General features: G+C 34.7%; 1 protein-coding gene and 1 non-coding gene across 4 annotated transcripts; one reads left to right on the top strand and one right to left on the bottom strand.

Annotated features, from left to right (window-relative positions):
* Positions 1-9,460: 9,460 nt before the first annotated feature.
* On the bottom strand, positions 9,461-9,648 carry LOC116576846. Its single transcript, XR_004280309.1, has one exon. It is a non-coding gene; the product is annotated as a U2 spliceosomal RNA (small nuclear RNA).
* A 13,373-nt stretch (positions 9,649-23,021) lies between these two features.
* ZBTB41 (zinc finger and BTB domain containing 41) lies at positions 23,022-68,730 on the top strand. Of its 3 annotated transcripts, XM_032317749.1 has the most exons (12): positions 23,022-23,201; positions 23,869-25,123; positions 32,807-33,014; positions 33,902-33,971; positions 36,100-36,247; positions 39,788-39,917; positions 45,361-45,456; positions 46,853-46,959; positions 48,536-48,641; positions 54,033-54,121; positions 64,213-64,318; positions 67,809-67,891. In XM_032317749.1, exons 2-12 carry the CDS (start codon positions 24,001-24,003, stop codon positions 67,810-67,812), a joined length of 2,187 nt encoding a protein of 728 aa, XP_032173640.1. In that variant the 5' UTR covers positions 23,022-23,201; positions 23,869-24,000; the 3' UTR covers positions 67,813-67,891. The 3 variants fall into 3 exon arrangements, with proteins under 3 accessions (XP_032173640.1, XP_032173641.1, XP_032173639.1); XM_032317750.1 differs by lacking the exons at positions 64,213-64,318; positions 67,809-67,891 and adding an exon at positions 56,493-56,679; XM_032317748.1 differs by lacking the exon at positions 64,213-64,318 and having other exon boundaries at positions 23,023-23,201; positions 67,809-68,730.
* The last annotated feature ends 3,359 nt before the right edge of the window (positions 68,731-72,089 follow it).

The following is a 72,089-nucleotide window of genomic DNA, read 5'->3' as shown; positions in this document are numbered from 1 at the left end:
TACAATTGTAAATGGAAGTGATTCCTTGATTTCTCTTTCTGCTGCTTCATTATTGGTGTATAGAAATGCAACAGATTCCTGCAACTTTACTGAATTTATGTATCAGTTCTAGAAAGCTTTTAGTGGAGTCTTTCAGGTTTTCTACATAGAGTATCATGTCATCTCTGAAGACTGAAGGTGACTTCTTCTTTGCCAGCTTCAATGCCTTTTATTTCTTTGTGTTGTCTGATTGCTGAGGCTAGGAGTTCCAGTACTGTGTTTTTATCATTTTTTATTAACATATTATATATTATTTGTTTCAAGGGTGCAGGTCTGTGATTCATCAGTCTTACACAATTCACAGCACTCCAGGACTATGTTAAACAACCATGGTGAGTGTGGACTTTCCTGTCTTGTTTCTGATTGCAGAGTAAAAGCTCTCAGTCCTTCCCCATTGAGAATTAGGTTAGTGGTGGTTCTTTCACATATGGCCCTTATGATGTTGAGGTATGTTCTCTCTAACCTTCTTTGTTGAAGGTTTTTACCAAGAATGGATGCTGCACTTTGTCAAATGCTTTTTCTGCATCTATTGAGAGGATCATATGGTTCTTATCTCTTCTTTTAATGATATGGTACACCATGTTGATTAATTTTTTAATATGGAACCACCCTTGCAACCCTTGCAACCCAGGAATAAATCCCACTTGGTTGTGCTGAATGTACTGTTGGATTAGATTTGTCAATATTTTGCTGAGAATTTTTGCATCCATGGTCATTAGGAATATTGGCTTGTAATTCTCTTCTTTAGTGGGATCTTCATCTGGTTTTAGAATCAAGGTAATGCTAACCTCATAGAAGGAGTTTGGAAGTTTTCCTTCCATTTCTATTTTTTTGGAATAGTTTTAGATGAATAGGTATTAACTCTTCTTTAAATGTTTGGTAGAATTCCCCTGGGAAACCATCCAGCCCTGGACTGGTTACTGATTCATTTTCTTTGCTAGGTTATCAGTTTGCTTAAGGTTTTTTGGTTTTTTTCCTTCCTGCTTAAGTTCTGCTAGTTTATATGTTCCTAGGAATTTATCCATTCTCCCAGATTGCCTAATTTGTTGACATACAATTTTTCACAGTATCCTAATTGTTTGTACTTCTTTGGTGGTGGTTGTAATCTCTACTCTTTCATTCATGATTTTATTTATTTGGGTCTATTTTCTTTTGAATAAGTCTGGCTATGGATTTACAAATTTTATTAATTCTTTAAAAAAAAAAAAAACCCAGCTCCTAGTTTCGCTGATCTGTTCTAGTGTTTTTTTGTTTGTTTGCCTCTACATCATTCATTTCTGCTCTATTCTTTATTATTTCCCTTCTTCTGCTGGCTTTAGGCGTCATTTCTTGTTCTTTTTCTAGCTCCTTTTGGTGTAAGGTTAGGTTGCATATTTGAGACTTTTCTTGCTTTTTGAGATAGGCCTGTATTGCTATGTATTTCCCTCTTATAATGACTTTTGCTTCTTTCCAAATATTTCAGACTATCGTGTTTTCATTTTCATTTGCTTTCGTGTATTTTTTATTCTTTCTTTAATTTCCTGGTTAACTCATTCATTCTTTAGTAGGATGTTTTTAACCGCCACTTATTTGTGGTCTGTCCAAATTTTTTCTTGTGGTTGACTTCAAGTTTCAAAGTGTGTGGTTGGAAAATATGCATGGTATGATCTCAATCTTCTTGTATTTGTTGGGGCCTGTTTTATGACCCAGTACATGATCTATTCTGGAAAATGAGCACTCGAAAAGAATGTGGATTTTGCTTTAGGATGAAATGTTCTGAATAGATCTTTTAAGTCTCATTTGGTTCAGGGTGTCATTCAAAGCCATTGTTTCCTTGCTGATTTTCTACTTAGATGATCTGACCATTGCTGTGAGTAGGGTGTTAAAGTCCTCTATTATTATTGTGCTATTATCAATGAGTTCCTTTATGTTTGTTATTAATTGTTTTATATATTTGGGTGCCCCCAACTTGGGGACATATTTACAAATGTTAGATCTTCTTGCAGGATATACCCCTTTATTATATATAATGCCCTTCTTCAGCTCTTGTTACAGTCTTTGGTTTAAAATCCAGTGTGTCTGATAGAAGTATGGCTGGCCCAGTTTTCTTTTGACATCTGTTTGCATGACAAATCCTTCTCCATTCTCTCACTTTCAATCTGCAGGTGTCTTTAGATCTAAAATGAGCCTCCTATGGAAAGCATATAGATGGGTCTTATTTTTTTTTATCCATTCTGATGCCCTATGTCTTTTTATTGGAGCATTTAGTCCATTTGGATTCAGAGTAATTATTGATAATATGAATTTAGTGCCATGTTATTACTTGTTTTGTCATTGTTTCTGGAGATTTTCTTTGTTTCTTCCTAGTCATTGTTGCTTTTCATCTTTCTTTCCCAAATATTCCTTCCACTTCATTTTTTTTGTAATAGTTTAAGAAGTGTAAGGACTACTCCTATTTAGATATTTAGTATAATTCACCTATGAAGCCATTTGGTCCTGAAATTTTGTTTGTGGGTAATATTTTGATTTTTGGCTGAATTTCATTAATAGTAATCAGTCTGTTCAGATTTTCTCTCTTTTAAAGATTTTATTAATTTAGTTGACACACAGAGAGAGGGAGAGCATGCACACACAAGCAAGGTCATCATCAGGCAGAGGATGAGGGACAAGCAGGGTCTCAGCTGAGGAGGAAGCCCAATGCGGGGCTCCATCCCAGGACCCTGGGACCATGACCTGAGCCAAGGCAGCCAGTTAACTGATTGAGCCACCCAGTGCCCCCCTGTTCAGATTTTCTTTTTCTTTCTCCATTTTGGAAGATTGTATGTTTCTAGGAATTATCTATTTTTTCTAGGCTGTTCCATTTGTTGACATATAATTATAATATCTTTGTATATCTGTGGTATTGTTGTAACTTCTTTTCTTTCATTTCTGATTTTGTTTGGGCATGCTTTCCTTTTTTCTTGATAAGTCTTGCTAAAGGTTTCTCAATTTTGTTTTTCTTTTCAAAGAACTAGCTCTTAGTTCCATTGATCTTAGTTGTCTGAGTGTGTGTGTTGTAAGTCTCCATTTCATTGTTTCTGCTCTGATCTTTCATATCTCCTTTTTTCTACTAACTTTGGATTTTGTTGTTCTTTTCTAGCTCCCTTAGGGGTAAGTTTACATTGTTTGTTTGAGTTTTGTTTTCTCAAGTAGGTCTAGATTGCTATAAATTCCCCTCTTAGCACTGGTTTTGCTACATCCCATAGATTTTGGAACATAGCATTCTCATTTTCATTTGTCTTTAAGATTTTTTTTATTTCCCCTTTGATTTCTTTGTTGACTTACTGGTCATTTAGCAATATTGCTTAGCCTTCATGTGTTTGTGGGTTTATTTTCAATTTTTTTCTTTAAAAAAAGGTTGGTTTTTTAAAATAAGATTTTATTTATTGGGGCACCTGGGTGGCTCAGTCGTTAAGCGTCTGCCTTCAGCTCAGGTCATGATCACAGGGTCCTGGGATGGAGCCCCACATCAGGCTCCCTGCTCAGGGGAAACCTGCTTCTTCCTCTCCCACCACCCCCTGCTTGTGTTCCCTCTCTCAATCTCTCTCTCTGTCTGTCAAATAAAGAAATAAAATCTTAATCATTTATTTTTAAAGATTTTATTTCTTTATTTGAGAGGGAGAGAGCACAGAGAGAGTGAGAGGGAGAGGCAGGCTCCCTGCTGCGCAGAGAGCCTGATATGGGGCTCAGTCCCAGGACCCTGAGATCACAACCTGAGCCAAAGGCACACGCTTAACCGACTGAACCACTCAGGTGCCCCTTCAAGTTTTTTTCTTGTAATTGATTTCTAATTTCATACTAGTTGGGTTGGAAAAGATGCTTGGCGTGACTTCAGTCTTCTTAGACTTATTGAGTCTTGATTTGTGAGTTAATATGGGATCCGTCCTGGAGAATGTTGCATGTGCACTTGAGAAGAAAGTGTATTCTGCTGCTGTTGGATTGAATATTCTTTATATGTCTGTTAATTTCATCTGGTCTACTATATAATTTAAGTTTAATGTTTCCCTGATGAACACAAATGTAAAAATTCTCAACAACATATTGAAAAACCAAATTCAACAATACCTTGAGAGAAGGTCATACATCATGATCAAGTGGGATGTATTCCAGGAATTCAAAGGTCATTGAACTTCTGCAAATCAGTAAATGTGATACACCACATTAACAAAAGGTTAAAATCATATGATTACCTAATAAATGAAGAAAAGCACTTGACAAAATTTGATATCTGTTCCTGAAAACCTCTCAACAAACTGGCTATATAGCGAATGTACCTCAACAGAAAAAGGCAACCCCACGTCTAACATTTCAAGCCCACAGATAACATAGTTAATGTAGAAAGCTGAAGATTTTCCTTTCAGACTAGGAATAAAGTAAAGATGTTCCACTTTTGCCACTTTTTGTATTGGAAGATTCGGCCAGTGTAATGAGGCAAGTAAAAGAACTAAATGCATCCAAATCAGAAAGAAAGAAGCAAAATTGTCTTTATTTGCAGATGATATGATACTATATAGAGAAAATCTTAGAGCTTCCACCAAAAAGCTATTATTAGAACTGATAAACTAATTCAGTAATTGTAGGTACAAAAGAAGAAATTATAGCAGTTCCTGGGAAGCTCAGTGGGTTAGGCATCTGCCTTTGACTCAGGACATGATCTCAGGGTCCTGGGATTGACCCCGTGTTGGGTTCCCTGCTCAGCCCGCAGTCTGGTTCTCCTGCTCCCTCTGCCCCTCCCCACAACTCATGCTCTTTCTCTCTCTCAAATAAATAAGTAAAGCTTTTTTTTTTTTAATGAAGAAATCATAAAAACACTTTGATTTACAATAGCATCAAAAGAATAAAAAACTTAAACATAAATTTAGCCAAGGAGATGAAAGATCTGTGCATGGTGCATTGTAAGATTTTGATGAAAAAAAGTAGAGTACACAAATGGAAAGGTATTCTGTGTTTGTGGCTGAAAAATTAATACTGTTGAAATGTTCATACTGTGCAAAGCAGTCTACAGATTCAGTGCATCCTATCAGTATTCCAACAGCATTTTCCACAGGAATTTTTTTCTAAAGTCCTAAAATTTGTATGGAGCCACAAGTAGCCAAAGCAATCTTGAGAAGAAACAGAGCTGGAGGCATCACACTTACTGATTTCAAGCTATGTTACAAAGCTATACCTATCAAAACAGTGTAGCATTGGCATAAAAAGAGCCACATGAATAAATGGAGCAGAAAAAGGAACACAGAAATAAATCCATGTGTATATAGTCAGGGGTTTTTTTGTTTTGTTTTTTTTTGTTTGTTTGTTTTAACAGAAGAGCCAAGAATATACAATGGGGAAGGAATTGTCCCTTTGATAATGGTTTTGGGAAAACCACATGAAAAGAATGAAAATGGACGCTGCTTTTTACACAATACACAAAAAAATCAATTCAAAATGGATTAAAGACTTGAAGGGTAAGACCTGAAGCCATAAAATTTCTAGAAGAAAATATAGAAGGTAATCTTTTTGACATTAGTCATATTAATGATTTTTTGCATGAGACAATGAAAACCAAAATTAACAGGTGGGACTATATCAAACTGAAAAGCTTCTGTACAGCAAATGAAACATTCAGCAAAATGAGAAGGCAACCTTCAGAGGGAGAAGTATTCACAAACCACATAACCAATAAGGGGTCAATATCCAAAATATCCAAGGAACTAATACAACTCCCTAGCAAAAAAAAAAAAAAAAAAAAAAAAAAAAAAACAATTTAAAAATGGACAAAGGGCCTAAATAGACATTCTTACAAAGAAGACATACAAATGGCCAGTGAGTACAAGAAAAGGTGCTCAACATCACTAACCCTCAGAGAAATGAAAATCAAAATCATGAGATACTGCCCATATCTGTTAGGATGTTTATTATCAAAAAGACAAGAGATAAAAGCTGCTAAGAATGTGGAGAAAAGAAACACTTCCAAAGTGGTGGTGAAAATGTAAATAGGTATATCCACTGCAGTATGGAGGTTCCTTAAGAAATTCACAAAAGAACTACCATATAATCAAGCAGCCTCAATTCTGGGAATATAGCCAAAGGAAATACAACTGTTGTCTTGAAGAAACATATGCTCTCCCACGTTTATTATAGCATTATTCACAATAGCCAAGGTTTGAAAACAACTTGAGGCATGTAGACAAAATAATGGATAAAGAATATTATATATATATATAAAATATAATATAATATAATATTATATTATATATGAATATAATTCACCCTAAAAAATAGGAAGTCCTGCCCTTTGCAACAACATGGAGGACATTATGCTAAATGAAATAACCCAGAAAAAGAAATATTGAATGCTATCACCTACATGTGATATCTAAAACAAAGAAATAAAAAAACGAAAACCCTTGAAGTTATAGAAACAGAGAGTAGAAGCTTGGTTGGCAGGAGCTCAAAAGTTAGGGGAAATAGGGAGAGATTAGTAAAGGGTACAGATTTTCAGTTATTAGATGAATAAGGTTTGAGAATCGGATGTATAGCATGGTGACTAAGTTGGTAACACTGTATTGAATAATTGAAATTCGCTAAAAGGGTAGGACTTAAATATCCTCACAGAAAAAAGGAAATATATGAGGTAATGGATGTGTCCATTAACTTGATGGTTGGAATCCTTCCCCAATGTACATGTATATCAAATCATCATGTTGTACACTTTCTTTATTTTTAAAGATTTCACTTATTTATTTGAGAGAGAGACTAGGGAGGGGTAGAGGGAGAAGGAGAAGCAGACACCCACTGACCAGGAGGCCCAGTGTGGGGCTCGATCCAGGACCCTGGGGTCATGAGCTGAGCCGAAAGGCAGATGCTTAACCAACTGAGCCACCCAGGTACCCCTATGTTGTACACTTTAAATCTTACAATTTATCAATTATACCTCAATTGGAAGCAAAATTTTCCCCTTTATTTAGCAGAGAACTCCCTAAGACTACGTGAAGTTTTTAGAGTCATGATGTTTTCATGATAGGATGGGGGGGGAACCCCAAAACCTTTCTTATTCCTTGCCCAAACATATGTGACAAAGCTCTGACTTTGGAGTCTGGAGTCTGTATGAGACCACAAGTACTATGACATTATCTGACATTTATTCTTTATGGTATTTTTTAAAAAATTATAATAACACGTTTTCCATAGAAGAGTTGAAACGGCTTTTTGTTTTTGTTTTTTTTTAATTAAAGAAAAGAAAATCTGAGACACCTGGGTGGCTCAGTCAGTTAAGTTTCCAGCTTTGATATGGGCACAGGTCATGATCTCAGGGTCATGGAGCCAAGCCCATGGTCAGGCTCCAAGATCCATGGGGAGTTGCTTGAAATTCTCTCCCTCTCCTTCTGCTCCTCCGCCCTCTCTTTCTCTCTTTCTCTCAAATAAATAAATAAATAAATCTTAAGAGAGAGAGGAAGGAAGGAAGGGAGGGGGGGAAGGTCAATCTTACATCACCCCACCACTCAGAGAAGATTTCTATTCATATTTTGGTGCAATGTCTTCCAGTCTTCACTCAGTATAATTCTTTTCTAAACATGTGACCATACCATACAAACAAAAAGTACTCTTTTTTAACGCATAAAAATGATTACATACTATTTCAATTACAAAAACAAATATACCATTTTTATTGAGGTATAATTTGTATGCCATCTGGTTTATCATTTTACAGTGTACATTCAATAAATCTCAGGATATTTACAAAGATGTACAACTATTACCACAATCTAGTTTTATTTATTTATTTTTTAAAAAATATTTTATTTATTTATTTGACAGAGAGAGATCACAAGTAGGCAGAGAGGCAGGTCAGAGAGAGAGAGAGAGGGAAGCAGGCTTCCTGCTGAGCAGAGAGCCCGACGTGGGGCTCGATCCCAGGACCCTGAGATCATGACTTGAGCCGAAGGCAGCGGCTTAACCCACTGAGCCACCCAGGCGCCCCCACAATCTAGTTTTAGAAGTTTCATCATCCCAAAAAGAAACCTGTACCCATTAACAGTTATTCTCCATTGCCCCCTTCCTAGCCTTTAACAACTACTAATCTTTGTCTTTGTGAACTGCCCTGTATATTTCATATAAATAGAATCATAGAATCATGTAAATAGAATCACTTCTGTCACGTAGCATAATTTTTCAAAGTTCATCCATCTTATAGGATGTATCAATACTTTATTCCTTTTTACAACAGAATAATATTTAATGTAAAACTATACCACATTGTGTTTATCCATTTTTGACCTAATAGACATTGGACTTTTACCACTTTGGGGCCACTATAAATAATGTAGCTATGAATATTCATGCACAACTTTTTGTGTGAACATGAGTTTTCAGTTCTCCTATGAGTGGGACTGCTGAGTCATATGGTAACTTTATGTTAAACATTTTGAGGAACTGACATTTGAGAATGTTTTCCAAAGTGGGTGCCCCATTGTATGTTTCCATCAGCAATGTATGAGTGTTCCAACTTCACATCCTTGCCAATGCCTGTTGTTATCAGTCTTTTTAATTAAGGGCATCTAGTGGGTATGAAGTGGTAAGTACCTAATTGTAATTTTGATTTACATTTCCATAAAGGCTATGATGTTGATCATCTTTTCATATGTTTCTTGGCCTTTACCTTCTTTACAGAAGTGTCTATTCAAATCCAATGCTCATTTTTAAAGCTGCATTACTGTACTTTGTTTTTGATTTATAAGTTTTACAAAATATATTCTTTATACCAGATCCTTAAATATACAAATATTTTCTCCTATTCTGGGGTCCTCTTTTAACTTTCTTGATAGTGTCTTTTCTTTTTGGTTCTTTTACAAGAAGGAGGGCTTGAATGTCACTTTCCAACTATGTTTTTCTTGTTTCCTCTAAATCTTCACTATTATTCTCTACTGATGGAGACTAAAGGGACCCAGCCTGCAAAGCCGAGTTCTGGCCCAACATCACAATGCAGAGTCTTCAAGTCCACTGACTTGAATCAATAAACAACAGCTTAATAAGTGGCACACAGGAAAGTAATTCTTCTAATGGGTTTGTCAATTATATGTGGTTTTGGTTTTTTACCAGAAGAATTTTTTTTTTCATTGAGCTTGTCTGTTAAATGGTTGCTTTCCATTTTATTGATATCAGTTCTTTGTTATTTCCAGCCTTGTAATCTCTTTGAAATTTTTTTTTTGGTAATTTCTTGAAATGTATATCAATATTTTCAGGTTTTTTTCATCTCTAGTATATGCATTTAAATTTAATATTGCAAAAGAAAGTTAAAATTGTCCTCTAAATATGATTTTAGCTGTATCTCACTTGTTTTGATTTTTTTTTTTAAGATTTTATTTATTCATTTGACAGAGAGGGAGAGAGATCACAGGTAGGCAGAGAAGCAGGCAGAGAGAGGAGGAAGCAGGCTCCCCGGTGAGCAGAGAGCCCCATGTAGGGCTTGATCCCAGAACCCTGAGATCATGACCTGAGTCGAAGGCAGAGGCTTAACCCACTGAGCCAGCCAAGTGCCCCTTGATGCGTATTTTAAACTGATAAGAGCAGATACTATACTTGATCTTAGCCAAAAGGCCAAGAGGTGATTGACACATATTTTAAAATTATTATTCAGTTCAAAATATTTCCTAATTTTCATTGTGATTATTTTCTTTTATCTATGAGCTATTTCCTTATGGGCTATCCATGTATTAATGCATTTACAAATATGTGGGGTTTTTAAGTTACATTTTGCCATTAATAAGTATATAATGATGTTATATATAATAATTAATGTACAAAATATTATAGTATTCTTATATTTTTATATCAGGATGTAAAATAGTAATTATATATATATACACATATGGATAGATAAATAGAAATGTATAAATATATGAAATATATAGATAATTTCATATGGGCATACATATTTGAAATTGCTATATCTTCTTCATAGATTACAAATTGTATTATTATGAAATGTCCTACCACAAGTAACTCATCTTCTGTTAAAATTTACTTTGTCTGATATTAAAATAGTTACATCAGTCTATTTTGGTTAGTACTTATATAGTGCATCATTTTCCAAATATTTACTTTTAACTTTTCTTTAAATTTATATATGTTTGTCTATAGTAATCATCATGTAGCAAGAGTTGGTGTTTATTAATCCAGTCTGTCAATTATTGTCTTTGTTTTTTTAAGATTTTATTTATTTATTTGACAGACAAGGGATCACAAGTAGGCAGAGAGGCAGGCAGAGAGAGAGAGGGAGAAGCAGGCTCCCCGCTGAGCAGAGAGCCCGATACAGGGCTCAATCCCAGGATCCTGAGATCATGACCTGAGCCGAAGGCAGAAGCTTAACCCACTGAGCGACCCAGGTGCCCCAATTATTGTCTTTTTAAATGAATAATTTGGTCAATTTACATTTAAATAGTTATCATATTTGGTTTTAAATCTACCATCTTACTATATTTCTCTATTTTTTCACCTGCTTTGTTTATTTTTCTCTCTTTCCTTCTTCTGGATTCTTTTTTCAATGTTCAATTTCCCTCCTCTATTAGCTTTTAATATTGATTTTAGTAGTTACCCAGAGATCATAACAAACATCTTCGAGTTATTTAAGTTATATATGAATTAGAACTTTTTACCATATGCTGGACAACACAGGATTTGAGAATCTCTTAATTCCATTCAGTATATCTTGCCTTTTATGTTATTATTTTGTTAATCCCAAATTATTATTATTACTGTTTTCAGAGTCAATATTTATTTACATGTACTCATGTTGTTCTTTATTCTTTTTTTTTATTACTTTAGTTCCTCTATGATAATTTTTTTCTTTGCCTTAAAGTCTCCATTTGATATTTCTGTAACTATGAGTCTATAGCTAATGAATTCTCTCAAGATTGGTTTACTCCAGTTTTTATTTCCCTTCTTACGTGAAGGGTTTATTCACGAGGTATATAATTCTAGCTTGCCAATTATTTTATTTTAGCATCAATAAGATGTGAAGATGTCTTTTGGATTCTAAGTTTGCCATTGAGAAGTCAGCTTTTGGTCTAATTTTGCTCTGATAATGTCAATCCTTTTTTATAGTTGTTCTGGATTCTTTTGAGATTTCTCTTTTGCCTTATCTGATTTTCAGCACTTTCAATATGACATGTCCAATTTTCTTTTCTTTTTTTTTTTTTTACTTATCCTGCACGAGTTCCTAGTGTTTCTTGAATGTCTCACTTGATCTTTTTCATTAGTGGGAATTTCTCACCCACTATCTTTTAAAATATTGACTCCTCTTCATTCTCATTTTCCTCTCATTCTGTGGTTCTATTAAGATTTATGTTAGCTCTATTCATGTTTCACTTTTATGTTCTCTTTTCTGTATTATCCATTCTTGGTCTCTATGTTTTATTTTGGAGATTTCTTCTGATTTATCTTTAGCTCAGTGGTTTCTCTTTAGCTCTTTTTAATCTCAAGTTAAATTCATTAATTGTTTTTAAATTTATCATTTGTCTTTTCCTATTCTAGAATTTCTATTTAATTTCCATTTCTTAGTTGGAATCTTCAATATTGTCTGTCAATTTCTTGAACATATTGCTCACAGTGTCTTTTTTGTTGTTGTCTTGGTCCAGTAAGTTCATTTTCTTGATCTCCTGTGGAACTGTTTTGTCTACTTGTTCATTTTGTCCCTTCCTTTCTTGGAAATACCCTTTTCTGTCTATGTGTTTGATTTGATGCTGGATATTGTATATTAAAAATTAACAAGTTAAGAGTGTAGAAGATGTCATTTTAATTGAAATAGGATTTAGTTTTGCTTCTGATCAACACCTAAGCTGAGAGAAGAAACAATTCCAGATTGCCTTTCTCAAATAAGGAACAAAAATACTAAGGACTTTAGTCTTGTGATTTTGACTATTTCAGGTACATTTTTTACTCACAGGTCAGGCTTTTTAGGGTCCCACCTGAAAACAAGAAATGTTTATTAAGGTCCTTCATTTTTTTGTGATCCTTAAATTTCAGTTTTTATCTAGTTGCTTCATGAGTCAAACTTCTCTCATCTTATCAGCTTTTGTTTTTCAATAAGTGACTGCTTTGAGGGAGAAGCTCCCTCATGTGACAGGATCATCTCTAGGCTTCTTTTTCTTGCTGATCCTGACATCACAGTTCCCTAAACACAACTTCAGTAGCTATCACATGCATTCAAAACAGAAACTTTGGTTAAAACAGCATTTTGAGCCAAACTGCGGAAGGAGCTGAGATGCCCTTCAACAGATGAATGGATAAAGAAGATGTGGTCCATATATACAATTGAATATTACTCAGCCATCAGAAAGGATAGATACCCACTGTTTGCATCAACATGAATGCAACTGGATTGAACTGGAGGGGATTATGCTAAGTGAAGTAAGTCAAGCAGAGAAAGACAACTATCATATGGTTTCATTCATATGTGGAACATAAGCAATAGCACGAGTACCAAAGGAGAAGAGAGGGAAATCTGAAGGGGGAGAAACTGGAGAGGGAGACAAACCATGAGAGACTATGGATGCCGGGAAACAAACTGAGGATTTCAGAGGAGAGGGGGAAGAGAGGAGGGGGTAACAAGGTGATGGGTATTAAGGAGGTCACATGTTGTGATGAGCCCTGAGTGTTTCATGTAAGTAATGAATCACTGAACACTACATTAAAAACTAATGCTGTACTATGCAACAGTTAACTAAACATAATTTAAAAAAAGAAAGAAAACCCCCAGCATTTTGACCTAGCAGTTCACAGCAGGAGAACTTAATATATCATTAATATATCATTACTACTTAATATATCATTACTAATACTAGAACAACTCCCTGCAAATTTTAAGTTTATGTGGCTAATTTAATAATTTTATCCCTTAATTGCTTCTGAATTCTGATTCATGTTTAGAGTGACCCTTCCCATTTTGCAGTTTGTGTTTTGTCATAGTACTTTCACGGTTTCAGTTTTCACCTTGAGAATTTTGATCTATTTGGAATTTATTTCGATCTGCTGATCAAAATATATATACAACTTTTATTTTTGATGCCCACCTCTTTATCTATTCTCATTTACTTGACAGTCTATCTTTTTTCATAGACTTGAAATTTTACTTTTTTATATACTAAATTCATCTGTGAATCTGAACCTGTGGGTTTTCTGTTTTTCTATTGCTTACTTGTATATCTCTATTAATGTGTCTGACATTACTTGTTTTTTTAATAACTTTATTTATGATTAATTATCATGCAATACTCTGCATGTGTGTAAAGTATATTTTGGTCTGTTATAATACTAGTGAAACCATCACTACAATCAAAATAATGAACAAAATTTTTCTTTTTGTCCTATTTTAATCTAGCACAAACTGACCCCATTTGCTGTAACCAAGCAACAAAGTGATTGGCTTTCTGTCTTTATAATTTACAGTTCCTAGAATTTTGAAAAATGGAATTCTACAGACTGTATTCATTTTGTCTTTTATTCAGTGTAGTTATTTTCAGACTCATCTATGTTAACTTTATCATAAGTTTGTTCTTTTTTATTGTAAAGTAATAGTATTCTATATTTTGAATATACAACTTGTTTATGAAGTCACCTACTGTTGGACATTTGGGTTAATTCCAGTTTTTGTTAAATTTTGATTCCACTGTAGTTGACATACAGTGTTATATTAGTTTCAGGTGTACAATACAGTGATTCAATAATTATATATATTTCTCAGTGCTCATCATGGTAAGTGTACTGTTAATCCCCTTCATGTAATTCACCCGTCCTTTCACTCACCTCCCTTCTGGTAACCATCAGTTTATTCTTTGTAGTTAAGCATCTGTCTCTTTTTTCTTTGTACATTTTTTTTGTTTCTTAAATTCCACATAAGTGAAATCATACTACATTTGTCTTTTTCTGACTGACTGACTTCACTTAGCATTATACTCTCTAGATCCATTCATGTTGTTGCAGATAGCAAGATCTCCTTCTTTTTTATGACTGAGTGAGGTTCCATTGTATTTACATACTACTATTTTATCCATTCATCAGTGGACAGTTGAGCTGTTTTCATAATTTGGCAATTGTAAATAATGCTGCAATAAATATAGGGGTGCATATACATTTTTGAATTAATGTTTTGATTTTCTTGATAAACACCCTGTAGTAGAATTTACTGGATCATATGGTAGTTCTATTTTTAATTTTTTGAGGAACCTCCATACTGTGTTCCACAGTGGCTGGACCAATTTGAATCCTACCAACAGTGCATGAGGGTTCTTTTTTTCCCACATCCTCACTAACAGTTGCTTTTTCTTGTGTTTTTGAAATTAGCCATTCTGACAGACAGGTGTGAAGTGATATTTCATTGTGGTTTTGATTTGTATTTCCTTGAGGATGACTGATGTTGAACATTTTTTCATGTGTCTACTGACCTTCTGGATGTCTTTGAAGAAATGTTTAGTCATGCCTTCAGCCCACTTTTTAATTGGATTATTTATTTGTTGTCTTTTTTTTTTTTGGTGTTCCATTATATAACTTCTTTACATATTTTGCATACTAACTCTTTATCATATATGTTACTTGCAAATATCTTCTCCCATTCAGTAGATTCTCTTTTAGTTTTGTATTGTTTCTTTTGTTGTACAGAAACTTTTTATTTTGATGTAGTCTCAATAGTTTACTTTTGCTTCTGTTTCCTTGCTCAGGAGACATATCTAGAAAAATGTTTCTTTGGCCAGTGTCAGAGACCTTACTGCCTGTGCTCTCTAGTAGGAGTTTTATGGTTTCAGGTCTCAGTTTTGGGTCTTTAATCCATTTTGAGTTTAATTTTGTGTATGATATAATAAAGAGGTCCAGTTTCATCCTTTTGTGTGTAGCTATCCAGTTTTTCCAGCACCATTTGTTTGAAGAGATTGTCTTTTTCCCATTGTATATTCTTGCGTCCTTTGTCAAAGAATTATTGACCATATAAGTGTGGGTTTATTTCTGGGAGCTCTTTTCTGTTTTATTGATATATTTGTCTATTTTTGTGCCAGTATCAGACTGTTTTGATTACTACAACTTTGTAGTATGTCTTGATATCTAGGATTGTGACACCTCTTGTTTTGTTCTTTCTCAAGATTACTTTGGCTATTTTAGGTCTTTGGGGTACCACACAAATTTTAGGATTATTTCTTTTGATTCTGTGGAAATTGCTGTTTGTGTGTTTTTTAAAAGATTTTATTTATTCATTTGAGAGAGAGAGAGAGAGACAGAGCACAAGCAAGGGGAGAGGCAGAGGCAGAGGGAAAAGCAGACTCCCCACTGAGCTGGGAGCCTGACATGGGACTCAATCCCAGGACCTGGAGATCATGACCTGAGGGGAAGGCAGACGCTTGACTATCTGAGCCACGCAGATGCCCCTTGTTATTGGTATTTTGATAGAGATTGCATAAGTCTGTCGATTGTTTTGGTTAGAATGGACATACTAACAATATTTGTTCTTTCAATTGATGAGCATGGAGTGGCTTTCTTTTTCTTTGTGTTTTCTTCATTTTCTTTCATCAATGTTTTATTGTTTTCAGAGTACAAATCTTTTACCTCTTTGGTTAACTTTATTCCTACATATTTCATTATTTTTGATATGATTATAATTGAGATTCTTTTCTTTTTTTTTTTTAAAGATTTTATTTATTTATTTGACAGAGAGAGATCACAAGTAGGCAGAGAGGCAGGCAGAGAGAGAGAGAGGGGAGGAAGCAGGCTCCCTGCTGAGCAGAGAGCCCGATGTGGGACTCAATCCCAGGACCCTGAGATCATGACCTGAGCTGAAGACAGCGGCTTAACCCAATGAGCCACCCAGGCACCCAAGATTATTTGATTATTTTCTTAATTTCTCATTCTACCTCATTATTTATGTATAGACATGTAACAGATTTCTGTGTATTGATTTTGTATCCTGTGACCTTACTGAATTCATTTATCAATGCTAGTAGTTCTCTGGTGGAAACTTTAGGGTTTTCTGTGTAGTATCATGTCAACTGCAAATAGTGAAGAGTTTACTTCTTCCTTACCATTTGGATGCCTTTAGTTCTTTTTCTTGCCTGATTGCTATGGCCAGGACTTACAGTACTATGTTGAAGAAATGTGGTGAAACTGGATATCCTTGTCTTGTTTATGATCTTTGGGGGAAAACTCTCAGTTTTTCACCATTGAGGACAATGTTAACTGTGGGTTTTTCTTATATAGTGTTGATTATGTTAAGATACGTGCCCTCTAAACTTACTTTGTTGAGAGTTTTTAATCATGAATGGACATTATACTGTGTCCTTTGCTTTTTCTGCATCTATTAAAATGATCACATGGGATTTATCTTTTACATTTTTGACGTGATGTATCTCATTGATTGATTTGCCAATATTGAACCCACCCTTGCATTTTGGAACTAAATCCCTCTTGATTGGGGTGAATTTTTTTTAATGCATTGTTGGATAATTCCCATTTTTTCACTGTTACAACTAGAGTTGCTGTGAACTTTTATATATAAGACTTTATAGATAGAATGCTTTTGTTTTTCTCAGATAAAGATGGAATAGCCAGCTTGTGTGGTTTGTGTAGGTTTAACATTGCTCAACTATTTCCAAAGAAAATGTTTTTATTTTCTTTAAATTTTACATTCCAATGAGAAGTGTATGAGATTTCTGGTTGATCCACATCATCACCAACACTTGGTACCATCAGTCTTTACAAGGTTAGTTATTCTAATGAATATATAGTGGTATCTCACTGTGATTTTAATTAGCATCCTCTCTAAGATGCAGTGTAAAGATAAAAATAATCTTTCATGTGCTTATCTTCTTTCATGAAGTATTTGTTCAAAGATTTTGTTCATTTGCTCATTTTATGTGTATTTCCCCTTCTCATTAGTTGCAAATGTTCTTTTTTTTTAAATTTTGGATATAAGTCCTTAATCAGGTATGTTTTTTAATATCTTCTAATCTGTGAATTGCCTTTTTATTTCCTTGTCTTTGGGGGGAAAAAAATTTAGTATTGATGAAATCCAATTTAATGATGTCTTTAATCTACACACAAATTTGTGGACAATTGACATCTTCACAATATTGATTCTTCCAATCTATGAATATGGCCTCTATCTTCAATTATTAGGTTTTCTTTAATTTTTCTGAGGTATGTTTTAGGGGAGAGGCTCAGAAAACAATGGCCAATAGGTCAAATTCAGCTCATAGCTTGTTTCTGTATGTTCCATGAGATAAGATTAAATTTTACATTTTAAAGAGTTGTCAAGAAAATAAGGAATAAAATGGGATAGAGATTATCTGTATCTTATAAGCCTAAGATATTTAATACATGGCCCTATACAGAAAAAAATTTGTCAGCCGTGTTGTAGAGAATTGTGTATAATGGTCTTGAACATAACTCACTAGATTAATTCCCAGGTATTTTATATTTTTAATGCTGTTGAAAAACATCTTTTTATCATTAAGTTTACTTAAAATGTTACATTCGTGGTACACGTTAGTTCAATGAATATTCAATAAATAAATGAATAAAAACATTTTCACGTTCTCACATAAACTTGTGAAACAGTCTGTTAAAGGATATTGATTTAAGACCATGACAGATGAGCAAAAGGAAAACACAGGGAAGAGATTCTGGAGGGTGTAGGTTTCATTTCTTTTGTGGTTTTCAACTTTCGCTCTTTCCTCATGGGCTCTTTTCCCAACATCTACTTCCTCTGAACTTCTGACACCTTGGAGAAATGGCAGCTGGTGTTATATATTTGAGGAAATTTAAAAGGCATTATTTTTAAATTTTTTATTTCTTTATTATTCACTGCTGGTATATTGGTCAGGGTTCTCCAGAGAAATAGAAGCAATAAGATAAATGTTTTAAGAAATTGAAATGTTTTAAGAATTTGTGGACAATTGACATCTTCACAATATTGACTCTTCCAATCTATGAATATGGCCTCTATCTTCAAAACAGAGGATTATAGGGGAAGAGAGGGAAAAACAAAACAAAATGAAACCAGAAAGGGAGATAAACCATAAGAGACTCTTAATCATAGGAACAATGTGGAGGGAGGTGGGACAATAATTAATGATGGACATTAAAAGGGCGTGTGATAAAATGAGTACTGGGTATTATATAACACTGATGAATCACTGACCTCTACCTCTCAAACCAGTGATATATGTTAATTAATTGAATTTAAATTTAAAAGCAAATTGGATTCATGTTTGATTGTGGGTTTTGTTAAGTTTGAAACCCATAGGGCAAGCCTGTGGACTAGAAGGTCAGGTAAGAGTTGATGTTCCACGTGAGTCCAAATACCTCAGGGCAGTAGGCTGGAAACTTGAGCAGAGTTTCTACGTTGAAATCTCAGGGAAAATTGCTTCCTTTGGGAAAGCTCAGTCTTTGCTCACAAAGCCTTCAACTGATTAGATGAGGTCTAACAAAGATTCTTCCTTTGACCAAACTTTAATGAGGCTCCTCTAAGCTGTCCCTCAACAGGACCTGACTTTTGAGCTTCTGAGTTGATTTCCTCATTGTTCAATATTAGCAAGAACCCACTAACTCAGCTTAGCCCAAATCCCTCACTTTTACTGTCCACTATCTTTCTCATCCTCCATCACATCCCAAGTGATGACTGAACATGATGGCTTGCATTCAGCAAGATCAGGTCTCTTTAGCCAAAATCCCCCCACTTAACCTTGAGGTTTCCTCCTAATAATTTTCCATCCACTGACATGCCATCTCCCTTTGCCTATAAATTCCTGCTATTCTTTGTATGTGAAATTAAGGCCAATATCTGTTTCCCACCACAAAGCCCCATGGAGGTAGATCTCCTAAATAAAGTCTGCATTACTGTTCTTTAACAAGTGTCAGTAATAATATCTCTTTAACAGGCTCATCCACATTATGGAGGATATTTACTTTAAGTCTACTGAAGTGAACATAAGTAATGTCTAAAAAATACCTGCACAACATCTAGAGGGGTATTTGACCAATTGACTACATTGACAGATACGATCATCTCATATAGTATAATCTCTATACTCATCTCATATTCATATAGTATAATAACTATTTTATTTTCATATTAACTTTTTTTGTATAATTTTTTGTATTAATTAATAACATATCCACAGTTTTTTCCCTAAATGTCTAATCTTGTCTTCAGTAAATAATAATTTTATTTTTCCATTCCAAGCCTCATATCTTTTATTTCTTTTCCATGGTTATTTCTTCTGGGTAAAATCTCCATTAACATGTCAAATTAGGGGCACCAGGGTGGCTCAGTCATTAAGCATCTGCCTTCAGCTCAGGTCACGATTCTATGGTCCTGAGATTGAGCCCCGCATAGGGCTCCCTGCTAAGCTGGAGGCCTGTTTCTCCATCTCCCACTCCCTCTGCTTATGTTCCCTCTGTCACTGTGTCTCTGTCAAATAAATAAATAAAATATTTTCTTTTAATGTCAAATTAAAGTGAAGACAAAAGGCATTCTTCGTGCATTCTCAATCTCTGTGGAAATCTTGACTTTTTTCTTTTGGTCAAGTATGGTATTTGCTGACTTTCCATTTATCGTACTGAGAAGATATTTTTATTTCTAGTTTGAGATTTTTTTTAAGTCAGGACTACATGTTTAATTTATTAAATATTTTTCTGCATCTGTTGAGTTGGTTTTTCTTTTATTCAGTTTATAAGAATTATATTAGTTCATTTCCAAATTTAAATAATTTGTGCATTCCTGTATTAAATCCAATTTTTTAAAAAGATTTTATTTATTTTACTTGACAGAGATCACAAGCAGGCAGAGAGGCAGGCAGAGAGAGAGGGGGAAGCAGGCTCCCCGATGAGCAGAGAGCCCAATGTGGGGCTTGATCCCAGGACCCTGAGATCATGACCTGAGCTGAAGGCAGAGGCTCAACCCACTAAGCCACCCAGGTGCCCCCTAAATCCTATTTAGTTGCATTGTAACCCTTTCTCCCTCCCACTCCCACTCCCCATACATATACACACAACACACATATAAAACACTTGGATTTGATTTTAAGACTTTTGCACCTAAATTTTGAGTGAGTTTCACTTGTAATTTTTACTTCCTGCAATGTCCTTCTCAGATTTTGGTATTATGATTATGCTGGCCTTGTAATGTAAGATATATATTGCTCCCTTCCTCTTTTTAAATGCATTTTTTAGAAGAGTTGTATAAAATTGGTAATATTTCTTCCTTAAGTGACAGAATTTATTACCTGGAGGACTTTTTATAATGAATTTACAAAAAAATAAGACAGTTAAACTTTTATTTGATTCAATTTTGATAACTTGTTTTTCTAGGAATTTGTCTATTTTATATAAATTTTGAAATTTGTTGTTGTAATTTGTTTATAATACCTTCTTGTTATGTTTTTAATGTGACTAGAATCTGTAATAATGCCTTTTTTATACCTCATGTTGTTTGTTCCTTCTTTTGGTGTTGACTATTCTTTCTGGTAAATATATATCAATTATATAAAGTTAAGTTTTAGATTCTGAATAATTTGTCCATTTTATATTATTGTATTTATTGGAATAACATGCTTATTCACTTTTAATAATTATAGGATGTGTAATGTCTTCCTCCTTTCTTTTTCTGGGGGAGGGGCATAGGGAGAGGGAGACAAACAGAATCCTAGCTGTGCGGGGAGGCTGATGCAAGGCTTGATCCCAAGAACTTGAGATCATGACCTGAGCTGAAATCAAGAGTCCAGTGCCCAGCTGACTGGGGTCCCTGTCCTCCTCCTTCCTGATATAGGTATATGTGTGTACACACACACACGCACACACACACACACACGGTCCGTTTATAGATTTTTTTCCTGAAAGAACTAACATTTGGCTTTGCTGATCTGTAAGAGAATGCTTCCTTTCTTTTTCATTAATTCCTGACTTATTCTTTTTCTTGCTTTTCTTTGAAATATGTTGATAATTCCTTCATGGCTTAATACCTGATTTTTTTTTTTACCTGATTGGTTTATATAAGTGCTCCATATGTATACTGTAACTGTTAGATGCCCTATTTCATGTGGGTCATTTAGGTCAATTTTGTTAATAATTTTTTAAAAAATGGTATAGCTCTTAGTAATTTTTATCTTCTGATCTAATTAGTTACTCTAAGTTAGTATATTAATCTAGATTTGCCTTTCTCATTTCAGTTCTGTCCATTTTTAAAGTACAGGTTGATATTTTGTTAGAGGATTACATCCATCATTTTAATTACTATTGCATTCAGTTATATTCTCTTTACATTTCTAGAATTTGGCGATCCATCAAATAGATTTACAGCTCATTCAGTTAAGCATGCAGGGAATAACAGGTTAAAGACTAGCAAAGTACACTGGAACAGCTAAACTCTTTTACATATATAGATATTATTAATAATGGAATGTTTGGAATTTTTAAGGTATATTCTAAAGAACTCATCTAAATGTCACTTTGTTAACAGTGACAGTATGTGCATTCCACACGATTTACAAAACTATTAAAGAAAATAAACTCTTGGGTTTATATTTGTATTTTCTTTTTTCTTTAATAACCATATCTTCACAGAAATGTCTCAACTTTTCAAGTATTCTAATAGATTTTTGTTCTGTTGTCTCTCTTTCTTACATTTCAGTAAGGTTTTCTTTTTTCATTTCTTTGGCTATATTCATTTTCTACTTTGTTTTAACCTTTCTTCTGTTTTAATATAAGAATTCATAATTACACATTTCTATGTTCTAAGTACTAGTATAATGATAGCTTTCATATCTAAGTTATTTTCTTAATCTGCTTGGTTATTTTAAATAAATTTTTTGTTCATTTTCCTTTCACTTTTTTTATTTTTAAAAATATTTTAAATACACTTATTTTGTTTTCTGTTTTTAAAAAATACAATATCTTCAGGCTTTGTATATCCGAAACCTATGGACATTGTTTTTATGTTCTTTTACTCTCTTATTTTTTTATTTACTCACTTACTCTCATTTTAGACGGCTGGTTTTCGTGGGAATGAGTCACCCAGGTGATAGGCATCCGTGTCTGGAATTCGTATGAGTGCTTTTGCTAGGAATTTTCATTATAAGTTTTAACTATTTTCAAGTCAAAGAAAATTTAAGTCAGTCAAGTTTCCTCAAGTTTCCGTTTTCGTAGGAGAAATTTTCCACCCCCACAAGTTCTTCTGAGAGTGGTGGCCCTTCCAGATTCCCAGCTATACCTGTCGGGGAGAGAGGTGATGGCTGGAGTGGGTAACCAGTTTGGTTACCTATTCTATTTGGCCCCAGTCTCTTATTTGTCTTGCATCTGTAAAGTCACCTGATCCAGGACCTTGCTACTAAAAATGTGGTGCTTAGATCAGCAATTATCAGCATCTCTTGGGACTCTGTAGAAATGCAAAATCTTAGGTACCGGCTTCAAAAGTTGTTCTTGTAGATTTTTCTTTTTGTTTTGGCTGCCCTTGCTGTCCTAACACGTACATTTTCCAATGTCTTCTGTGTACATTAAGAAGTTAAAAAATAATTTTAGGAGCAGCCACGTTAGCCATTTAAAGTAGAAACAAATAAACGAAAGGACATCGACATCTGTTCTTTACACGCAGTGTGTTTGCTAAGACGGGCTTAGGTTCCTTGGTGCGTGATCGATCACATGCTATTAAATGTATCAGCGAGGATGAAATCCATTCGTGCTTTCGTGCCTCTGCCAGGTTCTACTAAACTCATAGGTCTCCCCACCCCATCCCCCGCCATTCCCCGGAGAGATTTCCTGCAAAGGTTCGTCTAGTTCAATCACAGTAGGCCACCAAACCACCGCGAAAACCCGGAGTAACGGATTTGGGGCGTAGCTAGGATCCCCTAGGGAGCAAGGAGAGCTTACAGAGCATGCGCAAAGCCGGGTGCGCACACATGCGCAGTGGTCCGCGCAGGGCCGCGCGCCGGTCTCTCCGGGAGGCTTGGAGCCTGCGCGCGGTTGACGTGTTCCGTGGCTGTGGAGGCGGCGAGGCTCTGGGAGGGGAAGGAGCAGAGGGAGGGAGGGTGAGGTGGGGGGCTGAACCCGGAAGTGGGTAGGCGCTGGAGCGAGCGCGCCGAGAGTGGAGCTCAGCGGCTGGGAGCCAGCGGGGGAGCCCTGGGTTCCCGGTAATGGATCTGTGGGGCGTTTGCCCAGGGAAACTGGGGTGGGAAGGGTAGCGGGTTCGCGTCGGCGAGTGCAGTCTTCGCTTGGGCAGGGCCCGGGAAGGCTCTTCTGTTTCCTTTCGTCGTCCCTGTGGTTGACCCTACTCCTCCTGCTCAGCGCCCCTCCTGGGGCCGTCTCCTGCGGGGTGGTTTTGGCCGTGGGACGCTCTCGGTCCCTGAGGAGGTGTGCCTTGCCCGCCCTGGGAAAAGGCATGTTAATGGAGAGACGTGGATTTCGCGGCCGCGACGGCCTTATTGTCACCAACCCAGCGCCCCTAAACATGAATGTAGCGCGCCTCAACCTGCACCCTCAGCGATCTTGGAGGGGGTCCTTTCCTTTTTTGCCCCCCTTTTCCCCACCCCGTTCGTGAATCAGGCCTGAAAGGTGTGCACCGGCTTCCTTTAAAATTATTCTTTTGTTGGCTGTCTTTTATAACCCAGCCCTCCTTGTTCTCCACCCTAAAATCTGAGCCACGAATGAGTAGAACGTGTGACTTTATCCTAATTTAGTTCTGATTTAGAAAGGGTTAGCAGACGAATGCCGCGAATAATTTAGGATTGCTTTGCCATGGAGTTTTTTTTTTTTTTTTTTTTTTTTTTTTTTTTTAACGTGGTTGTTACTCTTTTGCAGACCATGAAATCCTCGGGCACGCCCCTCCAGAAGCTGTTAACCAAGACAATCTAGTTTTTTGTTTTTTTTTTTTTTAAAATAAATCCTTTAAGACACTTATGAAGTTTCTTGTTCTGAAATTGTTGTACTGCAATGAAGAAAAGGAGAAAGGTTACTTCAAATCTTGACGAGAAGATCCATCTAGGCTATCGCAAAGATTCTTCAGAAGGCAATGTTGCAGTGGAGTGTGACGAAGTAACCTATACTCATTCCACAGAGAGACCAACTCCTGAAGCTCTTCACTGTTACCAGGAACTTCCTCCCTCTCCAGATCAGAGAAAACTTTTGAGTTCTTTGCAGTATAACAAGAATTTGCTGAAGTATTTAAATGATGACAGGCAGAAGCAACCATCTTTCTGTGACTTACTTATCATAGTAGAAGGAAAAGAATTCAGTGCCCATAAAGTTGTTGTTGCTGTTGGCAGTAGTTATTTCCATGCCTGTTTGAGCAAAAATCCAAGCACTGATGTTGTCACCCTGGATCACGTAACACACTCAGTTTTTCAGCATTTGCTTGAATTTCTTTACACATCAGAATTTTTTGTGTACAAATATGAAATACCCCTTGTTTTAGAGGCAGCAAAATTTCTGGACATTATAGATGCAGTTAAGTTGCTAAATAATGAAAATGTTGCCACTTTTCAGTCTGAGCTGGCTGAAAAGTCATCACCAGAAGAAACACTAAGTGAATTAGCTGGAAGACTATCAAATAATCATCAGTGTAAATTCTGTAGTAGACATTTTTGTTATAAAAAGTCTTTAGAGAATCATTTAGCTAAAACTCATAGATCCCTTTTATTAGGGAAAAAACATGGGTTAAAAATGCTGGAGAGAAGTTTTTCCACAAGAAGATCGAAAAGGAATCGCAAGTGTCCTGTTAAGTTTGATGACACCAGTGATGATGAACAAGAAAGTGGTGATGGGTCAGACAATTTGAATCAAGAAAATTTTGATAAGGAAAAGTCAGACAGAAATGATTCCGAGGACCCTGGAAGTGAATATAATGCTGAAGAAGATGAACTAGAGGAGGAAATGTCAGATGAATACTCTGACATTGAAGAACAAAGTGAAAAAGATCATAATGATGCAGAAGAAGAACCTGAAGCTGGTGATTCTGTAGGAAATATTCATGAGGGGTTAACTCCTGTAGTCATTCAGAACAGTAACAAAAAGATATTGCAATGTCCTAAATGTGATAAAACATTTGACCGCATAGGTAAGAAAAGAAAGCTTGTTTTCTGTCTCTAATAACTTTTCCTGATATTTTAAAGGTAATAATGAAAAACTAAACTTTGAGGTAACTTTTGAAAGGAATGCTTAACTAGGGTAGGTATTTGGTAGTCAATACATATTATATCCTGTTTTTTTTAAATTGTTTCGATTCAGGAATTTATTTTTTATTAGCTTTTATTTTCTCTACCCCATGTCCCATTAAAAGGTGACAGATCATTAGTTCAGGTATTTGGTATGAAAAAACTCCAGACTTAATAATTATGAATGTAATGTTTTGATTTATATGTTGATTTAATTTCATAGATAAGTGCTATTTTTGAGTGATAGAAAATTGAATTCGATTATATTACTCAATTTAATGATTTGTGTACTAATTCCCTTGAACCTGGCTGTGTTTGAATTAGAAAAACACAGTCTCTTCTATAGAATCCAGTACTATACAGAATTGGAATGTTTCACAGTTTAGCCTTGTAGTTAAGAATAAAACTGAATTGGATATAATTTATTCTGTAGGTAGAGACTTTAGGAAATGTGTTGACTAGTAGTAGTCATTGGTTATTATAATTAATAAATAGACTTTTCTTTTATTAGAAAAGTATATGCAGGCAATGTGGTCTGTAACCTTAAGTTAAAAATATGTCAGTGAACATATAATTTCAAGAGGTCTAATATTTGCTAGTAAAATAATTTTTAGAGGTGTTTTACATGAGGAGTTCTAATGTGAATTTTAAATTGCAGCAATTAAGCTGTTTCTATATAAATCAAAGTTATGAAATTATGAAATATATTCCACCACGTACAATGTTAAAAGGAACATTTAAGCGCAGTTTGACCTTGTAACATTATTATGCAGTTTAATATATCCCCATGTATTTTGCAGTGTTGAGTTACTTATGTTAATTGGTTTAGGTAGAAATTGATTTAATAAGATACTGGTAATCATTTGCTCTCAAAATATAGGACAGTACACACTACAGCATAAGTGATAACCGCTTTTTGCTTTTAATTGTGCCTTGGAATCTCCAAATTAGAATTTTTGACAGTCCAATTTAATAATTACTTATCACTGTTTTTACTGTGTTTGAGACTCAAACATGAGTCAAATAACTTTATGAGTAATTCAATTGGAAGAGCAGAGGAATACAAGGAACTTGCTAAACTCAGACTGGATAAATACTTTCTCTCATAGAGCTGAAACTAGTACTGTGAGAAGAGAATATTTTTGGATTCAGACACCTGAGAGCACATTATCTTTTCAATAGGTTCTGCTTCTTTGACTTTATATTCCTAGTACATGCCTCCTCTGTTCTGCCTTAACTTGGCCTAATTTGTCTTGAGATGAATGAACGGGTCAACGCACAAATGGCATTGTAGGCCCAACACTTAAGATTTCTGAACTGTCCTGTTGAACACTAGGGCTGTGAGATACTTTAAGAGAGAGGATTTCTTTTTCAAGTAAGACTGGAAAAATTATATACTATAATCCATAGTCTATAATAACTGTCAAATTCTCTAGTAAAGAAACTTGGCATTTACTCAAATAATTTTATCATAAGACCCTTCTGTGGTACTTCTTTAATGTCCAAAAAACCACCACAGCTCTTTGCACACAATTTAGGAAAACACTGCGCAAGATTAAGTTCCTGATACACTAAGAGGAAGGTGTTTTGCAGTGTCTTTAACCAAGATTGTGAGAATCAATAGGTCACATTGTAGACTTACCTGCAGCCTACCTTTCTGAATGCATTGGACGTTATACCCCTCTTGTATCCACCCATCTCTTTTGCTTAAGTCTCACACAGGGCTGTTTGCTTTTCAAAACCCAGGACTGAGAGAGAGAGAGGGGAAGATTGAAAGTGAGATTATATCATACTGGGTAAAAAAAAACCATGAGCTATAGTGATTTCAGACCATCTGCATTTTGTAATCCAGGTTTGGGGCAGGTTACTTAACCTGTCTGTATTTTTGTTTTCCTCATAGGTAGAGTGGGATGATGCTAATGTAATGCTAATAGTACCATCTCATGGAGGTTGTTATGAGAATTAAATGGGGTCGTCTTGTGAATCACTCAAAATACTGTGTGAAATTTAGGTGTTCAAGGAATATTAGCTGCTCTTATTGTTAATTAATTGAATATAGTTATTGAGTCGCTCTAATATCAATAAATAGATGGGAAGTTACATTTTCTGTGTTCTCAAGAATGTTCAAGTTTAATGAGTACATGCAAAAACACAATCATATTTCAGTGAAGGTAATCTTACCAGAAAAAGTACAAAGGACTGAAGGAATCAGTAAAGATTTCATAGAGCAGGTAGCATTAGAGCTTAGAAATAAAGAATAGGGAAGAATTTATATGGCAAAAGGACCAACATGTGCAAAGACATCATCAAGGTATGTTGTAATCTGGAAATTGCTGAGGGGTGATTTCAAGATGCATAAGGAGGTAAAATGAAAATGATAGATGAAGATTGGCACCTAAGCAGAGGTCAAATTTTGCATGTTTTTTTATGCTGTATAGAATGTTCAGATTCTATCCAGTGAGTGGTAGAAAAACTTGGACAAAGGAAATGGCAGCCTATTGAAGTTTTAGGAAGGTCATGCTGGCTTCAGCACAGAGAATGAAATTAGAAAGGACCAGGAGGATATTGTAGGCTTGGACTAGTTAGATGAGTAGCACTGAGAATGGGCTGTGGGACTAGGGTAGATCAGAGAGTTGCACTGAATATAGACTAAGTGGACTGGGTGATGGATGGAATGTAAATGTGGAAGGAGAGGATCCGTGTTTCTTAAATGTCCTCCTTTCTCATCTCCATCAGAAGTCTGTTTATTCTTTAAAAACAAAACACAGTTCAAGGACCATTTTCCAGTAAGCCTTATAGCATCCATATTCCTATCATATGATTTAAACATGCCTACCTAGATTTTTGGTTATTTATTTCTCATTAGATTTTAAGCCTGAAAATTATGTGTCTTCTGGTTACTGTCCTTTCTTGATGCTCTAGGTCATTTCACATATTAAGTTTTCATTCAGTAAGCTCCTGTTCAAGTGAACAAAATTGAAAGGTTGGTGTCTGACTTAACTTGGACTTTTAAGAAGCCAGTTGGGCTTCTTTATGAGCTTCTAACTTTGGTATCTTGGAGTAGGTTATGAGAATTAATGAATAAGCTATGAGACCTGCTGGAACCATTAGCTCCACAATTTGTAGTTGACTAATTTGATTCCATTACTTTGGATCTTTTATCCTTTCTGATGTTTTTAATAGTTGCTTGGAGTGGGACTCCACATCTAGTTATATTTTTCCTAAGGCTACCAGCTGTCTTCCTCTCTGTGTATTCTCATGCAAAAAAAGTCCTTTGACCTTTCCCCTTAAGGTTAAAGTGGGTGAAAAAACCTAGTGGGTGAAATGGCAAAAATAGGGGAAAGATGACAGATGGGGTAAGAGAGAAAATTTGGATAATTTATCTTTTTTATTGTTCCTACTGGGAACTAAAATCTTTCCTTGGATTAAATTTATAATCTCTTCTAGAGGTAGAACATGCTTTATAGCTTTTTTAAAAAATGTGACTCTCTAGACCAACCTGACAGAGATTCCACTTTGTTCTTCATAGAGAAGAGTTATATAACAGTGACACAGTTCTTTAAGGTTAAGTATTTTAGTTAAGTATTCTTTAGAGTATGCCATATGAATAAATTCAAGGAATAATAGAAGATTTAGCAATAGCAAATAAATAACGAGCTAATTTGACAATGTTTCTCTTTGTAAAAACTGCTCATGAAATCTGACAATGGTAATTTTGCATAACCCACAGTGGGGGGCGGATAATAAATTCTTAAGTACAAGGTCAAGTGTTTTCATGTGAAAATGTCTTTATTTTGGGATGCAATTCATATTGGGATTCATTTCAGAAAAATTCTGTGGATGAAATTTGTTAGTATTATGCATTTTCTTTTGGTGATCAAGAATGGTTGGATATAATGTATTATTCTCTGAAGGAATACTATTTTTTATTGAAAGTTTATTTGAAATGCACGTTTTGACTTACTGTTGAATCCCCCTGCACCCCATAAAAAATAGAAGAAACAGATTTAGATGTTGACTGTATTTATGCTGAGTACCTCCCATTCTGCTACCAATTTTTTTAAACATGAAATTTCTTTAGAGATTACAATTCTTCCCCACTGGCCCCAGGAGATCTACCTGACTCTTACAGGTTCAGTGTTTCCACAGAAGTTGTGTCTCTTCTGTTGTTAAGAAAACCAAATCCATATAGATAACTGGCCTTGCAATGCTTATGTGCATAAAACTGAATTAATAACTTAAAAGAGTTTTTTCACCTTAGAGATTCTTAATGTCATAATCAGTCATTCAGTTTTATGTTATTTTCATTGATCTCTTTGGACTCTGCTGAATTTATTGAATTTTAAAAAAATTTTGTCTCTTCTGATTAAAATTGTTTTTCTTGGTTGAATCTTAAGTCTACTTGTCTGTAGGAGAATAGAAGTTGAATAGTTAAAACTGCTTTTGATTTTTAATTTAACTGTCATTTTGATGGTTTTACTATTCAACTACTTGTATCTTAATTTGTATTTGCAACCAAGAAAGAATTTATTTAATTAAAGGGAAAATGTTACTAATGAGAATCTTTTCAGCAAAGACATTTTTATAAAAATTACAAAATTTGGTGAAATATTTTTCTTACTTTTCTTATACTATAAGATTTTATTAGGTTGCTCTTTTGTTCACTTGGGTATAAAAATGAGATTTAAGCATTAGATGGTTGGTTTTCTTTTAACTAAACGTGCACAGTTAATGCCCAGTTAAGAGTGGGCCTAGTCTAAAAAATAATAGTCCAAGTTAATCACTTAAAATCACACACACACACACTATATATATATATATACACACACACACACACTCTTGATTTGTTTATACTTATTTTAACCACAAATAGGTGTCACTTGCATAATTTGAAATTTAATAAAAATGAAATGTGAAGACTTTCACAATCAAGGAAAACTTTTTAATTGTATGCAAAGACCTCAATCTTTTTGAAATTAAAATTGGGATTTTAATACATATTAATAATGTTTAAATTCTATACTTTATATTTAATTGATTTGTAATAAAGGTTAAGGAATCTAACATATACATGCCATATTATGATAATAGAAAATGAATAAAGTCAACTCCCAAAGAAATATTTTCCCAAAGAAAATATTTTCACTTGAGAAAGATTATTATAACAATAATGGTCTGGTTAAACCCTGCAAAAAGTAATATAAATCAGTGTTTTGGATAGTTCAAGGTCAGAGATGCATATTTTATTATATAACATACATATTTACACATGTGCTCATACATAAATTGAAGCAAAAAACTGCACAAAATTAATGTGAATACAGGCTCCCCGCTGAGCAGAGAGCCCAATGCGGGACTCCATCTCAGGACCCTGAGATCATGACCTGAGCGGAAGGCAGAGGCTTAACCCACTGAGCCACCCAGGGGCCCCGAAAAGTGAAGTTCTTACAGCCTTCTCAGAGAGTTGAAACTCCACTTTGATCTATTACAATGTATATTCATTAATCAGTTTTATCCAAGTTTATATTTGAAGTATACCTACATGTCTGCACTGTGACTAGTAACCACAAAATAATAGTACTAAATGACTAATATTTCTTAGCGCTTACTACGTGCTGGAGTGTCTTAAGCAGTGTATGTATAATAACTCATGTACTTCTTACAACCCCATGCAGTATTACTAAATTCAGAGAGGTTAAATTGTTAGCTTAATTAAGATCACACAGCTAATTTAACAAGTGACCAAACATTGAGTTTTCTGACTATATGTATGTAAATAATGCATCAACCATCATCTCTGTGGTCTATACATAAATACCTAATGGATTTTTCATCATACTTCTGTTTTTCTTTGCCTGTAATTGTCAGCCTTCCCCCCTCCCTTGAGGAAAATATTTTGTTTCCCTTTCTTGCCTATTCTTTATGTAAGTGTAGTGGAATTAATTTTTAGGTAATATACTATGTGTTTATTAAATTTGATCATACATAGATATATGTAATAGATTGGTGAATCATTTATTTTACTAAGTAGAAAAATAATTGTGATTATCTTTTTTCTTCAGTGGTCTGGAATATTTTTTTTTTCTAATTTCCATGCTATATATAGAATTTTTTCTAAGTGTATGAAATCCTGCTACACTTTTTACATTAGCTTTGGCCTGAAGAAAAACTTAAACATTTATTTTTCAGAGCATAGCTAAGCTTTTAATTGAAAACTACTGTTCTTTAGTGCTAATATTTTTTTCTTATTTTTCTTGCTTTTCGCTCAGAAGTATCCTTCATTGAAATTTCTACTTTAAACTGCTAGATGTGCACATTCACGGCTTTGATTCCAATGTAATAATAGCAAACATTAAGTGATAGTTTATAATGTGTCAGACACTGTTAGAAGTGTTTTTGGTTGTTTTTTTTTAGAAGTGCTTTAATGTGTATTGATTCATTTATTCCTATAACAGTCCTATGAAGTACATATTTTCATTTCATATTTTCACTTGAGAAAGTTTTTAGGCCATAGAAAGGTTATTTGTCCAGGATCCCACAGCCCATTATTAGCATTTATAAGTGCTAGCATTTATATCTAGGTACATGGACCCAGGGTCTGTGCCCTTACCTATTTCCATTCTAAATAATGATCTGAAAAAATTGTAGTCTAAATAAGAAAATAAATAAAAATTAAGTCAATTTTTACTTAATTTTTTATTGTGACTTTTTTCCCTGGAAAGCCCATGTTAAAATTTCTTTATTTTTTTCCCCCCTTGCTGGAGAAACCTGTAACATTTGTATAGGATTTAGATATGTATTCAGATTATAATACAAATATCACATTAATATAACTGTGGGTGTCTATGCATTATACCAGTTCATCATTTCCTTTTCCTGCTTTCTTTGATGCTGCCCGTATATGTTGGATTTAGCAGTGTAATGTTAAGCATGCACCAAGTACAGGTGATTTACTTGTTTCCTAATATCTTACAAGTTGGAGAGATTTTATATGAATATGCTGTAGTGAAGTATAGGTTTTGTTGAGTATTCTAGATATGTGGTACCATTTCCAGATTACTTTCTGTAGGAAGATAGATAAAACATACATATAATATACATAAGTATATTATTTTGCCTTTTTAAGGTATTTTTGGAAGGACTGTCAAATCTGAAAATTTCTTTCAGTTCATGCATATACATAGTAAAAGTGAAGTATAAAAATAGTAAGTCTTAAGTGATGCATAGAACTTTTAGTGAAGGTTAATTTTAAATTAAAAAATACATATATTTTAAAGTTTTATTTACATTCGGAGAATTTGCCAACAGAATTTTAAGCAAATTTACCCAAAGTCTTGATTTTTAAAATGTGTAAATATGAATAACTGGATTTTTTTAATGCCCCAAGTTTTCAAGGAAAGCAGTGAGATCAAAATATTAAGTCTTGATGTTTATCAGAGATACATATTTAGATAAACTTTTTCTACTTTTGTGTGTAGGTGGGTGTGTGTATTAAATGTGTTATTAATCATGAGATTTTATCCCACTGTCAAATTTCAGTCACTGTGTACTAAGTGTACTGAATTTAATTTTATCTCTTTTTATAGGGAAATATGAGAGCCACACACGTGTTCACACAGGTGAGAAGCCCTTTGAGTGTGATATTTGTCACCAGCGCTATTCAACAAAGTCTAACCTAACTGTTCACAGAAAGAAGCACAGTAATGAAACAGAATTTCATAAGAAGGAGCACAAGTGCCCTTACTGTAATAAACTTCATGCAAGCAAGAAGACTTTAGCCAAGCATGTTAAGAGGCAAGTATTATCTTGCTTCCATAATATACTTTATTGTGCCTTCCAATTTAAATATGGAGTAAGCTAAAAACATCTAAGGAGTGCTTGTCTCCAGTTCTTTCTTTGCTTAATATTTTGCAAACAATTTTGATTGCAAATCTATTTCATCAAGAATTTATTAAGAACAGCAAATGTTTGTTTTTTTTTAAATGCCATTGAGATGGAGAATTTTTTATGTTGAAATGAGAATTACAGAAGTTTAAGGCAGCATTTTGGTTATCCTTTTTTATTTTGGGTTTTGACAAGTATATTTTCAGAGTACATGGTTTTAGAATCCTAGGAACCTTATTCCTCGTGCTCAACTTTGTCTTTAGTGTGTAAAAATTTGTGAAAGAAAGCATGTTTAGTACAGTATTGCATATTTAATTTTAAGAAAGGAAGTTTTTTGAAATGTGGGCCAAAAAAAATCAAGTGATTATCTGTGAATAGCTAGGTTCCTGAATGTTTGATTTTCTTTGACTATTTCTGCATAAATTTAGACATATACATTTTTTTAAATTTTTTATTTTTTATAAACATATATTTTTATCCCCAGGGGTACAGGTCTGTGAATTGCCAGGTTTACACACTTCACAGCACTCACCAAAGCACATACCCTCTCCAATGTCCATAACCCCACCCCCCTTCTCCCAACCCCCCTCCCCCCAGCAACCCTCAGTTTGTTTTGTGAGAAGACATATACATTTTTGAGTGTTAACAATACCTGTATGCTTAAGGTATTTACATGTGCCTGTCTCTTTATGAAAGAAATCAGCACCTGATTCTTATAATCACTGTTGACAGATCGTAAGGAATATGGACTTAACTAATACATTCTTTTCCTAATAGTCTTTTTTTTTTTTTTGTAGATTTCATCCTGAAAATGCTCAAGAATTTATTTCCATTAAGAAGACCAAGAGTGAAAGTTGGAAATGTGATGTAAGAGCTTTTCATTTGTAGTAGAAAACCAAAGTAAATGTATTGTTACCTTTGGGGAAGGTAATTAGATTTTAGAGTAATACAAAACCTAATATATCTCACTTTTAGAATCATTTTTTTTTATACAAGGTTATCCTAATTTTTGTAAATTAAGCACCATAGAGGTTAGTTTTTAGATGGTGGACCTGATGGAAATCTTAATTTATATATATATATAACTATATATATATATATATATATAAACTGACATTAGTGTATAAGTAGGAGTTAAAATTTATGTTAGAATCCCTCCCCCGCCCCCACCCCCCGCTTCTGGTTATCTATCTCAAAACTTGGTGGTCTTTAACAACTGTTTTATTATATCCCACCATTTTATGGGTCAGTAATCTAAATTTGGAGCACAAGCTTTGCTGAGTAACTGGTGTCAGCTGAAATCACTCAGTTGTTTTCGGCTGATACAGGTGATCTGGTTTGGTGTGGAGCCACTTCCAAGTGGCTCACTCACATGGCTGGAACTTGGCATTGGCTGACAACCAGGAGCTCGGCAGGGACAGTTGGCTAGGGACCTTGATTCTTCTCTACAAGTAGTCTGCTCAAGAGGCTACTTAATCTTCTTTCTATCATGGTAGCTAAGCTCCAAGAAGCATAAGTAAAAACTATCAGACTTTAAAAAAAAAAAGATTTATTTATTTTTAGAGTGAGAACACATACCAGTAGCGGGGAAGGAGCAGAGGGGGGAGGGAGAGAATCTCAAGCAGACTTCCCACCAAGCATGGAGCCTGATGTGGGGCTCAATCCCATGACACGATAACCTGAGCCGAAATCGAGAGTCAGATGCTTAACCAGTTGAGGCACCGAAGCACCCCAAAACTATCAGATTTTTTAATGGCCTAGCTTCAAAAATTAGACAGCATCACTTTCAGCCCATTCTGTTGTTCAGACAAGTCACTATAGCCAGGTCAGATTTAAGGAGATGGGGATTAGTTTCTGTTTTTTCAGTAGTAGCAAAGAATTTTTACATAGCCTACCACACCCCCTAAAGTACTTTTTATAGGTACTATTGTTTGAATATAGGTAAATATATAGGTATATAGGTAAATATTGTTTTGAGGGAGTCACAAGCTCTCACTTGTCTTCCTTATTTTCAGGCTTCAGTTTATGTATACAGCAAAATTACCACCATTTCTCTGATTTCAGCTTCTAGGGATTAAAGTTGATTATTAACTATTTGGATCTACATAAGTTGCTTTCTTCTCCTTGCTAAGCTTCATCATCCTCAGCTGTAAAATGATGATAATAATTATATCTACCTCATAGGATTATTGTGAGAATTAAGTAAAATAAACCATGAATTTTTTAGCATGGAGCCTGGTGTATAGTACATGCTCTATTACTGTATTATTGTGGCTGTCATTGTCATCCTAGCAGCCCGTTCTCCTCTCCCCCTTTTAATAAAAAAAAAAATTAAGACTTTATTTTTTTAGAACATTTAAGAGTTTTATAGCATATTTTTTTAGGAAAGTATAATGATTTTCCATATGCCCCCTGCCTCCACAAATGCATAGCTGCCCCCATTATCAGCATTCTCCCATCAGTATATCTGTTACAATGATGAACCTGCATTGACCTCCCCCTTTTTAAATCTCATGTCTGCCAGATTTCTTTAAAAAGCTGTATCTCTTACTTTTGACTACTTTAAGAGATAAATTCTAAAATTATTTTTCTGTGGTTTCTTATTCCTATTGCTAATTAAATATATGGCAACAATAAAATAAAGCATTTTATTCATGACATATAAGTGATTTAAAATATAAATTTAATGGATTTTAGAAACACTGACTAGAATTAAGATACTGAGATTACTGTGTAATCCTAGAAATTAGCCTGTTAGAAATGTATGGAGTTGAAATTCAGCTACCTTTAGTACAAATTTAAAATAACCCCATACTATAATTCCTCCAAGGCATTTTTTTCTGTACAATGAGAATTTGATTATACATTTGGCAACTTTTCTGTTGGAAGCAATTTCTCTTTAATACTTGAATTTATATGTTTATTTTACATCATGAGCGTGGTATTTTAATTTTTAATCCATGTTCCCTTACATTTTGTGTACATTTTATTTTAGATTTGTAAGAAATCTTTTACTCGAAGACCACACTTGGAGGAACATATGATTCTACATTCTCAAGATAAGCCTTTTAAGTGTACCTATTGTGAAGAACATTTCAAATCACGATTCGCAAGGTTAAAGCATCAAGAAAAGTTCCATCTGGGTAATATGCAAATTACTTTTCCTAAGAACAGTCTGGCAATTATTTTTTTAATTTTAAGATTTTATTAATTTTGCGGGAGGGAGAGGCAGAGGGTGAAGGAGACAATCTCAAGCAGACTCTGCATGCCTGACATGCAGCTCAGTTTCATAAACCTGAGATCATGACCTGAGCTGAAATCAAGAGTCAAGATCAAGATCAACAGACTAAGCCACCCAGGCACCCCAGTCATAGTAATTATTGATTATCACATAATGCTCGAGGAGCCTGCTGCTATTGAACCACGTAGGAGAAGGAAGTCAGATAAATTGGGAGGAACACTGGTCTTGTTGCTGTTCCTGCTAACTGACAACTAAATATGTTTAAGTTTATGTTTAAGTTCTGTTTTGGTGGCAGATGTTCCTGTGGTCATAAACTATTTTTATTCACAGTTGATTGTTGGATAGGTCTGTGAGTGCTTGAATAAGGCATTTTTGTTTTGGAAAAAACTCATTTCTCAGGAAATGAAATGAACCTAGTATATGCGGAATTCCGTATTGTGTTTGATGAAACCTCTGTCTAATGCTATGGCCACGGTGGAAACCTGTGTGCTAGATGGTAGTGTGTGCTAGATGGTAGTACAGTTAGGTACATTTATGACAGTTAATACTGATAAGGAATTACTCTAGTCCAAAGTAGAGGCTGTTTGCTTTGCAGCATTTGGTGGTATAGTGGTAAGCATAGCTGCCTTCCAAGCAGAAAGCAGCTTTTTGCCTGTCCTAGTCAATGTTTTTTATTGACAACTTAGATAAAAATATATACTTTGTGCTTATGAAAAATTTGTGGATGACAGCTGGCAGGGGTAGTTGATATGGCAGGAAATAAAAATGTAAAAAAAATCTTGGGCTATAGAAAAGGTTAAAATAAATTAAGTTAAAATTAATTAAGAGTAAATACAAAGTCATAAACATGGGAATTATCTGACTTTTAGTCATTGAGGATTGCAGAACTATAAAATGGTACAGAAGTCGAACTCCTCTATAGATGGGCTTAAAAGCAGAAGGTTTTTAAGCACAATCTGAACCAAGAAAATTGCTGACAAAAACCACTATAGTTTTAAACTATATTAATAAAAATCTGTTGTTCAAAATCAGGGAGGTAATTATCTCACTGATTTTAATTTCATCTGGAATATTGCATTCATTTCTGAATACCACATTCAAGAGGGATATTGAGAAGTACATTCTCAAGAGGTGGGTAATTACGGTGACATAGGGTCTTAAACTTATTTGAAAGAGCCTTGCAATAATTTGTCTGGGAAAGGTAGAACAATTGTGCTATAAGGAACCTTTAGTCTTTGCAATTTTATTATATGAGACATGTATGCGGGAAGAGTATTTTCTTAGTACTTTTTGATTGGCCTTTAGTAAGTTGTTCTATCAGAGTATTTCATCTTAGCATTTCTAAGAAGCTATCATATGAAGCAGTTTTTATACTAACTAGAACTGTACTTAGAGACATATTTATGATCGCATGTTCCAGGTGAGAAATTTCTTTATACATTAGTTCTAGGAAAAAGAATTTCTTTTGGGGAATTGGGGGCTTCTTCCTTTTTGAGATGAAAACCATAGGTAATCTTAGTCTCTTGTTATAGAAACATGCAAAACATAGTAATTTTTATGGTTAACATAGTTGCTTCCACTTCCTTTTTCTGTTCCTGATTTTCTATTTCAACATTTGTTAAATGTATCATTTAGTAAATACATAGACATTATAAGACTGTCAAGTGATTATCCTAAGGTATAAATTTAGTTTCAATTTAGAAATTTTATAAAGTATTGGAACTTATAAATTGAAGTGACTTATCTTGCACAATAGTTATTTTCCTATCAGTAAAATTATACAAGCAGATCCTTGAACTGATAGCAGTTAGAATTACTGAAGAAGGCATTCCTGAAAAGGTGGTTGAACTAGAACTATGTGCATATGTTTTATATATGTATACTATTTGTACATATATATATATAATATGTAGTATATACATTTTATGTATACATACATCACACCTCTATGCTTCTGTTTACTTGAATCACTGTATATTAGGTGAGTTCAAGTGGTTCAAGTCTGAGGGGGGGCCAAGAAATCTGCATTTCTAACACGTTTGCAGGTGATGCTGATGCTGATGGTCGTGTATATTACTGTGTATTACAGACAATGTAATTACTGCTGTGTGTATTACTGCTTTAGGTTATTCAAGGACATACATTCGGATTATATTTTCTGTAAATCAGAGGGAGAAATTTCTAAGAAATACAGTCTGAACAGTTAGGGTAGAAGAATATTTACTATATCTCTGTGTATAAGTATAAAAATCATAGTTGGCTTTAAAGTCAAATCTTCTAATTTTATCCTATTTAGAGGACGTGAAAACTGATAGTAATTTCTGAGCATAGCTTCATAAATACAAGTTCAAGGAGGTTTAACTGCATGCAAAACTGGGTATTTAATATAGGGGAAAGAACATCGGTATTTCCTTTGATGGACTGGTAGATAACTGAACATGAAAGAGAATGCTCCTTTCTTTACCCAGCTGGAGCCTTCAGGAATACATACAATTATTTCACTGTTTGCCTAACATACACTTGCCATAATATACTCATCTCACTTTTATTTGCTTCATCTATTTATCTTTTAACTGTGCAAATACAGAATCTCTTTTTTTCCACCTTCTTGGAATTTTTTCTGGGGTGGGAGAGGGTTGTAAGAGGAGGTAGAGGGATTTTCCGTAGCACTCACTACTTTACTTAAGCCAGTGCTAGATATGAATTAAGAATCAATAAATACTTGTTGAATTAGTTAATAAATGAATAAAGGGCTCAGACCTCATGGAAGATGAAATATTAGAGATTTTAAATGAGAATATGTTAAAGATACTTAATATATTTTGAGGTCATCTCTCAAAAATATGTTGAAACTCCCCCAAAACTACTGCGGCTACTGAACAATTCTGCTTATAGACATGCTTCTGAATTTCAGTCTCCAAATGCCATTTTCTTCCCGTTTTTCAGTTACGATTAATTTCTCATTAAAGTTCACAGTAGATTACAATATTTTCAGTCTAGGCAACATCATTAAAAATTTGTGTTTTTGAGGAACAGCAGTTCATTTCCAGTTTATGAACTCTCTAAAGTCCTTTGTTTATTCTTCCAAAGTTTCTCAGTACCTTCTTTTCCCAGAAATCTGATATGTAACCTTTTTTACTTTGTTCCAGTCTGATTTCAAACTAGGAATTGGCCATTTCAGGTTATTGACTCATTAGATTATACAGCATTTATTATATTAGATGCCATACCCTAAACTCAGCTCTAGGCATACAGGTATGATTGTAACTTGACTTTTAGGAATAAACAATCTAAAGAGAAGAAAAAACTGTTAAGTGAATAACTGCATTGTGTTATAATACATGCATTTACAGTGGTAGATAAACATTCATAATATACCTATTTAATTTAATTTAGTATCTATTCTTTAAATTTTAAATATACACTTTTCTTTCCTTTTTAGGTCCTTTTCCATGTGATATATGTGGTCGCCAGTTTAATGACACTGGAAATTTGAAACGCCATATAGAATGTACCCACGGTGGAAAGAGAAAATGGACTTGCTTTATCTGTGGAAAATCAGTACGAGAAAGGTGAGGAATTATCTATACACCCAGAAAAATCCTGGTACCCGTTATATAGAAATAATTAATGAATATAGTTTATAAGGATTAGGGTAAGGCCAAATATACTTAAATTATACTTTAATTTGGAATTTAAGGACACAAGAAGAAATAACATAAAATGCTATAGAAGTTAGTATGAAAGGATATGCAGGTTTAGATGGTAAATTTTTTCTTTTTTTTTAAGATTTTATTAATTTATTTGACAGAGCAAGATCACTGTTAGGCAGAGAGACAGGCAGAGACAGAGGGAAGCAGGTTCCCTGCTGAGCAGAGAGCCTAATGCAGGGCTCGATTCCAGGACCCTGAGATCATGACCTGAGTCAAAGGCAGAGGCTTAACCAACTGAGCCACCTAGGTGCCCCTAGATGATACATTTCACATAGATATCACTTTGTCTCTTTCTGAAACCCCACTAAAACTACGTTAAAGGTTATTGACTGGTAGACTCACTTAAAAGACAGTAAGCTACAAAGACAGGGAGAACAGAACAGAAGTGTGACAAGAGTAACACAGATTGGAAGCTAGAAAGCAGATTGATCAGTGGAAACTGACTTAGCAGATCTAAGAAAATAAATCCTAAGGTGGCATTGGAGAAATCAAGAACATGGTTTACATCATAGAATCCACTAAAGGTATAGGAGTGGGCAGTATCAGGTACATCTGGAACTAGGGCAAAGGAGAGGCAGAACAGGGAACACTAGAGTAAAAACTTCTTAGAAGTTAGATTATTTGGATTTTCTTCTGCCACCCATACAGGTCATTGCTGCTGAGCACCTACCCCTATCCCAACTTAAAAGATACAGTGTTGTTACATGATGAATGTATTATGAATGCTGAAAGCAGTGAGTCCCAGGCCTTATCCCTGCTGAGATTTTGGATTTTAGATTTTAACCCCCAGGCAGTAGATTAGAGAACAATTCCCTGACAATCTGAAAAACCAAAGGGCAAATATATTCCCTAACAAATAGTACACTCTGGTCACCTACTGTGAAGCCTAGTCATCAAGGCCCACTCCTGAATGCTCTTTTATTGTGCCGTCTGCATTTTAGTCTATCACACATAGTCACAGACAGATAGAAGAGTTAAACACAGAAGGAAAACATTTAACATGGAAGCTAGGTTCTAACATAGTCAGGAAGAAGAAGAAAAAAAAAAAAAACCTTGAAGGAAACAGATTATTCAGAAAGAAGAAAACTTGCAAGAAAATAAGTAAACAACTGGGCGCTTCATGAGAAAAATATTCATATTATGGATCTAGAATCCATTCGACAAGAACAGGATGCTGTAACAGATCAGAGCTCTCTGACATTCAAGGCATAATAGACAAAGTGAAGACCTTAATGGATTGAAGAACAAAGAATTAAAGAACAAAGTTGAGGGAATCTCCCAAAAGATAAAGAACAAAAAGTTAAACAATTGTAAAATAAGGATTAGAGAATAGTCAAGAGGTCCAGAAAGAAAGAGCAAACAATGAAAATAGCAAGGGAAAAATCGTCACTGAATAATTCAAGATAATTTCCCAAAACTGAAGGACATGTGTTGCCAGACTAAAATTATCCATCAAATGCTTAGGACATCAGATGAAAATAAACCTACTCCCAGATACATCACTGTGGTATTTCAGAACACTGGGGACAAAGTGAAGCTTCTATATGCTTCTAATTGTTCAGGGGAAAAAAGTTACATATACTGAGTTACGAATTAGAATTACTTAGACATTTCTCTGAACAGCAACACTAGAAATAAGATGATACAGTGTTACTTTGAAGATTTTCTTTTTTTTAATATTTTATTTATTTATTTGGTAGAGAGAGATCACAGGTAGGCAGAGAAGCAGGCAGAGAGAGAGGGGGAAGCAGACTCCCCACTGAGCAGAGAGCCGGATGTGGGGCCTGATCCCAGGATCCTGGGATCATCATGGCCTGAGCCAAAGGCTGAGGCTTTAACCCACTGAACCACCCAGGCGCCCCAACTTTGAAGATTCTTTTTTTTTTTTTTAAGATTTTATTTATTAATTTGACAGAGATCATAAGTAGGCAGAGAAGCAGGGGGAGAGAGGGTGGGGGTTAGGGAACAGGCTCCCTGCTGAGCAGAGAGCCTGATGCAATGTGGGGCTCGATCCCAGGACCCTGAGATCCTGACCTGAGCTGAAGGCAGGGGCTTTAACCCATGAGCCACTGAGGCACCCCCCCCGACTTTGAAGATTCTTAAAGAAGCTTATTTCCAGCTAGAATTCTGTTCTTAGTCAAACTGACAATAAGGTCTGAGGATTATTAAGACATCTTTTGTGACATCAGAAAGTGGCCTTTGATGTATTCCTTCTCGTGAAGCAGCTGAATTCTCATTCACCAGAATGAGAACATAAACCGATGAAGAGGAAGACCAGGGCTTCAGGAGATAGAAATTCTAATCCTGAAAAGAGGCAAAGGGAATTCATAGGAGGATGGTGCATGAAGTTTCCAAGTTGTCAGATGGGCAACATGTGTAACAATGGGAAGTCAGCCCACACTAGTAGTAGTAATGCCATGGGACAGACTGAAGCTGTCATTGCTAAGATCCCTGCTGGCATGTGCCTCTTTTAAATAGGGGACAAAATGCGAGAGTAGGTCTGATCCCAAAATTTATTTTTTATTTTCTGTGGTAAGAACATTTGACATGAGGTCTACCCTCTTAACAAATGTTTAAGTGTACAATACAGTATTGTTACTAAGTTATAATATAGTATTAAGTTACTAATAGAGTATTATTATTGTGTTATGGCCTAATGTTGTATAGCAGGCCTCTAGAATTTACCCATCTTGTGCAACTGAAAGTATCCAATGAATAGCAGTTCCCCATTTCCTTCTCCCTGATTCAAATTGTCACCTGTACTCTGCTACTGTATAGTATGTGCATGCTAATGAGGTTCCTACTATTGTATTTATTCCTTGCTTCTTGATTTAACCATACTTGTTTCATTTCACAGAAATGTTCTTTTTCAACCTGTCTCTGAAAATTAGACGTAGTTCATAGTAAGCTTAGAAGCAAAATATATACAGCAGCCTATTTACGTTGGCTGTATTTCTGTCGGACTTCTAGTACCTGATCCACTCTAGATAGTCAGATGCTCTAATTGTGATGTACCCTCTTTTCCAGTATTCATTTTTTGACCTTACCTGCTGACATGTTGGAAAGGGCTTTTGCCAATGCTCAGGCAAGCTACAGCCAGACTTTGATACAGAGACACTGTTCATACTATTTCTGTAGGCTCTTTACCTAATAGTAGCAATATTGTTAGATTTGTGCTTGCTACTGTTTTTCAAAAATACGTAGTATATATATACTGCTAGGTAGTAAAACAAAGAAGAAAGGGAATGGTTAACATAAATAGTTATCTCTGAGAAATCAAGGAGGAATATGTAGAGGCATTCTAAGGTATAACAATGTTCTAGGCCTCATCCTGCATTGAAGTGTAATAATAGATGTCTTTTAAAAATATGTATACATTTTATAGCCTTCATTAAATGAGAGTTCCATAATTTTAAAACATTAGAAGTGCCACGATCTTAAAATACCAAATTGATATGATGGTAAAATAGGAAAATCAGTATGCTATATTTACATGAAAACTTACAGATGGATATAGTTCATTTTATGCATTATACATTCTTTTTTCTTAAAAGTCTTTCTATAAAACAAAAAGCAAACCAAAAATTAAAACACTCTATCTTTTCACTTTTAATTACCTAATAGGTAGGAGTCTGGAATAGTTCTAGGGATAATTTCTACAAAGCAGAATATACCTGCAGATGCTCCTGTCAAGTGTTGATGGGCCTTGTAGAAGAGCACCATCTACTGGCATAGATCTGCCTTCATTTCAGGTTCAGCCTTAATACTCACTAGATGTGGGATTAAAATAAATGCAAGTAATAGAAACAGTAAAAAGCCTGCTAAAGTCAGACACATTGCCTTTTACTGTCTTTCCTCCCAAAATAACTTCGCTGTCCTTACTCAGAACTTTACATATGAAGGAAATTTCTGAGTGTTAGAACTATAGGAAATGCTAGCTGTGTGTTTGGAGCAGCAGTGGTTGGACAATACCCTGTTCAGAAGTAACAGAAGTAAAACCAGTGCATCACCAAAGTAGTAATTAGTAAAACCTTATTGTGCATCTATAAAAAGAGAGTTTGCAAACCAGGAACACTCCAACCAAAACACAGAATGAGACTCAGGTATGTTGTTTTATGCAGCTTATACAGTGAGAAAGCAGTGACTGATTATTCTTTACAGTGGTTGGTTGTGACATCAGGATTTTCTTAAGTGATAGGGAATGGGTTAATGGTTACCTCACATCAGCCTTGGGAAAGGGTTTAGGTTTTGCCTATGGTTTTCAGAGGCATAAACAAATGACCCAGCACAAGTTACCCTTGCAAAATAAGCTGCGTTAGGCTTTGTTTGTGGGACTTGTTTCCCCGGCAATTTTCAAGGCTAATCTCTGTTTTTTATTTTAACAAGTCCATCCCAGGTTAGTAGGGCTGGAGAATTTAGGAATGACAGTAATTGTATTCTTTATATGGTTGTCCTTTTTCACATTGGCATCTGGAAGTTACAAGGACTTGTAAAGCTTTCTTTGCCCTAAAACATTCTTTTCACAGATTACTGAGCACATATTTGAAAGGAATGGTACTGATAAACTGGATTGTTTATATATTATTAAATTCTCTCTGCTAAAATTCACATCAGCTTTACCTAACGCAGTAGTACAGTTGAGGATTTTTTATTGTACTTTTTTTTTAACGATTTTATTCATTTATTTGACAGAGAGATCACAAGTAGGCAGAGAGGGAATCAGGCTCCCTGCAGAACAGAGAGTCCAATGTGGGGCTCGATCCCAGGACCCTGGGATCACGCACGACCTGAGCCGAAAACAGAGGCTTAACCTACTGAGCCACCTAGGCGACCCTTTTGTTGTACTTCTTGATAGCTGCTTAAGTTGGTGGCAAAGGAAGCCAAAGTTAATTTTGTGTATGTGTATGTGTTTTTAAAGGAAAGAGACAAAACAGGCATGATTATGCACTGGTGAGACTAACCCAATAAAAAGCGAAAATACTATAGGAGAAAGGGAAAATTGACATAAGATCTGTTAGCTTGAATATCTTTCTAGTAAGCTTTCTGAAAATCGTGCCTGAGAGAGAATGAAAGCAGGGGTAGGGGCAGAGAAAGAGGGAGAGAGAGAGAATCTTAAGGAAGCTCCACACTCAGCATGGAGCCCTATGCAGGGCTTGGTCTCACAACCCTGAGATCATGACCTGAGCTGAAATCAGGAGTCCGATGCTTAAGTGACGGAGCCACCCAGACATCCCTGAAACCTCCTTAATATAAATATTGACAATAGATGTCTTTAGATAAATGTATATTTTTTTTAACACAGGACTACTTTGAAAGAACATTTGAGAATCCACAGTGGAGAAAAACCTCATCTGTGTAGTATCTGTGGGCAAAGTTTCCGTCATGGAAGTTCATACAGGTAAGTCAAGCCATTTTCCCCCTATATTAGGTAAGATAAATTATTGTAATTCCATTTTATCATTGCATTAGTTGTTTGTTGAATTAAAACATTTCTTAGCACTTACAATAAATAAAGTTATGCAAAAAAACTTTACTTACAGACTTTCCCCAACATTACAACTTTTAATAGTCTTTTATTCTATAGTGCAAAATATTAAATATTTCATCACCAAGTTTGCTAAATGCTTTACTGTCCAAGTAACTGTCATTTAAATGTTTATTGCATTACTTTTCTTTGAATCAAAGCTCATTAAAACTCTGATATTCTAACCTTAGTATATTTCATTACTCTTGATCATCTGAAAATATTTCAGTATGAAATATGGCAAAATTGAAAACTCTAAGACTCTAAATGTTGAAAAATCTTCTGTGTATTAGTTGTAACCTGTCTAACTGTTTTTAATAGCTGAATACCAGACCACATTTCCAGTCTATGAAAAGTTGGCTTTTTCCTGAATAAATAATTAACTACCTTCTGTGAAACGTGTACATTTTACAGGTTTAATAATGCTCTTGGGGCTTTTAATCTTAAGGCTTTAATGTTTGCACTTTCACTTATTATTTACCTCTTTTTAAAAAAATTTTTAATTTTACATGTAGTTAGATGTAGGTGAACTACATCTTTTGTTGTGGAATCAATATCTGTTTTGGCAACTTGAATGGGAAAGTTATTCATTTCACTGGGATATTTATAGGTGGAGGATTATGGTGCTAAAAATAATTCAAGTTAATTGAATTTTAATAATTTAAACCTTTTATAATCTATCTTTGGGTGACTATAAAATGAACTACACTATAAAATGACTATAAAATGAACTACAACCAAAGTGATTAGTGTGAAAAAAGTAACAAAATGTAATTTTCAGAAAGTTGATTACTTATAAAATTTACTAAATTCTCATGTGTTGATTTGTAAGTGGTATCAGTTGTACAGAGAAGGGTTAATTCTTAATTATTTGCTATATCATGAGTGTAAGTCACTTACCCATTTGTCTGATTCTGATTCCTCCCGGCTCATTCCTACTTCTGCTGTCTCTGAAACTCCACCAGTCAGATAGTGACCCTAGACATTTAGTATGTTCAGTGAAGTAGATTGAGGATCTAGGTCAGGAAGGAAGGTCTTGGAGACATAGTGTATGTGCAGATGTTAAGGTGTTTCATTTTTTGAAAGAGATGAGTAGAAACCCCAGAGTTAGGTAGTAAGAGAGTGGGGAAAGATGAAAGTCATAGAAGTGGAGCAAATAATGTATGAAGGTGGGTGAGTAAACAACCCAGTTTCCCTTAGTTAGAGTTAATCAAGATTTTTCCTTTGGTGTCACCAGTTTTTATGGTCTTCAACTTTTTTTTCTTTATAGACTTCACTTACGAGTACATCATGATGATAAAAGATATGAATGTGATGAATGTGGGAAAACGTTCATTCGTCATGACCATCTTACAAAGCACAAAAAAATACATTCAGGTACTTTGTAATGATGTTTACAAAATCCTTGAAAAAGAACCTACTAGAGAACATACTACATCATGCTTATGTTGGCTATAATTTTGATAATTTATCATTGATAATGCTGATTCTGAAAACTTTTTTTTAAATATCTGAAAGGAACATAATTTTGTGCCATGTTTTTGTTCACTGTAATTTTAATCATTTGGTTACCTGTTATGACTATAGACTATATTTTGATGTTTATTTTAATCAAATTCTCAAAATTTGCATTTTATATATTATGTGGATGTCTGCAATAATTGGTTAGCAAAACGTATTTGAAGAGAAATGATTATAGTTGGGTTTTAAAGTTTATGTAATAGGAATTTTTAAAACCCTGTTTTTGGAAAAGAGTACCTTAATAATCCTGATCAGTTTCAGATCTTTATACCATATTTATAATTTTTATATTCTGGGGCTTTCTTTCAATATTTTCCTCTGGATTGACGTTCAGGAAGTGCTTAGAAAGTCAACTATATGAGCACAATAATGGGAAGGAGCCATCTATGAGCACAGTAGAACAGGTGATTATTATTATTATGAATATAATCTAAATATAAAGTATGAAAATTATTTTTATTTATTATTTATTATTTTAATTATTTTCTTACATGATCTCAGTGAGGTTGCAGCGTGCAGTTGTTATCAATACTTTTAAGAGATGCTAACAGTCTGGTGACATTTTCACTGAAATTACACATTTTCATTTTCAGGAGGAGAATTCTAAATTCCTAATTCTAGAGATCACATGCTTTAATTGCATACTGGATTAAGTTTTTAAAGGCAAGCCTTTGTAACTGAATATAAGAATAGAGATGAGAAGTGGGACTCATCTGGAATTTTACATCATATTTATATTTTGGCTCATTACAAATAAATGTGTGAAATCCCCACAGATAAAAAAATACTTTAAAAATGAAGTACAAAGAGGGGTGCCAGAGTGGCTCAGTTGGTTAAGCATCTACGTTCAGCTCAGGTCGTGATCCCAGGATCCTGGGATCGAGCCCCTTGTCAGTCTCCCTGTTCAATGGGGAGTCTGCTTCTCTCTCTCCTCCTACTCCTCCATCCTGCTTGTGCTCTCTTGCTCACTGTCTCTCTCAAATAAATAAATGAAATCCTTAAAAAAAAAATACAGCAAAGATCTGAAAATGTTCAGGTCCTTTTTATCAACAGTAAAACAGCCTCTTCTTGATTCATTATATTTTCATTTGAAGTGTTTGACATCTAGACCTACTCTACTCCCAGAAAGTTACTGAGGTTTGAAGTAATTTCATTTATTTTGCTGTGTTATGTTGAAACGTAAGATTTGAAATCTACAGCAAAAATCCAAGTGGTTTCTTTTCCAAGTGAGGGAAAAGGGCTCACATCCATGAAAATAAGCATAGATTCACTGAAGAAAGATATTTGATTAAGAATATAAAGCAAATAGCCCAGAATAAAGGGTGGCTTTACTTTTCTGTTGTATTTCCCACTATGTTATCTTACTGTTTGATAATATTTCTGGAGGTAAAAGTGAAGTGCATATTATAATCAAAATATTTGGGTCTTTAAGGTGAGAAGGCTCATCAGTGTGAAGAATGTGGAAAATGTTTTGGTCGTAGGGATCATCTCACTGTTCATTACAAAAGTGTACACCTGGGAGAGAAGGTGTGGCAAAAGTAAGTGAAAAAGCAATTTGATTACTACATTGGATAAGTGTAAGTTAGAGGAAAGTTATAACTTGCCTCATAGTTTTTTTTGTTTAGCTGGGGTAAGTTAACTAGCTCTATTTTTCTGGCTTCTGTTCCTTCTCTGCAGACCTAAAGGAACTGAATGAAACATTTTTGTTTTACTTGTTTTCATTTGACTTAGGCTAAAGGTGGTAGATGTTGAAGTTAATGATTAATATAAAATCTAGAAATTCTTTGGGCATTTCATTTATCTTTGGTTGTCTATGGCCATACCACCCTGAACGCGCCTGATCTCGTCATTTATCTTTGGTTGCTGTGGCTCTTACCTAAAAATATAAGTGTGCTGCCTATATATTATACTTAATAAGAGCAATTATGAAGACACTTTCTAGTCAGAATTTAATTTCTTTTTAAGCACACTGAGCATTTAAAGTGGTATTTTATTTGAAGGAGGCATGTGCTGTCCTAAACACCAACTTTTTTTGTAATTCCAATATACTTAGCATACAATTATATTAGTTTCAGATATACAATATAGTAATTCAACAATTCTATACATTATTCAGTGATCATCATGATAAATGTACTTCTAAATCCCCAGCCTGTTTCACCTATTCCCCCTGCCCATCTCTCTCTAATAACTACCAGTTTATTCTCTAAAAGTCTGTTTTTTTGGTCTCTCTTTTTATTTTCAACACAAAATTTTTAATAAGGTTTAGTCAAAGTTTAACTGAGATGAGTTGTTGAGTGTAAAATGTTCAGAGAATCCATGTTCTTGGACTAAATGTTGGAACAAATGCTAAGTAATAGACATGGTCCAGGGTGCCAAGAAGCTTAGGTTAATATACTGAGCATGATCAACGAAATATACATAATATATTTAAATGTAGTGTGTGATAGACTATATTGAAGAAGAGTAGGAAGTGCTGATTTTTATCTGTTTTTTATATTTCCATATACTGGTTTATATTTTCTTTCACTGATTTTATTCAGTGGTTCAATGAGTCAGTGTATTCATTATAGTCTTGAATTCTTGTATTCATGAGATAATAGGAATCTTATTAAGTGCTAGAATAGAAAGATACATATGATGCTGTATCGAAAAGGAAATAAGGGGGCACCTGGGTGGCTCAGTCAATTAAGCATCCAGCTCTTGATTTTGGCTCAAGTTGTGATCTCGGGGTCATGGGATCAAGCCCAGCGTCAGGTCCCTTGCTCAGTGCAGTCTGCTTGTTCCTCTTCCTCTGTTTCTCCTGTGGATTGGGTGCACTCTCTCAAATAAAAAAAATAAATATTTTTTTTTTAAAGAAGGAAATAAGAAATTTTACATATTGTATGAATGGATGGAAAATAGACTGAACTGCAGACTCACTTGCTTCTGAGATTCTATAACTTTTTCTCAACTCCTTTATACTTTTAAAAACTGTTCAGTATCTCAGGAGCTCTTATTATATAAATTACAATATAAAAATTACATTATTTAAGTTATGTAAATGTATTAGAAATTCAGTTGAGAAAAAATTAAGTACTTATTTATTAATTCACTTAAAAATAATAATATTGCCATATAGTAATATGCCCATATGTAAATCTGTCTACTGGCTTTATAGAAGACAGTTGGATTACCGTATTTACTGCCATGCATTATTTTATTTGAAGTAAATGAAGAAAATCCAGCCTCTCTCTATACATAGTTAGATGTATAGCAGTCTTAGATAATTGTGGCTAACAGTCTTTGCTACTACACCAAAACTGTTTAAGTGCTAGTTTCTTCAAGGTAGTTTCAAGGTGCAATCTGAAACAAGATTAATGAAATTGCATACTCTGTTACAGTCTCTTGGTCTTTTACTTGAATGAATTTTTTAACCTGTGCATAAGTTGTAATATGCATTTGTCATTTGGAAAATATGTGTTCAGTAAGTTATGCCAGTTGTCTAAATGTTAGCACATTTCCCAGTAGCAGATCAACAAATCACATTGCCTCCAGTCTCTCAGAAAGGTGTATTGGGAAGCTGTCAATGTGACAAGGGCAGCCACAAGTTCTCCAAAATCTTTATACTAGCTCGAAAGCTCAAACTTTATCACTGATGACAATACTGAAGTAACAGGTTTACTTCTTTTAATTTTCAAGAAAGTATCTGCCAAATACTCAAGTCTGTAACCATGGCTTGTCTTTTATTCTTTCAAGCAAAATGGTATTTCATAAAGAAAGTGGTTCCTTCAGCTCATCCCTCAGACACATGTACTTCAGTGTGCAGAAGGGCCCCTGTGTCCTTGTGCCTTAATGACTGAGAACAGTACAAAGGCCACAGTCTGAAAGTAAAATTAGTAATTTAACTCTTTTACCACATTTTTCTTTTCTTTTTGTGAGTGCCTGACAGTGAGGAGCACAATGATCATTAGTACATTTTGGTTCCACTGCCTTGTTTAGAGCTCAGATACCAGCACCTTTACCTGCCATGTTTTTTTGTATATGTCTTTAGTGTAAATGCCAACACAACGAGAAAGGCAAATAATGTTACAGTCTTATTTTGAAAATAACTTTGATCTTGGAAACCTTATGAAAGAATTTTGGAATTCCCTCACTGGTGCAGGAGCCTGTGGGTCTATCTACTGGCGTAGGTAATTTTGGAACCAGAACCTGTAGGTTCCACTTTCTACAAGGGCTGGCTAATGGTGGATCTAGAATGTGAAGCCTTGCATATCATTTTATGGAACCAATACTTATTCCTGTGTGATACAAAGCCATTGGAGATTTTAAACAAGAGGGTGACACAGTTGGATTTCTTTTGGGGTAGATCACTCTTATTGGTGTAGGGAGGCTGGGTTTGTAGTGGATAAATTGAGGGAAATAAATCAACCACTTAGAAAGTTGTTAGAATTTTGGAAAAAGATAGTGGGCGCCTAGCTAAGGAGTAGCATTAGTAATAAATAGTAGAAGGTGTTTATTTGAAAAAATACTTAATTTTTTGAGAGAATGAGAGTAGTCATGGATAATTCCTGTTCTCAAGGAGTTCCTCTTTTCAAATGGATGTTTGATAAATGAGCCACTGAGACAGAGAATACGGAAGATGGACTAAGTTTACAGAGGGAGATGATGAATTGTTTGGTGTGTATTGACTTTGAGATGCTTAATAGAAACTCAAACATAAAATGTGATAGGTAAATCTAAGTCTGAATCTCAGGAGTGAAGTCTGACCTGTGGATAAAGATTTATACATGAATACATTAAAGCCCATTTTCCAGGAAGAGAATGTGGAGTGATGAAGGTTAGCACCCCTCCTTTTACCCATTATTTTCTACATTTCTTCTTTCCTTTTAAACATTTAAAAATGGTGTCTCTATTTCAGTATCCATATCTACTTCTCCACTTTCCATTCAGTGTAACAAGCTGTTGTGATGTGATCTCTGATTTTACTAATACCTCTTAAATTGTTGTCAGCATAAGTTCCTTATTTCTAACTCAATAGACATTTTTAAAAAATAATTTTATTTATTTGAGAAAGAGGGGGAGAGCACAGGTTAAGGGAGGGCACAGGGAGAGGGAGAAGCAGGCACCCCTTGAGCAGGGAGCTCAGTGCAGGACTCAATCCTAGGACCCAGAAATCATGACTTGAGCCGAAGGCAGAAACTTCACCAGCTGAGCCACCCATTTTTAAGTCCTTTTCACAGTGGGCATCTCAACTTCATTTGGAACTTTTTATTACTCCTATCTTGAAAACCCATACTCTAACATCCATAAGAGAAAGAAGAGTCCCAGATACATGCATAGGGCCTGACCCATTGAGGTCTTTGTAGATTTTATCTTTATTCTATGTTCACTGTGAGGCACTTAAAGTGTTTGAGCTTATGTGTGTTTAAAAAGTCACTCTGTTCATAATATAGACCAAGATTTCTTAGTGACAGCAATTTAGACATTTTGGGCCGGCTAATTCTTTGTTGGGGAGCTGGCCAGTACACTTTAGGTTTATTTATTGGTATTCCTGACTTCTGTCCACCAGATGGCAGTAGCACCTACCTAGCCCCAGTTGTGAAAACCAAAAATGTCTTCAGGCATTACTAAATGTCCTATGCAGGGCAGAAAAGACCCCTGTGTCTCTCTATGTGTGCCCCTGTTTGTATCTCCATTTGTACTTACTGTGGATATGAACAGAATAAGACAAAACAAGTATACTAGTTACAGGTCTTTTGCTAAGTTCATCAGTGACACTCCCAAGTCACTAAATCTAGATTATCTTTTTAAATGTTTCATCAAGTAGAAGTAAGTTTCTGGAAGACAGGACCTTGCATGGAGTTTTTGTAGCCGCTTTGTAAATGTTGAGTTGAATGGCTTGAAAAGTACGAGTGGCATTTGAAACCTTAGGCGTACTGTTGCTGTTGAATATTGGTAACGATATGCGTTAAACATTCCAGTAAGACTCAGTAGATAGGTTAAAAGCAAACTGTCTTACAGAACATTATAGTAACCTGTGTTTGAGTTAGTTTGGCATATGCTCATCAGATATGAATTACTTCCAAGGTGAAATGATAGGTTTCCTAATAACCACCACTAAAATGCTAATCATTTTACAATGTCTTAATCCTCACAATGAAATTGGAGTCCAGGATTGTTTAAATCACACACACATATTCTTAGGTACTGCACTTTACTGCTTGATAAGGTAGATTTGAGTACCTTGTAGCTTCTTATGTCTATTAATCTGTGATAAAAATAAAGGTCTGATATTGTGTTCTTTTAAAATTTAAGTATAAAATTTAGCTTCAAGTTTGTAATATTTATTATTTGTGTTATTAAGAGAACCAATTGGAGCAGTGTCACCTTTTTGATGGAGGCACATTTTGAGTTGCTGCAGTTTCTCTTCATTCAGCCCCAGCATCTATTTTTTAAATTTGACTAAGGTATACTCTACATTCAGAGAAATTCCTAGTTTTGTGCATGTTTTGACAGATGCATGTAGTCATATAACCGTGACCACAGTCAAGATACAGTGTAGTCCATCACCCCTAAATTTCCGCCAGACCTCTTTGTTCAACTCCTTTTTTCTTCCTTGAACCCATAATTGTTTTGTTTCTGTCCCTATAATTTTTCCTTTGATATTTTTAATAGCAAATAATAATAATACAGGAGTTTAGTGATTTAAATCTTAAAATTAAGTGGTTTAAAGTCTAAGGCCTCTTTTTATAGATTTGCTTATTGAATGTAACTGGAGGAGGAAGAGCCAGAAGTAAGTTTGGTACTTTAAAAGTATTTCTACATTCCTTTGGAGTTCTGTGCTGTATTAATGTGAGAATTACCTGTAAACTTTTTAAGTGTTATAACCTATTTTCATTATATTATTAAAGTTATATTGAAAACTCTACCCTTTTTATGTTTCTTAGATATAAAGCAACCTTTCATCAATGCGATGTTTGTAAGAAAATTTTTAAAGGCAAATCAAGTCTGGAAATGCATTTTCGGACGCATTCAGGTAAAAGTTAATGGGTATTTTATTTATACTTTTGTGTAATTATTCAGGAGTAAAATACGGACTTTTAAACTTGGTTGTTCTTGGTTAAATTTTTTGTCTTTTCCCCATATGATTTTTACTTACTTTATTAAAATTGAAGTCATGGATGAGTAATATTCTGCCCTTCAGTTCTCTATAAGCTTCAATATTTTTGAATATTATTTTGTAAAATTCGGGCAAATTTTTCTCCATGGGGAATTTACTCACCTTTTAGCTCTAATACTCCCCTTTTCTGGATATTTATGTTTGTGCTGTATCTGTGTAACTCTCTGAAGACATTCCTTTTTTTTTCCTCTTTTGAATGAATAAGTCAGATAGGATTTGATTCTTACCAGGTTACTCTTTTTTTAAAAAATTATTCTTATTAACATATAATGTATTATTTGCCTCTGGGGTACAGGTCTGTGAATCATCAGGCTTATACATTTCACAGCACTCACCATAGCACATACCCTCCTCAATGTCCATAACCCAGCCACCCTCTCCACCTCCCCTTCCTCCAGCAATCCTCAGTCTGTTTTGTGAGATTAGGAGTCTCTTATGGTTTGTCTCCCTCCTGATCCCATTTTGTTTCATTTTTTCCTTCCCTACCCCACAAGCCCCAACTCTGCTTCCCAATTCCTCATTATCATTGAGATCATATGATGATCGTCTTTCACTGATGAACTTACTACGCTCAGCATAATACCCTCTAGTTCCATCCACGTCGTTGCAAATGGCAAGATTTCATTTCTTTTGATGGTTGCATAGTATTCCATTGTGTATATATACAACATCTTCTTTATCCATTCATCTGCTGATGGACATCTAGGTTCTTCCCATAGTTTGGCTGTTGTGGACATTGCTGCTGTAAACATTCGAGTGCATGCGCCCCTTCGAATCACTACATTTGTATCTTTAGGGTAAATACCCAGTAGTTTGATTGCTAGGTCATAGGGTAGTTTTGTTTTCAATTTTCTAAGGAACCTCCATGCTGTTTTCCAGAGTGGTTGCACCAGCTTGCATTCCCACCAATAGTGTAGGAGGGTTCCCCTTTCTTCACATTCTTTCCAACATCTGTCGTTTCCTCACTTGTTCATTTTAGCCATTCTGACTAGAGTGAGGTGGTATCTCAGTGTGGTTTTGATTTTTATTTCCCTTACCAGGTTACTCTTGTATACTTTCCTTTTCACATAGTGAGTTGTGATTTTAGGTAGTTTATAATAGAATGATTTGTTTCAGCTGCTTTCCAGAAGATACCATTTTCTAAACCCTTCTTTGTTCCCCCTTGGTAATGCTGCCATATTTTGAAATACACACTGTGTTGGATTCTTTCTTAGATGTTGTCATAGTCCTTGTTTGACTTCCCATAGAAATTAAGAATTCTTTTTTTTCTCTTCATTTTTTTTTATTATTTTTATTTCTTTTCAGCGTAACAGAATTCATTGTTTATGCACCAGACCCAGTGCTCCATGCCATATGTGCCCTCCATAATACCCACTACCAGGCTCCCCCCTCCTGTCACCCTCCCGCCCCTTCAAAACCCTCAGATTGTTTTTCAGAATCTATAGTCTCTCACGGTTCATCTCCCCTTCCAATTTCCCTCAACTCCCTTCTTAAACCTAACCTTTCTTTAAAAAAAAAAAAAAAAATTATTTGTGCATTTATGGCTGTTTTGTTCTATATTTATTTGGACTTTCTCAAGCCATTGTTCTAGAAGAGAAAAATAATTGATTTCATAAATACCAGAGTGGAAAATAACTGGATTTGGGCAATTTCATTTATTACTTGTACAGTGCTGCTATTAAAAATAAAATACACCCCCCCCAAGGAAAAAGTCATAATTGGGGGTACATAAATAGGAATATAAAATGAGGAAACCATATTAATGCTATCTTCCATATTATTTATGAATAATAAGCTTAATAAGCTTATGGTTTGAAAGAGATGAACTTACAGGAAGTTAATTCAAGACCATTAATGATTTAAGAATTGTAAAACTGGGGCACCAGGGTGCTTAGTGGGTTAAAGCCTCTGCCTTCGGCTCTAGGTCATGATCCCAGGGTCCTGGGATTGAGCCCTGCATCTGCGCTCTCTGCTCAGCAGGGAGCCTGCTTCCCCTTCTCTCTCTGCCTGCCTCTCTGGCTACTTGTGACCTCTATCTGTCAAATAAATAAATAAATCTTTAAAAAAAAAAAAAAGAATTGTAGAACTGCAGGAATTATTTAAGAGGAGAAACTTAATAAGGGCTTCATGATTATATTAAGTTTTTGAAAACATTGACTTCTAGTAATTAGTCAGTGACCAGTGACAATGTGGAATTTCCATCTCTGAATGTCTCAATTGGAATTAGGGACAAGTCACTCTGCCCATTGAAAACTGCAGAAGTGAACTCAGTCACGGAATAAGATAAAGTTTATGGCAGTTAAGAAACGAGAGGGAGAAATCACCTAAAGCAGAGGTCAGTGAACTTTTTTGGTAAAGAGCTAAATAATAAATGTTTAAGACTGTGGGGCACCTGGGTGGCTCAGTGGGTTACAGCCTCTGCCTTCGGCTTGGGTCATGATCTCAGCGTCCTGGGATGAGCCCCGCATAGGGCTCTCTGCTCAGCAGGGAGCCTGCTTCCCCCACCCCACTGCACCCCCCGCCCCCGCACTCTCTGCCTGCCTTTCTGCCTACTTGTGATCTCTGTCTGTCAAATAAAATCTTTAAAAAAAAAAATTTTTTTTTTTTAATTTAAAAAATGTTTAAGACTTTGTGGCCCAGACAGTCTCTATCACTCAACTGTGCTTCTGTAGCATGAAAGCAACTTTGGATAATGTGTAATCAAATAAACATGGCTGTATTCGAATAAAACTTCATTTACAGAAACAGGCAAGAGGCTGTATTCAGCTTTCGGGCCATAGTTTGCCAACTCCTAATGTTAATTTAATCATCAGGCTACCCAGACAGTGTGACCCTTCCAAAAACAGGTTGCCATATTCCCAAGTCCATTCCTGAGATTTAACTCACTTTTATATCTGTACACTGAGAGCTATAAATACTCTTAGGAGTCTTCATAATTACCACTGGAAATAGATTCACGAGAATGTCAGCTTATTATTATTCACTTTCTAGAGAATGAATAGTGTACTAGCCAAGGTATCCTTTTTCTCGAATCAAGGAAGCAGAGTTGCTAAATTTATTAACTAGAAAAATTGCTAAATACAGTTATAGAGTAAAATTAAGTAGTAATTTTATGGAATAGTTTATCAAGGAAATGGTGAAGGATACTGAATCATCTTTAGTTTTGTAAAGCTAAACTTAGTACCTCTCTTGTGACCAGAATAATTTTGCTCTCCAGATTCCTTTTGCCTCGCCAGGATACCCTTAGCGCATTATCTGTACTGCTTTTTTCAAGAAACAGATTCAGGTTTTTTTGGAATCCTCTTAACTAGATCCCATATAGACCTTTTCTTTTCTGTTAATGTATTCTTTCTCTAGGTGAGCTGTAACTAATGGATTGGTTTCAGTTTTGGCCAGGTCAGTGTACTTAATGGTTCAGATGAGAAGATATGATCAGTGCCTAACCCAGGACTTGCAAATAGTAGGTGCTTAATAGTATTTGTTGAATGAATGAATTTATCATATTTACCTATGACTGACATCTAATCTATCTGATGTTTTCAAACCGCACAATTAGGGAAATAAGTTGGAATTCAGATGACTTACTCTCATCTGTTACGCGTTTTGCTTGTTGTAATTCTCAGAATAGTGATTAGATCTGTTCTCAGCAGTAATCTTGTTGAAATGTAGTGCATTCATTTAAAACAGGCATTAAAGCTGATAAATTTAGGGCCTGAATTTAGACTTGGTAGAATTATTTAAACTATATGTAAAGTACCCAAATCTTAATGAACAGTTCAATGAATTTTTATTTTATTTATTTATTTGACAGACAGAGATCAAAGTAGGCAGAGAGGCAGCCAGAGAGAGGAAGGGAAGCAGGCTCCCCGCTGAGCAAAGAGCCCGATGTGGGGGCTCAATCCCAGGACCCTGAGATCATGACCTGAGCTGAAGGCAGAGGCTTTAACCCACTGAGCCAGCCAGGTGCCCCTCAATGAATTTTTATAAGTGAATACATCTACGTAAACACCACTTAGATTAATATAAAGTATTAATATATTACTAGTACCAGAATTGCAGAAGTATCCTCTTTGGTCCCTCCCAGTTAATAACCTCCTTGAAAAATAATCATTATTATGACTTCTATCACCACTAATTAGTTTTGCCTGTTTGAACTTGATATAAATGGAATCATACAGTATGTACTTTTTTTTTTTGTCTTGTTTACTTCACTCAGTATGATGTCTGTGATATTCATCTATGGAAATGGTTTATTTCCTTTAATTTTCATAATAATTTTATCCATTTTATTGATAAAATGTTTATTTATCCATTGTACTTTGATGGACACTTGGTTTGTAATTACCTGGATGTATTATGAATAAAGCTGCTCTGAAATTCTTGTTCATGATTTTTCATTATACATACACATTAATTTCTTTTGTGTATATGCCTGGCCAGGTTTGTTGGCTGATAAGATATGCATATATGTTCTACTTTAGTAGACATGACTGAACAGTTTTCTAAGGTAATTATGCCAGTTTGTGTTTTTACCAGTGAGTATATGGTTTATGAGAATTCCAGTTGCTCCTTATTTTCACCAGCACTTGATACTGCCTTTTTTCTGCGCTATTCTGATGGATATGTAGCATTGTCTCAAAGTGGCTTTAATTTGCATCTCTGTGAAAGTAATGATACTGAGCACCTTCCCATATATACTCATTTGAATATCCTCTTTCTTGGAATACCTGATTCATTCTTCTGTTGATTTTCTTAAACTGGATTGTTTGTCTTTTTCTAATTCATCTTCAGGAGTTATGTCTGTATTCTGGATGAGTCCATTGTTCGATATATAAATTGCAGATTCATTCTACTCTGTGGCTTCCCTCTTCACTCTAGTAATGGCATCTTTCAGTGAATGAAGTTTTAGAATTTTTTAGAAGTCATGTATCAGGGGTTTTTTTCTAGTTAGTTTTTTACTGTATCCTCTTTGAGAAATTTCTGCCTATTCCAAGGTTGTTAATATATTTTTTTGTTACCTTCTCGAAGATCTGTTTTAACTTACATATTTAGATTATGAACCTTCTGTAATTTACTTTTGTGTTCATTATTACGTAAAGATCAAATTTCTTTTTTTACTTCTTTCTTTTTGCATGTAGCTCTCTAGTTACCCGAGCACCATTTATCGGAAAGACCATCCCTTCCTTACAGCATTTCATTGGCATATTTGTTTTAAATTAAGTGATGATATATGTGTGGTTTCTTTTTGGGCTTTGCTCAGTTCTTTTGTATTATTTGTATATCCTTGCACCACTGCTATATATGTAAATTACTATGACTTGATATCTGGTACTATAAATTATCCAACTTTTTTTTGGTGTCTTTATTATTCTTGTTCCTTTATGTTTTTAGACAAATTTTGAAATATCTTACTAATTTCCAAACACGAACACCTGCTGGAATTTTATTAGAATGTCCTTGAATATTATATTCAATATATATTATAATATTACATTATAATTATACTATAATATAAATCCTATAATATATAATAATTATATAACAATTATATAATTATATAAATAAATTATATATAAAATATATAATTATATATTTTCTAATATATATTTTACAATGTATTGTTATATATTATATAATATATTTAATATATACTAATTATATAATATAATATTATATTAATATTATATTCCATTTTCAATTATATAGTCAATTTTTCCTTAATTGATTATCTTTATAATATTGAATCATCCAATCCATGAACAGTCTGTACATTAACTTAAGTTCTTTTAAATGTTTTTCAAAGATGTTATGGTTTTGGGGAGTACCTGGTTCATTTGGTGGAGCATATGACTCTTGGTCTCAGGGTCATGGTCTCAGGCCCTTGGACATGGAGCCTACTTAAAAAAGAAGTTAAAACTTTTTAGTGCAGATATCTCGCACATTTTCATTAGATATATGCCTAGATATTTGATGTTTTTATACAAAATTGAAAACTGTGTTTTTATTTGTATTTGTTTCTGATGTATAAAAATGCAGTTGAGTTTGTATATTGACTTTCTATCCAATGACTTTGCTGTAAGTTATTTTCATAGTTTATCTCTTTTTTGGATTTTTTTAGGCATACAAACTGGCCATCTGTGAATAGTGAAAATTTAATTTATCCCTTTCTAAATCCTTTTCTCTCCCTCTTGGCCTTACTACTTTGGTTGACATCACTAGTGGTATATGATTAGAAATACTGAGTAGTGGACATCCTTGTCTTACTCTGAATCTCCAGGGAAAAGCTTTCAGTATTTCATAATTAAGTAAGATGTGTTCTGGGGCTCTTGGGTGGCTCAGTCAGTTAAGCTCCTGCCTTTGGCTCAGGTCATAATCCTGGGTCCTGGGATTAAGCCCTTCCATAGCTCTCCGCTCAGCAGAGAGTCTGCTTATCCCTCTGCCCTTCTCCCCTGCTCATGCTCTCTTTCTTCTCTCAAATAAATAAAATCTTTAAAAAGTATGATGTTTTCTATATACTGTTTATCAGATAAATTACCATCCATTCCTCATTTATTTAGAGTGTTATGAATAGGTGTTGAATTTTATCAGATTTTTTTCCTGCATTTATTGAGGTGATCATATCTTTTTCCCTTATTAATAAGATAAATGACATTGATTTTTTAATATGAGATCTTGCATTCCTGATTGGTCTTTTTTTGGCCTATGTTGATTAGACATTCTCCTTTTTTCCCCCTCTTGTAATGCCCCTGACAGGTTTTGTTACTATGACTCTGCTGGCCTCAAAAATTATTTGGGAAGTAATACATCTTTTTAAAAGAAATGGAGGAGTTTATGTAAAGTTGGCATTATTTCCTTATTTTTTTTTTTTTTTTTAAAGATTTTATTTATTTATTTGACAGAGAGAAATCACAAGTAGATGGAGAGGCAGGCAGAGAGAGAGAGAGAGGGAAGCAGGCTCCCTGCCGAGCAGAGATCCCGATGCGGGACTCGATCCCAGGACCCCGAGATCATGACCTGAGCCGAAGGCAGCGGCTTAACCCACTGAGCCACCCAGGCGCCCCATTATTTCCTTATTTTTTAAAAAAAATATTTATTTATTTGACAGAGAGCACAAGTAGGCAGAGAGGCAGACAGAGAGAGAGGAGGAAGCAGGCTCCCTGCCAACCAGAAAGACTGATGCAGGGCTCCATCCCAGGACCCTGGGACCATGACCTGAGCTGAAAGCAGAGGCCCAAACCACTGAGCCACCCAGGCGCCCTGCATTATTTCCTTATTAATATTTGGAGGAATTCACTGATAAATCCCTCTGAACTTATTTTCTTTAGAGAAAGACTTCAGTGAAATATTATTTAATATAGAGCTGTCAGATTTTTTATTTTTAAAGGACTCCATGAAATCTGTTCAAAATTAAAGTTATCATATTATGTATCTTTTCGGTAACTGTAGGAATTTGTTATTTTTCCCTTCTTTATGCATTTTTTAATTTCATTTCTGCTTTTTCTTCTTTTAATTTTGTTTGGGTTTAATTTCTGTTTTTCCCTAGCTTTTTAAATCCATGCCTTACTTACTGAATTTTAGCATTTCTTTTTATTTTTTCTTGTATGTATTTTAAAGTTATAAATTGCCGTCTAAACACTGCTTTAGTGAGATTCCACCCTTTGTTTTATGGTTCCTGTTTTCTTCATAGTTCAGTTACAGTATTTTCTAATGTCTATTCTGATTTATTCTCTTATTAATGGTTTATTTTTAATTACATTGCTTAATTCCTAAATATTTGGGACGTTTTCTAAGTATTTTTATGTTACTGATATCAGTGATATATTTTTTCTGTCTTTACTTTCAGTTTTTCTGTGGGCCTCTATTTAAGATGTGTCTCTTTGGAGCCTCGTTTTATTATCCATTATAATCTCTTTTAATTGGGATGTGTTTAGTCATTAAAATTTTACATGATATTTATTTGGGTTTAAATCTGTCATCATGCTATTGGTCTCACATGTTCCTTGATGCTTTCTCTCTCTCGTCCTTACTTCCCTATAATCATGAAAAATTTTTATTACACATTTTCCCTTCAATTAGCTTGTCAGTTGAATGTTCTTGCATTGTTCTTTAGTAGTCACCCTAAAGATTGCTATTTTGTTAGGTAGAACCCTAAAGAGTCTATCTTGTTAGTTCTTTACCAGTTCCTAGACAATGCAAAGACCTTACAATACCTTTATCCTGACCTTTTATGCAGAATGTATTTTAATTCTACATATACTTTAAAACACAAAGACAGTATTTTTTGGTTTGTTTTAAATAACACATATTATTTATTTTTAACCATATATTTGCCCTTTACTGTTTATTATTTCCTGCATTTGCATTCTTCCACCCGGGATTTTTTCCTTATTTATTTATTTATTTATTTTTAATTATTTATTTATTTACTTGTCAGAGAGAGAGGAGCGAGAGTGAGCACAGGCAGACAGAGTGGCAGGCAGAGGCAGAGGGAGAAGCAGGCTTCCTGCCAAGCAAGAAGCCCGATGTGGGACTCGATCCCAGGATGCTGGGATCATGACCTGAGCTGAAGGCAGCTGCTTAACCAACTGAGCCACCCAGGCGTCCCAGGGATTTTTTCCTTTTGCATGAAGAACTCCTTTGGTGAATATCTGCAGGATAGGCACCAACTTCTCTTAGGTTTTGATTATCTGAAAATGTTGTTTTTGTTGGTTTTTTTTATGGAGAATATTTTTCCTGAATATAGAATTTACATTAGAATTTAATTTTCTTTCAACATTGTAAATATGTCATTTTTTTTCCTCATTAAACTTGTTTTGTTTTTGTTGAAAAGTATACTGTTGTTATTGTTGCTCATTTAAAGGAAATGTCTATTTTTAATCGGTTGCTCTTTAAGATTTTTCTAGCTTTGATTTTTAGTAGTTTAATTATAGTGTGCTCAGATGTACTTTTTGGCTTTAGGGTTTTTTGTGGTTTTTTTGTTTTTTGTTTTTTTTTAATTTTGTGAGGTTTGTAGAACTTACTGCATCTTTGACTTGAGATGTCTTTCTATTGTTAAGTAAGATTCTCAGCCATTTTTTCTTTCAAATATTGCCTTTCCTCTGTACTCTCTCCTTTTTCCGGGATTCCAATTTATGTATGTTATAGCTATCTCTCATGCTTTTTCTGTTTTTTTGTTTTGTTTTGTTTTGTTTACAGAGAGAGAAAGAACGTATGTGCTGGTTGGGAGGGGCAGAGGGAGATGGAAAGAGAAAATCTCAGGCAGGCTCCACGCCCAGCCCTGAGCCCAGCACAGGGCTTGATCTCACAATCCTGAGATCATGACTTGAGTTGAAATCAAGAATCAGATGCTTAACCAACTGAGTCACCCAGGCATATTTCTGTATTTTCTATCCTATTTTTCTGTGTGCTTCCATATGGATAATTCCTATTGATCCATTTTTCAATATACTAATTATTCTTCTGTGGTGTCTAATTTGCTACCACATCCATCTACCGAATTGCTCAGTTTTTTTTTTTTTACCTGTTCCAGAATTTCCTTTTTTCCCATAGATTCCAATTCTTGAACATGTTACTCATATTCATTTTAATATTCTAGTCTTAATGTAGTTTTTCTTCACCTTTAGGTGTATCTGTTATCTTTTTTTTCCCTCCCTCTTTTGGCATTTGGTCATTTGATTCTGTTCTTGGTAGGCCTGACAGCTTTGAATTGAACTTTAGATTTTGTGAATGAAAAATTACAGAAGCTCTTGAAGTTGTATTTTTTTCCCAGATATATTTAATTTTCTCACAAGCTGATAGACTGAGATGGCATTGATCTCTTCTGGTCTGTTTCTACTCTACTTTTCTTCTAGTTCATCATCATTCTGGGGTCTCAACTGAAGTATGGTGTTTATACCAAGAGTCTCTCCACTTTGATGAGACTTAAACTCTAATCTTTGTCTCCCTAGTACCCTTGGGATTGCTGCTGTATCTGTTCAAACATTCAGTATCCCAGCCTCTGGTTTTTAGCTATCTCATCCAGCAAATGGTCATCTTGGGAGTTGGAAAATACAGGTATTTTGTTCATTTCTTTGTTCTTTTTTCCAGGCTCTTGACTCCTTAAATTCTTGCTAGTTCCAAACTCCAGCTTTTACCTTCCAGCTGCCACTTGCCCTCTGTTTCCCCATACATTAAATCTGAAAGTGCACTGAGGAAAGAAGACACCTCCATATCTTCTTGTGTCTCCAGAATCTTGGCTTCTCACGTCCTGCCTGCCTTGTTTGTACTTCAGTCCCTTAAAGAGTAGATTGAGTTTTTAAAAATCTTGTGTCTTTTCCCCTTCAGCAGCAAGAGACTTAGTGTGACATGAATTACTCCATTAAGTCTGAATGGAAGTTCTAAGTTATATTTTCATATACTAATTTTTTTAATTTATTTATTTGATAGGGAGAGATCACAAGTAGGCAGAGAGGTAGGCAGGGAGAGAGGGGGAAGCAGGCTCCCTGCTGAGCGGAGAGCCCAGTGCAGGGCTCTATCCCAGGACCCTGGGATCATGACCTGAGCCGAAGGCAGAGGCTTAAGCGACTGGGCCACTCAGGTGTCCCTCATATACTAATTTTTAATATCTAAATATAACAGATCCACTGGAAGACTGTTTTTAGTTCTAAAGATTTTATTTTTTTTATTTAGAGACAGCATGAGTGGGGGAGGGGCAAAGGGTGAGAGAAAGAGAGCATCTCAAGCAGCTCTGTGCTGAGCACGGAGCCTGATGTGGGGCTTGATCTCATGACTGAGATGATGACCTAAGCTGAAATCAAGAATGCTTAACCGACTGAGTTACCCAGGTGCCCCAACAGTTTTTAATTCTAAAAACTCATAAGTTTCTGTGGTTTTAGTTGAGAAACAGATTAGATTTCTTTGAGTGTTGTTTTATCTACTTCTACTCTTAAAAAATAGACTTCTTTCTATATATCTTGTAAGAGACCTTTCTTTTGTTTTCTTAGGTCTCTGATTTATGATCTTGAGATGCGTCCAACTTGAATTAAATATTGTCAGATAGGTAATTTTGCTACAGAAGGACTTGCTGTAGAAAGTATGTTTCTTTGATATGTATTCCTCTTTTCATTAAATTCATAATTGACCCTTTTCACTATGTTTCTTTAAGCACTCTAGATTTGCTTTTTAAATATGATATATTTTTAAATATATTTTTAAATATGATACTTCAACATTTCCTTTGTGGATCTTTATCTTTTTACAAACCTAAATTGATTTTTCTGTTGGAAAATGATATTTATTTAAAATGATCATAAAAACTTCTCAAAGAACTTCTCAATATGCCTGTTTGGGTCCCAGTTTCTTAAAAGTATTTTTGGGACACTGGAACTGATTGACTATGACTTTATTAAGTCCTTTATGAAAGCTTTTTAAGGAATGTGCTTAAACTATCATGGCTAATGCTGTGCCAAAGGAGAACACTTAAAACCAATACTTTTATCTTTAAAAAATAAATCCTGTGCTTGGTGGTGGTGGTAATAATGCTGTGCTAGGGTTTTTGTTTTTAAAAAAGTCATAAAAGCTCCTGGTGTGACTGGTTTTGATGCCAGGAATTACAGAAAGAGCTTTGTAGTTCTTCTTGCATTTTGGAAGTATAATTTTGTTTTTCAGAACACTCTTTTATGACCTTTTTCATATTGTCCCTGATTCTGGGTATTGCAGGCGAGATAATATGTTGGATACAGTGTTTTCTATACACAGTTGCAAATAGTATCTCTTCAGGAATTTTAACCCTTTATATAATGTGTTACTTCAGGTCTTATTTCTTCTTTAGTGACATCAGTAATGATATCAGTCCAGAAATGAGTAGGAATCTAATAGTGTCAGAAACCAGCATCCCAGTCTATATAAATTTTCTTCACTGGGATTTGAAAGTTCTAATGGTCTACAAAGTAACAATTAAGCAATAATATTTAACAAGTAAACAATTGTTCGATATTAGTGGCTCAACTTGAAGATGCAGTTCTCTTAATTTCCTTAGAATTGGCCTTGTTTTAATGGAAGGATAAAGAAAATAGTGCTATCAATAAACCCATCTAACAATATAAAATCTTTTCTTTTAGCTTTAAAAATACGTGCCTTTATGTCTGTTGTACAGTTGTATGTCTTGCTGCTGTAACAAACTACTACAACCTTAGTGGCTTAAACAATACAATATGTATGATCTTACAGACTTTTGGTGAGAAATCTGACACAGGCTAAAATCTGTATTTGGGTAGGGCTGCATTTCTTTGTGGCAGCTCTAGGGAAGAATTGGGTTCCTTCTCAATTGTTTTGTTGGTAGAATTGATTCTTTGAGCTGTAGGACCAAGACCCAGGTTCTAGTTTTACTATGTACTGTAAGCTGAGAGTTTTTCCTAGCTTCTGAAGGCCACCACATTTCTTGGTTTCTGGCCCCTTTTTCCCTGTTCAAAGCCAGCAATGCAGGGGTTGAATTCTTCTTAGTGCATCTCTCTGACCCATTCTTCATCGCTGGCCACTTTTGAAGACTTGTATGTTTAAACTGGGCCCACCTGGATAATCCAGTTAATCTCCCCGTTTCAAGATCTTTACTCTTAATCAGATCTGCACAGTCCCTATTGCCAATGGAAATTGCATATTTATAGCTCCCTAGAACGTGTATGTCTTCGAGTGGCTGTTATTCTGCCTACCACTAGAATTTATAATGTTTCATATTAAAAAAACAAACAGACGTAAAACTACAACATGGAAACCTGACTCAGGGAGAAGTGAAAACCAGTCCAGCTTCCTTGATCTTTACCCTGATCAACTCTCCAGAAGGAGACTAGGCAAGACATAAAAATCACTACTTCTTAGTATGATTCTAAGAACCTGGTTAATTGGAGTTGCTGTTTTACTTTCTACCCTTCTTGTGTGGGAGAAAATCAGATGTTTTGGTTTTAGAACTTTTTTAGGGGTTGTAGTAGAAATAAAAGAAAGCAATATTAATAATCTGAGTCCATTAAGTACTTATGCCAGGTACAGATCTAAGCATTACTCATTTTCTTATTCATTCCATTTACCAATTCTGAGGTAGGTACAATCATTATTCCATATTACTGGCAAAGAAACAATGCTTAGAAACTATTTTGCGGGGCGCCTGGGTGGCTCAGTGGGTTAAAACCTCTGCCTTTGGCTCAGGTCATGATCCCAGGGTCCTGGGACGGATCCCTACATCAGGCTCTCTGCTCAGCAGGGAGGCTGCTTCCCTTCCTCTCTTTCTGCCTGCCTCTCTGCCTACTTGTGATCTCTGTCTGTTAAAGAAATAAAATCTTTTTTAAAAAAAGAAAGAAACTATCTTGCTCCAGGTTTGGCTGGTAAGTGGTACAGATAGAATTCAAGCCTGGATCTTTTTAGTGTTTGAACCTCTTTTCTTTATTGTGATAACATATAATATCACTGCTTTTATTAAGTTCTTATGAGTATTCATGCAGATAATTTATTACTTTAAATCATTGTCTTACCAAGCGAGTGCATTTTACACTTAATTTCATTTTTGTTCATACAGGTGAAAAACCATACAAGTGTCAAATTTGCAATCAATCTTTCAGAATTAAGAAAACTTTAACAAAACACTTGGTTATTCATTCTGATGCCCGGCCTTTCAACTGTCAGCACTGTAATGCAACATTTAAGCGGAAAGACAAGCTGAAATACCACATTGACCATGTTCATGGCATAAAATCTCCTGACGATCCTCTCAATACTTCTGAGGAAAAACTTGTATCTTTGCCAGTAGAATACTCATCTGATGATAAAATCTTTCAAACAGAAACAAAACAATATATGGACCAGCCCAAAGTTTATCAGTCAGAAGCCAAGACTATGTTACAGAATGTGTCTGCTGAAGTGTGTGTTCCAGTAACACTGGTTCCAGTTCAGATGCCTGACACTCAGAGCGATCTGGTGCGTCATACTACCACACTCCCACCGTCTTCTCATGAGATCCTATCGCCACAGCCACAAGCGACTGATTATCCCCGAGCAGCTGATTTAGCTTTTCTGGAAAAGTATACTCTCACTCCTCAACCTGCAAATATAGTTCATCCAGTACGACCTGAACAAATGCTAGATCCTAGAGAACAGTCTTATCTTGGAACATTGCTAGGCCTTGATAATGCTACTGCTGTACAAAGTATTTCTAATAACGAGCATCATTCATGAGTAAATCTAAACATTCCACAGACTTTTGATGGTTTTGTGCTAATGGTAGCCTAGACTGATGGCTTTTAAATTAGTAAGGCTGCTATTTTTCATTTTCTCTAGTTTCTCCAGTCCTCAGAACCATTTCAAATCAAGAAAAATATATATATCTCTGTTTACTGAACAGAATATTGGGACACATTTTGAGGTATAATATTTGAAATGAACATTTTTATGATTTTTAAAGATAACTTAGTGCTAATTTTTAATGGTTTCTCAAACTTTTCAAAATTATTAGCTGTTGACTTTGTGGTTTTGTTTTTGGGTTTTTTCTTAATTATCCATGGAAATTTTCATTCTTTAGTTTCAGTCTGTTTTTCTCCTTGACCATCTTCTAAACAAGATTAAGGACTGACCATGTAGCCTTTAAGAAAGAATATAAGAGTACACTGATAATTGCGACTCTTCCTTATTAAGATTCATTATTATTTCTTCCACATTTTAAAAAGCTGAAATTAGGAATTTAAATTTATAGGGAACTCTTGGCTATTTCCGTGGTTTGTTTTGTTTTTTATTTTTTAATGTGGCCCTAATTTCAGGTTATAATTAATCCTTTGGTCTTTTCACAAACTCAAAGCAAGGAAGCTAACTTAATGTAAGAACAGTTTGTTAAATGAAACCTAGAAATGAAATAATTATCCAAATAATTGGTTTTTGCCTGTGCTTCAATTATTATGAATAAGAAATGCATATTTTTAATGTATAGGCATTAAATTATACAAGTTGAAAATGTATTAAAGGCAAATTATGACAGTTTTAACTAGATAGCTTTAAAGGTAAGTTCATGTTTTAAATTTTATCATTTAAGAAACATCAGCAATACATCATAGCATGTATCTTCATCTCACTAAAGGAGGGGCAATTATAACTAATCAATGAAATTTAATTAACAAGCTACTTTTGGTCTCATTTACTTTGGCTAATAAAATTGTGGGAAATAGAACCTAGATATTTCATATATAATCATAAGGGAAGGTGCCAAAGTATAAAATTCATGTCTAACTAAACTTAATGTTTACTTTAATTAAAGGGAACCACTACTTGTATACAGATTTACATGTAATGTAGATTTTTATTTTGCTTTTCACATAAGCCCAATATCTGTAATTATCCTTGATTTTTTGTTTTTGTAGGAGATAAAAGTTGAGGACTTGGTGAAAAGAAATAGCAGTTAGAGCAAAAACCACACTGATAAAAATTAATCGAGGAAAAAAGTTAAAATTATAAAATACCTTTAAAGATGTGCACTTTCCATATTTTCAAGTCAATTTAAACTTAAACTAGGATAATGTTTCCTAGTAGAGCTGCTTGAAGGATTAGAATAGGCAGGGTTGATTTATTATTAGCATGTCATTTGTATGTAAACTACTGGAAAAGAGCAATTTTAAGAGTTTTCTAGTTCAGTTTTGTTTACACTCCTAATTGCTTTAAGCACTTTTTTTTGTGTAAACTGTAAAGTCTGGCCCAGCCCTTGTGAAAAAAATCACAAATAAAATAATGAAGTTTTAATGAATAAAATTTAACCACTTAATAATGGGGAAACTTGTTTGCTGAAGCACTTAAGAAATGAAGGTACTTTACAGGAGCATTCACCATACTAGTGGAAATAAAAGAAAAAAAAATGTTGAGATTGAGGCAGTTAACCAAAGTAGCTCATATAAGTAACAAAACCAACCTGAGTTTCGCCTCAGTTATCAAGGTTTGGTTGTAATTAATCTAGGACCAGTAGATAAAATTAATGTATTCTTCTTTTTAAAAGGTTCTTACTTTTGTGTGGAAATGTTATATCTGAGGTACTTACATGATTGAACTTGACTATATGAGGTACTATTAGTCTGTTAGTCTTTCAAATTGACTTTTAAAAATGCAGATCTTTATGATTTTTATCATAAAGACCAGCAAGACTTTTAATTAAAAAACTTACTGTAATGAGATGAAATAATACCTAAAAGTACACCCTGCCTTACATAACCATCGTAGAAAAGTTTGGACTTACAAAAAGGCAGATGGTATGTCTGGGTCTGTGTATGGTATATTATATGCTTGGTAGCAAGAAAGAAAGAGGGTGTTGCATTTTCACATTGAAAAGAACACTTTGCTTTTTGAAGGTATTTACTTTAGGATTCTTTTAATAATAATTTCCTAATGCTTTAAATATGTAATTTGATTGTAGGAATTGGTTTACAGTATAAAACTTCTCTGGAACACATTTCTTATATAAAGTGAAATAGAATGATATTTAGTTATTGTTGTAGATAAACTTGAATACTGGTTTAGTCTTTCATAAAATGCTTTCAGTTATCTCGTTTAACCTCATAACCAGCTCTAAAAGAGAAAGGACATGTTATATTCCCATTTTAGAGATGAAGAATCTGAGGTTAAGATAAAGGACTCAGTTAAGCTCACATCATTAATGTCAGAGCTACTAATGGGGAAAGAAAGCTAGCATTAATAAATGCTTACTGTGTGCCAAGCACTACATTTTCTCATGTGATCGTAAACAGTCTGGGAATTAGATAGTATAATTCTTATGAAGAAATTACTCAGCAGGTGGACAAACACACAAATCTGCTGCCTCTAATTTCCAAAATTAGAATATAGGAAATTTTAAAATTGTGAAAACCTCATGGATTTGGGCAAACTGAATGTATATAAGTTGTTGAAGTTGGCACAAAAAATATGTAATGAGGCCTACTCTTTTCAGTTAACCTTTTATAATATTTAATTTGGAGTATTTGGACAAATGTTCCATTAACTCTAAAATCCATTAATTTTGTAACTATACTTAAAGTTTTGAATCTTGCAACTAAGCTTAGCCTCATTCAGAATTTTTATTTTATGAACATAATTTATTGTTTTAAATTAATTTTTTAGCTGATAGCAGTTAGCACTTAATATGTAAACTGAATAATTTATCAAGTGTAGAAATTTGTTAACCTAATCAGTTTTTACTTAAATGCACCAAAGATTTTTAGTAGGTATTAAAATAGTTTAAGAGAATTAAAATTCTTTGTTGTTTGAATAAATATTTGTCCAAAGAAGCACAGTTGAAGTCCTAGGATTATGGATTTTAAAAAAAAAATCATTAGTTTGAATACGAAGATTAAGTGTTTGTGTTTATATGTATAAAAATAAAAACAGAAGAAAATACTCTGGGAATAGTCATACTGACAAACCAGTTACAAGTAAGAATACTCAGTTTTCCTCAGTTTAATTAATTGAATGTTATCTTTAAGTGGACACTATTAAATGCTAAATAATAAGCTTATTTTTTACACTACACTATTAAAATAATTTTGCCTTAGAATTTTTTTTTAAGACAAGTCAAAGTTATTTTTATAAAAAACCCCACCTATTTTTTGCAGCCTGTAGTACCATTTAAGATTAGCATTTGTTCTTCATGCCAGCAAGATTTAACCAACAACTGTAAAGGTAATTATCTTTGCATACTTTTAAGTAATTTAGTCATTTATTGCTGGAGAAAAGGAGTAGAATAAATAGGGTTTTAAACTGGTGCTTTATTAAGTGACTTCCTTTTAAGTGATTGTAGGTCATGAAATAGGTACACTAATAATATCCTGTCAAC

The sequence above is a fragment of the Mustela erminea genome, chromosome 17 (genome assembly GCF_009829155.1).
Source record: "Mustela erminea isolate mMusErm1 chromosome 17, mMusErm1.Pri, whole genome shotgun sequence".
Classification (NCBI taxonomy): Eukaryota; Metazoa; Chordata; class Mammalia; order Carnivora; family Mustelidae; genus Mustela; species Mustela erminea.
Note: the sequence above shows the minus strand (reverse complement) of the source record. Positions and strands in the feature narration are given on the sequence as shown.

Excerpts from the sequence above, each read along its gene's own strand:
- ZBTB41 (XM_032317748.1), top strand. The coding sequence starts at position 24,001 with ATGAAGAAAAGGAGAAAGGTTACTTCAAATCTTGACGAGAAGATCCAT. Across the intron at positions 25,124-32,806 it reads TAAAACATTTGACCGCATAG|GGAAATATGAGAGCCACACA; the intron begins GTAAGAAAAGAA and ends CTCTTTTTATAG. Across the intron at positions 54,122-67,808 it reads GCATTTTCGGACGCATTCAG|GTGAAAAACCATACAAGTGT; the intron begins GTAAAAGTTAAT and ends TTGTTCATACAG.